General features: G+C 42.5%; 5 protein-coding genes across 7 annotated transcripts; 1 reads left to right on the top strand and 4 right to left on the bottom strand.

The window, feature by feature from the left end:
* Positions 1-21,117: 21,117 nt before the first annotated feature.
* Positions 21,118-21,717, bottom strand: LOC311058564 (charged multivesicular body protein 1b-like; the record flags this gene model as incomplete). The annotated part of the gene is made up of 1 exon (XM_084076027.1): positions 21,118-21,717. One exon carries the CDS (start codon positions 21,715-21,717, stop codon positions 21,118-21,120), a length of 600 nt encoding a protein of 199 aa, XP_083932153.1.
* Positions 21,718-22,738: 1,021 nt separating this feature from the next.
* On the top strand, positions 22,739-23,338 carry LOC311059062 (charged multivesicular body protein 1b-like; the record flags this gene model as incomplete). The annotated part of the gene is made up of 1 exon (XM_084076646.1): positions 22,739-23,338. One exon carries the CDS (start codon positions 22,739-22,741, stop codon positions 23,336-23,338), a length of 600 nt encoding a protein of 199 aa, XP_083932772.1.
* Positions 23,339-25,539: 2,201 nt separating this feature from the next.
* Positions 25,540-29,193, bottom strand: LOC311058565 (T-complex protein 1 subunit delta-like; the record flags this gene model as incomplete). The annotated part of the gene is made up of 3 exons (XM_084076028.1): positions 25,540-25,762; positions 26,977-26,993; positions 27,595-29,193. 3 exons carry the CDS (start codon positions 29,191-29,193, stop codon positions 25,540-25,542), a joined length of 1,839 nt encoding a protein of 612 aa, XP_083932154.1.
* A 2,730-nt stretch (positions 29,194-31,923) lies between these two features.
* LOC311059052 (piggyBac transposable element-derived protein 4-like) lies at positions 31,924-40,395 on the bottom strand. 3 transcript variants are annotated; one of them, XM_084076634.1, is made up of 7 exons: positions 40,227-40,395; positions 37,660-37,877; positions 36,219-36,387; positions 35,304-35,384; positions 34,334-35,143; positions 33,935-34,000; positions 31,924-33,831 (listed from the first exon to the last, which is right to left on the bottom strand). In XM_084076634.1, the coding sequence occupies exons 2-7, from the start codon at positions 37,723-37,725 to the stop codon at positions 32,201-32,203; spliced, it is 2,823 nt and encodes a 940-aa protein (XP_083932760.1). In that variant the 5' UTR covers positions 37,726-37,877; positions 40,227-40,395; the 3' UTR covers positions 31,924-32,200. The 3 variants fall into 3 exon arrangements, with proteins under 3 accessions (XP_083932760.1, XP_083932758.1, XP_083932759.1); XM_084076632.1 differs by having other exon boundaries at positions 31,924-33,837; XM_084076633.1 differs by lacking the exon at positions 40,227-40,395 and adding an exon at positions 39,599-39,698 and having other exon boundaries at positions 31,924-33,837.
* A 14,533-nt stretch (positions 40,396-54,928) lies between these two features.
* Positions 54,929-60,722, bottom strand: LOC311059054 (uncharacterized protein). Its single transcript, XM_084076638.1, has 4 exons — positions 60,620-60,722; positions 57,639-57,858; positions 56,467-57,153; positions 54,929-56,035 (listed from the first exon to the last, which is right to left on the bottom strand). Exons 2-4 carry the CDS (start codon positions 57,808-57,810, stop codon positions 54,930-54,932), a joined length of 1,965 nt encoding a protein of 654 aa, XP_083932764.1. The 5' UTR covers positions 57,811-57,858; positions 60,620-60,722; the 3' UTR covers position 54,929.
* Positions 60,723-60,948: the final 226 nt, after the last annotated feature.

Below are 60,948 nucleotides of genomic sequence, written 5' to 3' on the forward strand. Positions count from 1 at the left end.
GTGTGTGTGTGTGTGTGTGTGTGTGTGTGTGTGTGTGTGTGTGTGTGTGTGTGTGTGTGTGTGAGAGAGAGCACGTGGTTGCACACATGTCTCTGTGTGAGCGCTCACAGAGTCAACCCTCTCAGAGTTAAACCAAGATAATGTATGTGGGTGTATTTGGGATTTTTTTTTACTGTGGATGTGTGCACATGCGTGTGGTTGTGTGTGTGCATGTTGTGCATGTGTGGTTGTGGTTGTGTGTTTGTGTTTGTGTGTGTGTGTGGGTGGCAGATCTCAGTAGAAGTTTGAAAGGAGGGGGTGTGGACCCGTGGTGCATTGGTGAGCACAGCACAACACAGCTTGTTGCTAAGAGCTCCCAACATCTCCAGCACTGTGAGGCTCATGTGCTACATGAGGTGTCTCTAAGAATCCAGGCCCACTCTCTCTGCCTGCCTGCCTCCCTCTCTCTCACACACACACACACACACACACACACACACACACACACACACACACACACACACACACACACACACACACACACACACACACACACACACACACACACACACACACACACACACACACACACACACACACACACACACAAAGCTTGTCACCGCTTGGATTGTGAAGTAATAATCATTACTCCGGAGCTGCCCTCTTCTGTGCTGTGCTCTGATGATTCATCACACACACACACACACACACACACACACACACACACACACACACACACACACACACACACACACACACACACACACACACACACACACACACACACACACACACACACACACAAGCAGCAACATTCTCAGTGATATTTTATCCATTTATAACTCCAGAGGTAACCACATGACACATGAACACTATAGCGTCCTTATGCTGGGGTGAACATTCTAGCGGATACAAGTTCACAGGGGAAAAAAAGGAGCGGACCTAGTATAGAGCCCTGGGGGACTCCGGTCAACTAAGTATATCATTACTGTCGGGCAGGCACCTCTTGTATCTCCATTTTTTTAACTTTTTTTATTCATAAATGAATGCCCTACTTGGTCATACTACAGCGTCACACAAAAGTGTCAAAAGTAGCAGATCTGCAAGCTCGAAACGCGGCGCTATTGCTATTCCTTACAGTTTTAGACATAATGAGGTTTCCACCCGACAGGGATGATTACGTTTCTTCTTTCGTGTATGGTCAGATTCAGTTCAGCGTCATGTAGGCCATGCCCTCGTCTCTGGTCCTATGTTGAAGGGGCTGCCTTCTGAAGGTGGTCTAGGGGGCAGGTGGTAATTATGATGCTCGGCAGTCTGCTCAGACTCGCTGCACTCGCATGCTGCGCTGTCTGCCAGGTCCCACTTCTTAACCCATTTAGACCTGAGGCTGGTTTATAAAAAAAGAAAAAAGAAAATCGTGTTGCCACAGTATTTATCGTCTCTGTCGAGTGGAAATCTCCCTTTAGGGAGCATGTCCAAAACTGTTACTTTTCAGGATTAAAAAAAAAAGTTGCATGTTGCGTCGTGCTGCGTTTCGAGCTTGCAGATCTGCTACTTTTGATATGTTTGTGAGACGAAAAAGCACAAAAAGTTGGAATATAGAGATAAGTGGTTTATGCCCGACAGCAACCATATATAGAAACAGCTAAAATGACACAGATGCTTTTCCGTATTTAAAGATATCATAACATATAGGCTTTCCAGATCTAAATGGATATAAATGATGTGAACTGGCCAACCCTGACCCCAGAACGTAGGTGGTTCAGAATGGTCCATTGCCGGCCGGCAAGGTAGGTCTTCACCTTTGACACGATCCCCCCGGCTCCCAATAAAACAGGGAACTTGTTTTTCACTTTAATGAACTAGGCTTTGCTTCTCTTCCCATCTCTCTGCCGGTGACACTAACCAACGCTGTCTCCTACCTGCCTGTAATAAAGGCTTGAGGGGAAAAAGAGTTGCATGTTTACACGTCAAATCACCTTGAAAGCTTGTTTGCCGTCGGTGTGCGTGTACACGTGGGAGACGGCGCAGCTGTTTTATTAGTGTAAGTCTGAATTATAACGTCCTTCAGGGAGACTTTGCCCCCTTGACGACGACAGATTTTTAAGTCTTAACTGTGTACAGAAGAACTGCTGGCAGAAACGTCATGCGGATTAAAACACTACTTTCTGCCAAGTAAGTCAGTGCATGAATAATAGTCTCGCCGACTTTGAATAAAAAAAATGTCGTCGCGTTGGAAAGTTTGCACAATTGCTGTGAATTATTCAGCCGGCACCTCTCTCCCCTGGATAACCCATCTTTATGCTGCATGAACTGAGGATTCGTTTGCTGCTCATGACTATAGGGGTTTGGCTCTTTTCACTCCAGGGCTGTGATTAAAAAGAGTAAATGCCAGTAGTAACCTTGAAAAATAATTGGGTTATTTTTCTCAGCGTGCAGCCGGAGAAAGTGAATTGTAATAATCTCCCTCAACTGTGCAATTTTCCCTCCATTATTTTGCTCGCTTTGCAGATTAATCAGAGTAAACACACACACACACACACACACACACACACACAATCTTTCATGCATGCACAAGGAAAAGAAGACTACGCTTTTCTGTCAGTGGTGATATTAAAAAAGGCAGAAATAAAATAAGAAATCGAGTTTCTAAGGCTTTCCTCAGGACAAAAAGGAATCGTAAAAGCAAAACCATTCTTCTCAAAGTTTTGTCCCAGTTTACTCAGGCGACTAAACTAAACTGGTGCGTTCATCCAGCCTGCTCTTATACATGGGCATGTCCTGGGGGTCGCTGTGTGTCACAGAACAATTAAATATCCCTTTTGTTTTGGTTTCCTACATCGCTTATATACGCCTCACTTATTAGCTTGCTCTGAAATCCATTTTGTGCCCATGTCTCCCAGAGCCTGTGCCCAGCAGTTGCCTGCAGTGCACAGGGTGGGGTGGGTCTGTAGTACTAGCCTAGCGTAGCGTAGCGTGTGCCCATGGCCACTATCAGAGTTCAATGTTCCAGCCAGTAGACATTCAGAAAGGGCACAGAATAATGTATGAAGTGAGCAAAAAAAGAGAACAACAACATATGTACGTGAGCTTGGTATACCAACCCATTCCCCCAAATGTTCACCAATTAAACCCTATATACTTCGCAACATGCGAAGTAGCCCGCAGAGCTGCTACTTTTGCCGAATGTTCGCCTCTTTGCTGAATGTTTGCCAATATTTTCGCCGAATGCTCGCCTATCATGACAAGCCCATAATAGGAACACTACTAAGGTTCAAGTTTCAAGTGGTTAAAATGACTGTCCTTTACTGCAGATGACATCAGCCCTCTTTACCCAATGAGCCCTATACTTTTCTCAGTGGACCAGCATGTCCTTGTCCTTGGTCTGTTAGCAAAGGTCAGTCTGACGAGTGGAACAACAGCTCTTGAAAAGGGTTAAGGGCAACTACAGCGAACAAACTCCTACCCGCACACAACGGGGAGAACCTCTACTTTGTGCCACAGGGGAGAGGATCATGCCTACTTATGTAAATCCCCTCAAAAGCAGAATGCACCACCGTCGTATCTCTTCACAGCAGGACGGACTGCTGCAAATGCTTCGAAAAAGAATTAGCGGGCAGTGTGACCCCCTCTAAGTCATATCAATGCAAAGCATATACTGTAAGGAAACAATAATAAACTATGCACCTGCAACAAGGAGGCTTTCCATGTAATGAGGAGTAAGTAAGTTGGTCGGAGAGGCTTATTGTCGGTATCAGCCGAGAACGCGGGTGTCTATCCCTGTTACAATGCTCTCTAGACCCCTGGGAGATGTAATGCTGAGGTGGAGCGCCACACCTACCATCAGCTCACAGCACTTACCGCACGACTCGTCACAACCATGCCAGTGCTAATCAAATGCTGAGTTGGCAGTGGCCGGGATCGAACCCATGACCTTGTAGTCATGAAACCGAGGGCTCTACCAACTGAGCTACCCGGACACTATTAAGAAGTGGGAATGCTTATTGTCACTCCTGTAAACAACAGTAGAATGCTTGAATTCATCACACACACCCCAATACAGGTGAGTATATATTACCTGTAACTTTATAGTGCAGAAGAAGTATTTCTGTTGCTCAACAAGATTCTCTCAGAACGTTATTCATTGCTCACAGAAGTCTGAAGACTGTACATTGAAGATAGGGATGCAAGCTGGCATTACTGCAAGTATATCTCAACAGACAGACAGGTCTAAATGGTAAGATGGGGAATCATGAACTCCAATTTGAATGATATTTTGAGCTAATTTGGGTGCAAATGTTTGCGTGTTTGCGTATATGCATGCATGCATGCTTGCATGCGCGTGCGTGCGTGCGTGCGTACGTGCGTGTGTGTGTGTGTACGTGCATACGTACGTGCGTGTGTGCGACTTCCCTTATCTAAATTATGACGTCTTCCATCACAGCATCTGCTGCTGCCATCGCTCTAGGATATAAATACCATTAATCACCGGAGGGGAGGAATGTTATTTATTGCAGCACCTTTCTGTGGGCTTATTGAAGAGACTAAATCTTCATGAACCCAAATCTACTGCACCGTGGAGCGGGGCTGTGTGGTTAATGACTGCTCAGCCTGTCTTCCAAGGAGAGAAAAGACAAAAACACTCTCACTAATTTCAATTAAGTGGAGCGCTTTATTACAAAGGGTGTGTGTGTGGTTTCTGCTGCTATGATTAATGTGCCTGTTAGATCAAACTTATTAAAATGCTACTCTCTCGCCCGCCCGGCTTCCAATTGGTGTCATTATGTGGCTCGTTCGGGAGCCGAAAAACAAAAGTTTCTAAATGTCACTGTGTTGTGTGGGCTATAATGAGTCAAAGTTATGAAAACTACTTATTGTTTATGAATCAAATGTTATTTTAATAATTGTGTATGGTGAAGTGAAACAACTAATATATTTACAGTGGTTGGAGGTGTCTCCCTATACTCTCCCATTGAGAAATTTAGACCCTGGTGCCGGCTAGGATACTGCCCCTACTGGTTGACAATGTCAATAAAGCTTTTTGACGCAGACTTGGACACTAGATTGGACACTAGATGCGCTTCCATCTAAACCCTATATGGTTGACCCGAGTCCCTCAGGGCTTTCTCTATACAAGTCTTTTTAGTTTTCTGTTATTGTGGGTAAAGCTTTATCTTAAGCGTCCCTCAGAGTCCCTCAGGGTGGTCTCTCTATACTAGTGACTTGTTTTCACTCTACATTAAATGCAAGACAAATAGTGAAAATAGCCGATCTACAAGCTCGCAACATGTCGAGATGTAATGCATTGTGAGCCAACGACCCCCTATATGTGTGTGTGTGTGTGTGTGTGTGTGTGTGTGTGTGTGTGTGTGTGTGTGTGTGTGTGTGTGTGTGTGTGTGTGTGTGTGTGTGTGTGTGTGTGTGTGTGTGTGTGTGTGTGTGTGTGTGTGTGTATGTATGTATGTATCCATGCAACTTGATAAGAGGCTTTGAAAAGTAGCTCACCATATTTAGCTGAACGTTGAGAGATTTGAGACTAGCATAGACGTATTCCACAGGTTTTTCTTTGAAGTGACTATGGGGTGCCCTCATGAAGTGATGCTGCAGATTCGTTTGACAAGCACTAGCAGTGTTGTGTAATAAGTAAAGAAACAAACAAGCAAACAAAACAAAAAAACCTTCCTATCAAACAAAAAAATTGTGGTAACTCAGAGGACCGGGGTAGGGCAGTGGGTCCCCACATGATTTTTGGGGGGTCCCCAGATGACAGTAAAGTGACAAAGTAAGGACTTTGAAGACCTTTTAAATATCTCCAAAAACATTAAAAAAAGACCATTACTGCATCAAAATTGCTTGACCCCCCCAAAATATGATTATTTTGGGGGGTCGCGGCCTGAAAAGGTTGAGAACTACTGCCCTAGGGGTCCTGGACCTTCCGGTCTACGTCCAGCAGTTGACTCGTTGAAGGCATCCAACCTGCGGCTCTCTCTCTCTGTCTATCTCTCCCACCTTTCCTGTCTCTCTCTTACTGTGACTATCTGAAATAAAAACCTAAGATGACAAAAATAAATCTAAAATAAAGTTTTCAAGTGCTTCACTAAAAGTGTGTGGTGTCAACTCCCTGTTTTGTAACTTTTGTGTTCTGTTCCTCCTGTCTGCAGCTTGCTGGCCCAGAACAGGGAGAGTACGTTTATCGTTGTTGTCGGGCAGAAACCTCTTATCTCAATATTGTGTGTTTTGTGTTTTTTTCGTACATTAACGCCCTACTTGATCATACTACAGCTTCACACAAAGATCCACAAGTAAACGCAGCGCGAAGCAACGCGTTTCAAGCTTGTAGCTCTGCTACTTTTGCTATGTTTGAATTTGAATCCGGACAAGACATATGAGGTTTCCACCCGACGGAGACGATGTGTGTGTGTGTGTGTGTGTGTGTGTGTGTGTGTGTGTGTGTGTGTGTGTGTGTGTGTGTGTGTGTGTGTGTGTGTGTGTGTGTGTGTGTGTGTGTGTGTGTGTGCGTGCGTGCGTGTGTGCATGAGCATGCGTCTCAGAATGCAGGCACGTGTGCCTGTCTGCTTCCGTACGTGTCGTGCACACAAACAGGAGCGCATGTGACTCTGTTGGCCAGATGTCAAGGGCCGATGAGGAGCAGAGGCCACATCAGCCATTCTGTCGCCCTGCGGCGTTAATGTCCGTCTGTTGTGCTGATGTACACACTGGGAACCACTCGTCTGGTCTCTGCCCCCTTCACAGCACTTGTTGATATGAATATCGTTGCTGTCGGGCAGGAACCTCGTAACTCCATATTCAAACTTTTAGTTTTTTTCGTAAATGAACGCCCTACTTGGTCCTATTGCAGCATCACGCAAAAGCATCAAAAATGTAAACGCGACGCCTGGGGGACCCCGGCGGTCACCAAAGAGTCCTGCTCAGTGGGGCGGGCCTGCGGGGAGCAAACCGGTGACCTTCTGATGAGCAGACGGCCGCCCCCCTAAAACTGACCAGTAGGACCAGTGAATGGACCAGTGAGCAGAAAGACTGAAACAGAACACTTCACAAACAGCAGCCGTGTTGAGAGACACCACAGGCAGCAGTCGTCTTTCCCCATCTCTCTCTCTCTCTCTCTCTCTCTCTCTTTCTCTGTCTATCTCCGTGCGTTTTCCTTTCACTCCCTTCCTGTTGCTCCCTTCATCGCTTTTGCGGTGACAGTGCCGGAGGGTATCGATTGTGTGCCGAGGACTGATGGGCATGACAAAAGCTGTGCATGCAGACGGAGAGACGAGAAAGCAAGAGAGTGAGGGAGAGAGAGAGAGAGAGAGAGAGAGAGAGAGAAAGAGGGAGATGATACAAAAGAGGAGTGTGACTGTGTGAGTGTGAAAGAGTGTGAAAGATGGAGAGGCTGAAATGAAGAAGTCGTCGCTGTCGCGAGTAAACCGTGTATGTCCAACAACGTTACTTGTCACCAAATGGCAAAAACAAGAACCTGAGTTCCACTGGATCGAATCAAGTTATTATTTAGTCACAAGCTCTTGTTAATACCTTTCATTGGTTAAATATTTATAATACCCACAGACCATAACCACTTTTCACTTTAAATAGTTCACATAAAATAGCAGATCTAGAAGCTTGTAATGTAGATCGGTTGGACGGGAATTTACGGAAAGACATAAAACGTTGAATTCTGGAGATGCAAGGTTTCTGCCGGGGAGTAAACAACAGGCACAGAGACGGCATTAGTCAGAGTGCTGGACAATGGGCAAGAGAGGGAAGGGAGAGAGACAATGGGCAAGAGAGGGAAGGGAGAGAGACAATAGGCAAGCAGATGCGCTTTGGAATGAGGTCTGGGAAGTAGGGACGGAGGGAGGGAGGGAGATTAAAACAAGGACAGCGAGACAGTGAAAATATATTTCATAAACCTCTCAGAGTTCAGGTGACACAGGGACATCCCTCCCTTCCCTCGGCCTGACACTTATTCAGACAGATCCGCAGACGAGACACCGAAACAAGGACGGACGTCACCACCACGAAGACGGGCGGATGGGACATAAGGACATTGGCCAGACATTGTCCAGGCCTCCTCCAAGAGTCTGGAGTGAACAGCTGCTGAGACAAATAAGTCTCTCAGGAGGACAGCTGCCCTCAGTCACATCCTTTAACTTAAGCCCTATTTCATACTTTGTCCTCATGCACAATGCGCATGTCTGTGTGTGTGTGTGTGTGTGTGTGTGTGTGTGTGTGTGTGTGTGTGTGTGTGTGTGTGTGTGTGTGTGTGTGTGTGTGTGTGTGTGTGTGTGTGTGTGGCGGCACTCCCCTGTCACAAAGTAGTCCTGCCCACTGGACTGCAGATGCCCGAAATTATTTGACATCTCTATTCACTAATAAATATTAGTTTTGATGATGTTTCCGTTCCTGGACATATTCTGAGCATTCCAAGTTGATATTTTCTCTTAAACCACAGCGTATCTCTTCTCCGAGCTACTGACATCAGGTCAAGTTACTTTCCGCATTCTCAGCAGGTCGGAGGAGCTAAACAAAGCTCTCGTTTATGGCTTATTGCTTTAAGCTTGTTTGAGGAACACAATTTACAATTTTACAATTTAGGCATTTAGCAGACGGCAGACGGTCTTAATCCTGAGCGAAAACACAAGGTAATACATCAAATGCATAGAAATAGTAATCTAGGATAATAGGTAAACCAAGAACCTATCATCAGTCTTCAGACTCACTGATTTGGAGTGAGTCTGCAGTTCTAACTGCAATCAAACAACAAAGTATAACTTAAAAACACAAAGACAGCATATTCCTTAGATGGTCCAGTGTGCGTAGCAAGGCCTGGCGGGCAGGGTGCTGGGTGTGGTGACAGGGTGCTGGGCGTGGTGACAGGGTGCTGGGCGTGGTGACAGGGTGCTGGGCGTGGTGACAGGTGGAACAGCGGGGGACTCAAGTCACCTTGACTGGCTGCTTCCAAACACAGGAGGGAGTTTCGCAGCCACTGTTGCCAAATTTTGCGAGAGAAACAAGCAGGCAGGTCTATGAAAACAAGCCCACAATAAGCGACTAGGGCAGGTGGGTCAAACTTTATTGTCTAATGTTGTTTTAGAGTAGTGGTTTTCATGTCAAGGACCCTAAAATTGATATGTATTTGGCCACAGACCCCCCATCTGATAGTTTGTGCCAGTGAGTGACCCCCATACAAGATTTGTGGAATGGAAAACATTCCATTCCATTTTCATTTATTTTTTCTAATAGCAGATATACAACCTCACAACGTTAGCTTGTGTATATAGCTTTAAACTGAGGCAAGCCCAAATAAGTGGCTGAACTTTGAAAAACAAAATACACCAAAAACGCAACCTGCAACTACCAATATTTACAAGCGATTTTCACAGAAAATCAAGCTTATTATAAGCAGACTTGGCAACAAAGGCTCACGGTTCACTATGCTTGTGACGATATGGAGCTGATGATGCGTGTAGCACTTTCCTGCCACATGGCCCGTGGTTAGTTCATAATGTGTGTGCAACGTAATGCTGAACGCCTATACCCGGAGACCTCATTTATCACGCAAAGGCCAGCGCTGTCGAAAACGCTTTCCTCAAGAGAGGAACACACAGCGAAACACTCTCTTAGGCTGCCTGCATATCGTCACCTAGTATGTCAGTGATGGAAAAAGTACTCACATATTTTACTTAAGTAAAAGTAGCAATACTTCAATGTAGAAATACTCCCTTAAAAGTAAAAGTCCGTAATTAAACTGTACTGAGTAAAATTACAAAAGTATTGGTATCAAAATGTACTTAAAGTACCAAAAGTAGAAAGTACTCATTATGCAGAATGTCCCATTTCACAAGTTTTCAGATATAAAATGTATAAAATATATTTTGAGAATAGCTGAGCTTGTAGATCGGCTATTGTCAAATGGCCAAAATGTATATAGGGCTGAAGTGGTTAACATATGTGAATAATAATTCAAATCTACAAAGTAACTAGTAACTAAAATTTTCAAATAATTGTAGTGGAGTATAAGTACAATACTGGCCTCTGAGATGTAGTGGAGTAGAAGTAAAAGTACTGAAAATTGGAAATACTCCAGTAAAGTAAAAAATACCTCAGAATTGTACTTAATTGCAGTACTTGAGTAAATGTACTTGGTTACTTTACACCACTGTCATATGTCCAAAACCGTTACGTTTCAGGAAATGAGGTAAAGAAAACTACCTGTGTTCCAGGCAAGGCAAGGCAGTTTTATTTGGTAACCGCCTTCCATTCCGACATCTCACTACTCCGACTAGTGGCTTCCGCGTGCGGTTAGGGTTAGGTATAGGGTTCGTTAACGTCGGAAAGGCGACATGTCGGAAAGGCGACATGTAACCGTTTTATTTGTATAGCACAAGGCAATTCAATGTGCTTTACACAGAACATCAAGCCAAGGAAACACAATTATACAATGACATTAGGATGCATAAAACTAGATACGTGGAAAATAACAGATACAAAAGAGAAAGAAAAAGAAAAGTAACTCAATCAAAGGCAGCGGCAAACATAAAGGTCTTTAGTTGGGATTTAAAAGAATTAAGAATGGCAGCAGACCTGCACTTTTCTGGGAGTTTGCTCCAGATATGTGGTGCATGAAAACTAAATGCCGCTTCGTGCACGTTTATTTGGGGTTTTAGGGACAGAAGTGGATGCAATCCAGTGGATCCAATGTAATAGGCTCTATGCACAGCAGCCATATTATCGCTTCCTTCACAGGTGTTACCAGTGATACTAATGAAGGCTTTGTTACATTTAGTGTAGCACAGTATGTTCTCAGATTTTTGAATTTCAGATTTCCACGACCCCCATAACTCTGAGAGTGTACAAATGGAACCAAATGGACCCGTAAGGGTCCATTTGGTTCCATTTGTACACTCTCAGAGTTACACACCTGTAAAGGGCCATTTGGGAGTGTTTCCAGTGAGCCAACATGCACAATATCAGCACCCTGACTCTGTTTGACCAGAATGGAACAGAGCCTTCATTAGTGTCATTGGTAACACCTGTGAATGTCTTACAATATGGCTGCTGTGCATAGAGCCTATTAGCCTATTTAGTGACAAGTTGCTGCTAGTGCTTTTCATCGGATAGATATTCATAAAATAAACTGACTATGATCAAATCAACTATAACTATGACCACATTCTCTTTTACTAAACAATAGTAGATCTACAAGCTCACAACGGGTCGCGTCACGACCCGTTGTGAGCGATCTACTAATTTTGCTACTTTTTGCCAACACTTTGCCATACATAAAAAGTTGAAATGTGGAGATACCAGGTTTCTGCCTGACGACTGCTACCCTACAGTATGCATTCCCTCTATCCCTCCAGCAGCGGAAACCTGGGGTCATATACAGTAAATGGAGCAGCTATTCACTGGTCCTACCGGGAGGATAATGTGAGATGGCAGCTCCCTGAATAGTGGAAAACACTGATTTATCTTTATTTAATACGCTGTGAATATTGCATGATGTCGTAGCGGAGCCATCGTGATCCTTGAGTGAGGCTTTTCTGTGTGTGTGTGTGTGTGTGTGTGTGTGTGTGTGTGTGTGTGTGTGTGTGTGTGTGTGTGTGTGTGTGTGTGTGTGCGTGCGTGCGTGCGTGCGTGCGTGCGTGTGTGCGTGTGTATTCACCAATTACTCCAAGTCGTATTGCTAACTCATACTGTAGTAGTCCAAATGCAAAGTCTGTACAAAGATTGTTTCTTTGCATGCATTTTTCAAGGAGTTTAGTGGCAGGGCGAAACACAGAGCATTTTATAACAAATAGATTCATAATCCAGGGGTGATTTGAGGGCAGTAGAATGTTTTAGCACAAATGATTAAGTCAACTCCTTGGGTAACTACTGATTTCAGGGAAAAATATTTAAATGTAATCAGGCCACCATTCCCCTTGAAATATTTCAAGAAGCTTGTCTCTGGACTTAATGAGAAAATGTCTGTGTTACTAAAGGGCAAACATTATTGAATATTAATTTGATATTTCACTGTGTGGGTGACTATTTCTCTTTGCCTCTCTTTCTTTCCTACTCTCTCTTCATCTTTCCATTAAAAAAAGAAGGGGGAAAAAAAGAAACATACTCTTGGATGTTAAATCTTTGAACAGCACACCCAGATCATAAAATATGAATGTTAAATTATACATTTTCTGGCACAAACTATTTCAGGCGGAGTATACCGAAAGTAAACTTAATAAATTAATGTTCCTTATGTAAACGTAGGAATAATACAATGTAGAAATACTCATATACACTTAAATTTTACATTTAGTACAAAATGTAAAATGAATCATTATGCAGAATATCCCATTTCACAATCATATTATTGCTTAATACATGTGTTGTTGTATTAACATGGTAAAGGTGGGGCTGATTTGAATTACTTTATGCTGCTGGCTAGCTTAACCTACTGTATAATTAATAATACATCATTAAGTATCACTTAATGTATCTTTTATAATAATAATCTAAATTTGCAATTTACTGTAACTAGTAAAGTTGTGAAATAATTGTATTTGAGTAAAAAGTACAATATTTGCCTCTGAGATGTAGTGGTGGAGAAAAATGTATATTGAAAAATGTAACTCAAAGGTGTACTTAAGTACCGTAAACTTGAGTGTACTTAGTTACTTCCCACCCCTTACAATAACTGAGCCAAACAACAGACAACAGGGGTGTGGGGACTGGGGAGGTGCTATTATTCCACTGATAGGAGAGTCAACTGGACTGGCAGAAGCCAGTTTTAGCCGCTTGCTGGAGCTGCTCTAGGAACAAACAGAGGAATGTGGGCATTTCAGGAAAAAGGGGCGTGGCTTCAAACAAAAGCCTAGGAAGAAATCAACTACAGATTTTAAAGTTACAACATACAACTTCATAGATCTCATAGAATGAAATTAGCTATGTCTCTGAAACAGTGTTAAAAGGAGTTGCATATGTTATCTAATACTGCAGTTTTTATTGTTTAGCTTGCCAGGAGCTGCTATAAATTATGACTGTGTTTTCTTGTTACAACATGGCTGTCCACAGAGACGTTATGAGCTGAGTAGAAACCTTTTTGGGGTACTGGTACGTTAGTGCTATGACTTTGTTTTGACTTTGTCAGCTAATCAGCATTCTTTCAAGTGTTCTGTTCTATATAAAGTTGTTGTAGAATACAGCAAATGGCTGGTGAACTTTGGAATCCACAAGCTACTGTGGTCGGTGGACAAAAAGGTTGGTTCCCTGCCTGTTTCTGAGGGTCCTATCATCAACACATGCTCACCAAATGTCACTTTGACCAAGCAAATTGATCAAACTAATACCTTGGGGGGAGAATGTGACGCCTCAGGCATAGTGTGGATGGATAAAAACATTGAAAACATTTTTGTTGCTGTCTGAAGGAAATCTTAATTTGTCCAAAACTGTTACTTTTCAGGAAATGGTAAAGTACAACCTGTGGTCCACGATGAAATAGGGCAGTTATTTCCGAAAATACATTAAAAAGTTGAAATATGGATATACAAGGTTTCTGCCCGACAGCGATGATTTACGAGGCAGGAGGGCTGTCAGAAGCACCCTTGAGCCCAGTGAGGTGCCCCATAGCGAAGCAACAGCAGAGCGGGGTGGCCACGCCGAGCACTGCAAAGTCATGTCTGCTGACTCAGTGCAATCCGAGTTGCATAGCGATAGGCAGAGAATAGTAAATGACTGTTCCATCTTTGTCAACATGGTGGACATGAAAGGGCACCCACGACGCGCCAGCATCGGACGTGAAAGTTACTTTGGCCAAGCGGCGAAAATACAGTATGACACCTTGGGGTGAGAATGCGCTGCTCCCATCCCGAAACATTGTCAGGAGGACCTGTCAAATACTGGCTTTGGGGGTTTCTATGCAAAACTATGGATTCTCTTTGAAATCAGAGGAGTGAACGCCTGTCTTTAGTGGTGGTACAGTACAGTACTTGAGTAAGTGTTAGTTACTTTACACCAGTGCCTGTCTTGAGGTTCTGCTCCCTGTTGTGGTTAAACCCTCTGAAAAATCATCTGTTCAATAATGTACATGTCGAGTATTTTTCTCCCCCCAAAAACATCCCTAAAGGAAGCTTTACAAGTACATCTTTCTTTGCTCCATCATCTTTGTCCTCATTTAGTATTCCAGAATCTCTGAATATGTATAGATTTGATCCCCAGGTAATCCAACAAGTGTTATCCAGAGAGAACATCTGAACAGAAACCCGAAACGCTTCGCAGCAAAAAAACATAATCCTGTCACTTCCTTATTGGCGGGAAACATGTGTCATATTGACAGAAGAGTTCTCATTTTGTATTACTCAACCATCCTGCATACTTATGCAATGACTAATGCATGCATTTAGTGAGAGAGGCCCTGATTGGAGTTCAGCTTGTGATGTCACGACCCGCCAGAGAACCTGCGTCGAACCTGGATCCATTGAGTGTTTTAGTTGTGAAACACTTCATAAATGCTTTGGAGAAACTACCAGGAGTTTCACAAGTAAGCTTCAAAAAGACATGAACAAAATAAAAACAAGACTTTTGGGGAGCACGTCTGTCTCCAACAGAAACATCTGTTGGAGATCCGCTTCAACGCTTGTAACTATTAGATGAAAGCTAGAAAGGTGTAACCAGGAGACAGGTGGCAAGACTGCGCTTCAGTTTTCCTGCTCTTCATTCTGACTGTTCTTGAGCTCTTATGGCAGCTGTAATTTTAATAATCTGTCACATGAGCATATGAAACCTCACCTCAATCTGTCTACTTGGAAAAATGAAACATTTTGTACCATTATGCATCATCATCACCAACAGCAAAGGTAAGTCATCAACAGAAAGCCAGACGAGGAAGAGAGAAGTGTGTGTGCGTGTATGTGCATGCTTGTGCGTGCGTGCGTGCGTGCGTGCGTCTCCATTCTCCACATGCATGCGCATGTGAGCGCGAGGGACCAGCAATTGCCGCTGTTTATGTGTGCATATCTAAACCATCTCTCTTCACAGACCGATAAAATATTACCGGCACAGAAACAAATCGCCGGAGGCACACATCACGCACACGTCGACTTCCAATGACAAGCAGGCCAGACATTATTTTACAGCTCGTCCTTCCAGACTCATCAATGTGACATCAGTTTGATGATGGCTGCTAACGCCGTCTGTTCACACGTCACATTCTGGTGATTGACGTAGAGAAGGTGACTTAAGGGGCGATAGACTCCAATAATGACTATTATAACTACAATAAAGATAATCATAATGGAGTGAGCAGATAGAAGCACATATGACTCCTTCATTATGTGCCCAGGGACACATTAGCACATCATGAACTATATATATATTTCATGCACGGTGCACCCAACAGCACTACTACACTACATGACATCATACACAGGTTACTAAGGACCGCAATTGAAACAAGCTGTAAGCTTTTTTGCGTTATCATTTTGATTATGGTGGGTCAGATGTATGTTACATTTGACATGTTTTATTTCATGATCAATAAAGATATCAATCAACCAATCAATCATCCACACTGATTAACGGTTTGATTGGCTTATTATGGCTTATTACGCACACACGCACACGCGCGCGCGCACACACACACACACACACACACACACACACACACACACACACACACACACACACACACACACACACACACACACACACACACACACACACACACACACACACACACACACACACACACACACACACACAATTTGTCACATAGAGCATTTGATCATGGTGGGCTATACCATCAAATCTACTGGGGAATGCATCAAGCCTTTCCTATATAAGTGACAGCATGAAGGAGAAGGGATAAGAACAGTCAAATTAGGCCGAGGCTTGGAAAGGGGGAATGCGCTCCATGATCAAACACAGCACTGACACTGGGTTTGACTGCTCCATGTTACCACGGCGAGGTGGATTTGATTTCAGCACAGAAAAGAAGAAACCGCATCGGATGGTTTTATCTCAGCAGAAATTATACCTGATCCTAGAACCGAGAGAGAGAGAGAGAGAGAGAGAGAGAGAGAGAGAGAGAGAGAGAGAGAGAGATGCTACATATGGAGTGACAGGCAGAGAAAAGGAGAGTGAGAAAGAGACTGGAAAAGAGAGAGAGGCTACGTGGTGGAGATGAAGGGGGAACCTTGACACAATTCCAGGCTGATTAAATGAAAAACGCAGCGAGGTGAAATGAGCAGGAAATTGTGGCTGAAGTTAAATGGTGATATTCTTTGATCTGTGGCTCCAGAGCAGACCCTGGTATTCTGTTAACAGCCTGAGGCACAGCAAGTCCCCCCCACAGCCATGGCACTGACACCTGATGCCCCCCTTTGCTACAAAACACAGAGGTGCTGGTGGTAGTCTACTGTGTCTGACTCATGGGGGAGGTGTGTGTGTGTGTGTGTGTGTGTGTGTGTGTGTGTGTGTGTGTGTGTGTGTGTGTGTGTGTGTGTGTGTGTGTGTGTGTGTGTGTGTGTGTGTGTGTGTGCGTGCGTGCGTGTAGAAGCAACCATTGTGGTATCATCCATGGACACACTGCCACTCGGTGGTTGATTTTGAAAGTACAGTTCAATGGGTATGTGTAATAGCTTTTAGAGCAGTGTTCAAACATGTGTGCCCAAGCAGTGGTGTGTTCTAGGTTTTTTCGGAGGGATTCGATAATCATTCCCTGCACGACATGCACGTGTGGATGGAGATATGCTAGCGTGTGTTCAAAGGATGAAATGGCTAGTAGAGGGCTACACTTGCCTACGGAAATTTTCTGCAGGTCACACACGTAGTAGAGCACACTGTGCCCAAGGCACGCCAATGGGCAGTTCAAAAATATCAAGACACATACATCTAATTCCATAGTGACAATATCCGATCTATAGCTCACACAACTCATCTGCTATTTTTGCTATAACATTTTAGAACAATTAGAATATATGAATAAATAAATTGCATAATACTGTAGTGACATACCCACAACAGGGGTAACAGGTTTAGAAATGCATGTATATTGTCGCTGTCGGGCAGAAACCTCGTATCTCCATGTTCTAACTTTTTTGTGTTTTTTCGTAAATTAATGCCCTACTCGATCTTACTAGAGAGTCACACAAAAGCATCAAAAGTTGCAAATCCACAAGCTCAAAAAAAGGCACGAAGTGTCGTGTTTTGAGCTTGCATATCTGCTGCTTTTGCTATTTTTGAATTTGAATCAAAAGTACCAGCTTTGGACATGAGGCTTCCACCCGACAGAGACAATCTTATTGCAATAATAAAGTGTGCTTGTCACAAAATCCCAAGGCACACCTGGACTCGTCTCTCAGCTCACCATGTCTACCTCGGCAGAGTCGGCACACTGTGTGATAAACACTAGTGAGAGGACAAATGAGAGAGAGAGGGAGAGAGAGAGGGAAGGAGGGAGACAGAGCAGCAAGAAACAAAAGCCAAACCAAAAACACAAGTGTGATGAGTTCGGTGTCATGGGCCATGAATCCGATTAATATTGCAGTGTGGAGAGTTGATTGTATTTATGCTCCAAGTCGGGGTATACGGGTCATTTGTGACAACGTCGCCGTCGGGTGGAAACCTTGTATGTCTAAAAAACGTTACTTTTGAGGAAATCAAACGAAAATGTTCAGAAATAATAAAAATAGCCAAACTACAAACTCACAACACATCATGATTTGAGCTTGTAGATTCTCACAACTTTTACTTGACACTCGGGTGTCTACCCGACAGCGAAGATAAGCATTGCTGCTAAACGGAGAGGGGACGACCAATGCTAAATGGCCTGCTAACCGGTGTCAGCCAATGAAGCAGCACGACCATTATGAGCACAGAACCATCAGCGAATTCCTCTGAATTGTCATCATCATTGCTGTGACCTCTGGTCTATGCACACATCACTGGAGAAACACTTTGGAAGTCTACAGGGCTGATATAGAATGTGCCGCAAGAAAACATTAAATCATACAAATCTACAAATCATTATCGTTTTATCATGTTATTTTTATGGATTTTTTCTTTTTTATATCGTTGCTGTCGGGCATCTCCATATTCTAACTTGTTGTGTTTATTCGTAAATGAATGCCCTACTTGATCATAGGCCTCACAAAAGCATCAAAAGTAGCAGGTCCACCAACTCTAGCTTTTAGATCTGCTACTTTGGATACTTTTGAATTTGAATCCTGAAAAGTAACAGTTTTGGACATATGAGTTTTCCACCTGACAGAGACGATATATTACAAGAAGTTCATGTTGAAGAATCCACTCAATAGCTACTACAAAATGCAGTTTTAGGACCACAAAACACTTGGGGTTTGTCCTAACCCTGTATGTACTTAGTTGACTACATCCTTTTTTCCCTCTACACCACATCTGTCTAAATCTGTGTGACATTGTGAGCATAGTTATTTTTCCAAATAGGGATGCTATTGTAGAGCCGAATGTGGTAGAAGATCCAATTGGGTCTCCTACCGCAGCCGCCACATTGAATTATTGGCTTAGAAATGCAACAAAAACAAAAAATCGCAATGAATTCAAGGCTTCGTGGGGTGTGTAATTGATAGAAAATAAGTCATTTTTGGGGTGAAGTACTCCTTTAAACTAATAACTGCTGTAGGAGGTGAGATAACACAGATCTCTGAATGGCTTTTAATGAGCTCCTTGATTCAAGTTTGAACAACATGCAGGTATTTTGTTCAACACAAAAGACCTGCATCCAAGCACTGTCACTGCAGCTTCAGCTTCTCTCCCTGAAAAGTTGACAGCCAGAGGTATCATCCCCAGCGACATAGCCATAATTCATGTCCCCTTTTACCTACAACCAACTTTTTACCAGCTTGCTAGAAAGCTGGTCTATGAACACCATGAGGAATGTAGGCGTTTCCTTCCAAAATGGGGGCGTGCCCTTCATTTCATCTTCATACCCCACCAGGGAAAAGGAGCATGGCTTTAAACAATGAAAAACATTGCCAAAGAAATTAACTACAAATTTTAAAGTTGAAACATAAAAATTCATGATATACGAAGGAAATTGTCTATGTAACTGAAACAATGTAAAGGAGTTGCATATGTTATTTTAAACTGCAGTTTGTTATTACAAACCTAGTAAGGGTTTAGCTTGCCGCAAGCTGGTATAAATTATAATAATAAAAAATGTTTTTCTTGTTTTTTATTTTCTTCGCCAGAACGACAGGCCAGGAGGCGAAGACTATGTGTTCTCCCCCCGTCTGTGTGTGTGCGGGGGCCGCCCTTCGTTGTTAGTTTGCCATCTACAGGGAGCAGCGTTGCCAGATTTTGTGAGAGAAATAAGCAACCAGGATCTATTCTTGGGAAACAAGCCCAAAAGAAGCGACTAGGCCACATAAGCACGGTAAACCTATAACCTATACATTTTATTACATTATATTTGAAAAAAGACAATCCTCAAGCTCACAACGCGACGCGAATTGTGAGCTTGTAGATCTGCTCTTTTCTTTTGGTACAGGGCTCCCTGGCACAAGACATTTTTCAGATGGGGGTTAGGGACAAATACTTAATACATGTGGGGGTTCATGACATGAAGTTATTTGAGAACCACTGGTTTAAATAATAATTAAAAAGAAATGTGAAAGCAAGCCCAAATAAGCATCTACCCCCCCCCCCCCCAACTACCAATATTTACAAGCAACTTTACAGAAAAAATAGCCCAAAGTCGCTTATATTAAGCAGACATGGCAACACTGACAGGGAGCTGCAGGCAGCGTCATGTTCTCACTCCAACAGGACTGCAGTGGAAAGTTAGCAGCTTCAGATTCTACTGGTTCACATCACCATTCATGACCTCAGCGGGTCACATCATGTGGGCACCGTTGTTCAGTGGTGGAAAAAGTAGGCTACTAATGTTTCACAGAAGTAAAAGTATACTGCAATGTACATAGAAATACTCAAAAAATAAGTCAGAAATTAAAAATGTAGGCCTACTTATACAAAAGTATTGGTGTCAAAATGTACTTGAACTTAAAGTACCGAAAGTAGAAAGTACTCATTATGCAGAATGTCCTATATCATAAGTTTTCAAATGGTGAAGTATTGTAGTGCAAGTCATTGCAACAACCAAGTGACACAAGTAAAATTACTGACAATTGGAAATACTACAGTAAGTAAAAAATACCTCAAAATTGTAGTTACTTAACACCACTGGCGTTGTTAAGGTGGCAAGACAATGGCTCCCTGCTTGGTATGGAAGATGCTCTCTACTCATGACCGCAAACCAAGGCTCTGGAGATGATGGGTAAAACAGCACAGCACATCACCAGGACTGAGCTGCCAGCCATGCAAGACCTTCACACCCACACAGTAGTGTTTTATATCGATCATGATCCAACATGTGTTGTTTTCAATACATTGGCATACAGTATGATACCCTATAAAATATATTGTTAAAGACGGGGTGCCGTGATTTTCAGTGATTCCCCCCCAAAAACATAATCATCAGGTATTATGGTTACTAGGAGGAAGATTTCTTTCAAAAAAGTGTACAGACATTGTTAAAATTATGTTTTTATGTGGACACGCCTCCAGTTCATTAAGTATACCTGGTTCTCACCTTAGCATCTCCTCCACCACCTTAGCACCACCCACCTGTCCTAGTCCCTCCTCCTCCTCATGCCCACACCTGTTGTGTTATGATAATGAGGGGGAGGTATGTTTTTACTATGTCACTAAAGGGCTGTTTTTCTATTGGCACGTTTGACCCTCAAGGTTTCAGCCTCCAGGTAGAAACTCAAAATAGTCAGAGAAGACATAAAACACCATAAAAACACCACCAGGGGGGTTAATGAAGTTCTATCAACCTCATAGACACATGAAAAACAGAAAAAGTGCAAGAGAAATGCAAGACCTTCATCAGGTAGTTAGCCTTTTTTTGAGTGGTGCCGAAGGCAACCACTCCTATATCTGGCTTTGTCCGTGTGTCCGTATGTATGTATGTATGTATTAGATAATGCGGTTTCCAAGCTAAATCCCCTTTCCCAGACTAATTGATATGGTCATCCAAAATAGAGAAATGATTAACAGTTTTTTAAAGAAATTGAGTAATTAATACATTCAGGTAATACACAGTTGTCTTCCCTACGTTTGGGCTCGTAGCCTGGCGAGACGTTGAGACAACTCATCCTGCTCTGCCGAAGCCACGCTGCTGCTGATCGATCCCGTATGTCCCTGGGGCAGCTCCATGTTCAGATCCAATCCCGCCTCGTCGGCCATCTCTCGCATCAGCAACTCCACTTGATGCTGTGGCGTTGAAAGTGTTGTCGTGTTACTCATGGTGTCCTCCATGTGGGCCGTCTGAACGTCCAGCGTCTCAAACTGACTTTCAAATCTGTCCATGAGAGCCGAGATCTTTTCCAGATTCATGGTCTTCAGTGTGGCGCCCATGCCCGTCACCACTCCGGCCATAGACCTCGTGACGTTGTTCATCGTGATTGCCGTTTGGACCCTTATTGTGACCGCGTCAACTCGATGGCTCATTCGCAGATAGTTGAGTGACTGATTTTTCTGTCTAATAGCATTCTCCGCGTGGATCCTGGCCACTTCAATATTTCCTTTTTGGATTGCTTTCATAATTTTGCCCTTCTCTGCTTTTTCCTCTTTGTCGCATCTTTTTGAATTCCGCTGAAGATCTTTGGCAGCAAACTTCAGGTTGAAGAGTTGATTCTCCATATTCACCATTTTACAAAAGCACAAAATATAGCAGACAAAATCCTTAAATAGAATAAGATATACTGGAATGTTGTTGTTGTGTCTTTGACGTCTTCCTAATAAGCTACAGTATACCCGTAGCAAGCTGTTGTTCTCTGTTCTCAAGACAGGCACTAGCTTTCTCACGTCGATCCTTACTCCTCACTTAGTCATGCATATGTAGTCGTAGTATGTCACACGAATGTCAAAGACCTTATATACTGTAGTGTGATGTCACCATGGAGTAGCGAGGGCGCCAACGCACCCTTTTGATTGAAGAAGGCCTTTTGATTTGGTGAAGCCCCACGGCCCTGAGAGACCTGCATCCGTGCCTGACGACCAACTTCACACAGGTCATCTCACTCCCGTGGGTCCTTGTGACACACTGGTCAACACACTCCCTTGGGTCCTCTGTGAAACACTTGCTGAGTTTGAAGTTGATCGGTCAGACGGTTCTCTGGAAGGACCAACAGATACTGGCTAATGCACGTGTGGCGCGTATATTCGCATTTTGTTCTTCATGAATCTCGAGAACCGTCCAAGTAATTGATTTCAAACTTGCCGCGTGTGTCGCTGAGAACCCGTCAGATCAGTGGTTCTCCAAAGATTTTTGATAAAATCAGAAAATTCCCATATATGGAGATCCCTGATGTCATCTATTTGTCTGTCTTCCTTTTATGTCCATATATGGAGAACCCTGATGTCCTCTATCTGTCTGTGTCCCTTTTATGACCATATATGGAGATCTCTTTATAAAATATCCACTTCTCAAATAACTAAACTAATCGCCGCAGCAACATGCTTAGCCAGGGTCAACACCACATTTGGGCATGGCTGGTGATACAGTATATAAGGTCTTTGACATTCGTGTGACATACTGCGACTACATATACATGACTAATTGAGGAGAAGGGATACTGTAGCTTATTAGGAAGACGTCACAATAACAGCATTCCAGTATATCTGATTTCTCTTTAAGTATTTTGTCTGCTATATTTTGTGCTTTTATCAAATGGTGAATATGGAGAATCAACTCTTCAACCTGAAATTTGCTGCCAAAGATCTTCAGCGGAATTCAAAAAGATGCGACAAAGAGGAAAAAGCTGAGAAGGGCAAAATCAAGAAAGCAATCCAAAAAGGAAATCTAGAAGTGGCCAGGATCCACGCGGAGAATGCTATTAGACAGAAGAATCAGTCACTCAACTATCTGCGAATGAGCCATCGAGTCGACGCGGTCACAGTAAGGGTCCAAACGGCAATCACGATGAACAAGGTCACAAGCTCTATGGCCGGAGTGGTGACGGGGATAGGCGCCACACTGAAGACCATGAATCTGGAAAGGATCTCGGCTCTCATGGACAGATTTGAAGGTCAGTTTGAGACGTTGGACGTTCAGACGGCCCACATGGAGGACACCATGAGTAACACGACAACACTTTCAACGCCACAGCATCAAGTGGAGTCGCTAATGCAAGAGATGGCCGACGAGGCGGGATTGGATCTGAACATGGAGCTGCCCCAGGGACAGACGGGATCGATCAGCAGCAGTGTGGCTTCGGCAGAGCAGGATGAGTTGTCTCAACGGCTCGCCAGGCTCCGAGCCCAATTGTAGCGAAGAAAGGGAGTCTTCGGTTCTGTGATAACCTAGAGCTTCAAGTCAACTGTATCTGAAATTAAAGTTACCTGAAATTGATATTACTCCATTACTTTAAAAAACTGTTAATCATTCTATTTTGGATGACCATATCAGTTAGTTTGGGAAAGGGGATTTAGCTTGGAAAGCAGATAGATAATTGTACATTATCTGTACATTTTCTAACATTGTATAACTTTAAAAAAAGGTTAAATACCTGATGAAGGTCTTGCATTTCTACATTATCTAATACTAGATGTTCAGACTGCTATGCAGCCTTGACACATAGAGAATCTCGTTTCAAGTGGTCTCCATACAGTATATGGACCAATATACCCCCAGAACCAGGAAGGAAAAGTGAAGCGCTAGTGTTCTGGCGGCCGACTCTGGGAGTGCAACTTAACTGCGGCTGGGGCCCATTACATGAACGAGCGAAAATGGTTTCGACCAATGGGCTCGAAGAAAAAGGCTTGGCACGGAGGTAGATGCTATGTGCATGCGAGACATAACTCTGTGACGCGGAACATCGCGGAAGGGCCCCACGACGTCATCGCCCCCAAACACGTAAGAAGCAGTAAAAAGGGAGTATGCGCTGCCTGAGCAGCTCTAATACACCGGGATTGTCCGATTACCACTTGAGTATATTATAAGTGATGACGTAACCCCCAAGACAAACGATGTGTCCCAAAACGTGGCAACTCGCACCCGTTAAAGACGACTAGAGTTCAGCATTCATCACTATTGGGTCCCTCAAGCTCATCACCAAAGGCAGAGACCCAGGATTAAACACTGCCCTGTGCAATTAAATCCTGCACTTTCTGACAGGCAACCCCGGTTTACAATCTACTTCTAACTACTGTGTAGATGCCAAATTAATTTGATTTGACCTTTTATTACATTTTGCAACGCTAGTGCATTCTGGACGTCAGTCTATGACATCCAGTACTAATACAGAGACACGAATTACACGTCACATGTAGCTTGGCCCATCCAAGAAGCTGATTCATACAAGCACGCGCGCATGTACGCACAGACGCACGCGCGCACGCACGCACGCACACACACACACACACACACACACACACACACACACACACACACACACACACACACACACACACACACACACACACACACACACACACACACACACACACACACACACACACACACACACACACACACACACACACACAATAGATATGTAAAATTACTAATTGTTGTTTGTACGGCCTTTTCCATTTTGCTTTTATTATGGCTCTTTTAAATGCATCAAACAAAAATAAAATATTAATAACTTGTTGTGTAGTAGTCTACATTGCATTACTGTAATAATGTGTTTGTCGCGAAATCCCATGTCACCTGGAATTGTCTCCCAATGCACCATTGTGCCTCAATACCAGCTACAATACCAGTGTCGCCACGATTATTCCTTTTCTGCTAACTGCCATATTGTGTTTGTATTGTGTCATTACATTGCCATGAACTGTGCTATGCTTTTAGGCAGATCTGGTCTACATTTATTCCCCAGCTGTATAAAATACTACCACTAGGTGGCAGTGTCAGCATGTCTGACAATGGCCCAGACTTTGATTCTCTGTTGATTGATACTTCTTGGGTATATCAGAGCTTTGACCTTGACTTTACTCTTAAATGTTTTAACGGTGCATGTGATAGTATATATTGCATGTGATAGTACATATTGCATGCACATATAAAAAACTGATTTAAAACGAAATGTGTGTGTGTGTGTGTGTGTGTGTGTGTGTGTGTGTGTGTGTGTGTGTGTGCCAATTCTAATATAGGGTATACGGGTATATGTAGTGAGATACGTGTCTGTGTATCTGTCCTTCCAGAGAACCGTCTGACCGATCAACTTCAAACCATCAAGGGAGTGAAGTGACCAGGTGTCACCGAGGACCCAAGGGAGTGAGGTGACCGGTGTGTGTCACCGAGGACCCAAGGGAGTGTGGTGACAAGTGTGTCAAGGGAGTGAGGTGACCAGTGTGAAGTTGGTCGGCAGGCCTGGATGCATGTCTCTCAGGGCCGTGGGGCTACACCAAACCAAAACGCCCCCTAAACATTATTGCAAAATATCTGTTGCGTTGGCTCGCCCGGCAAATGCACGTGTAGCGCGTGCATTCACATTTTGTTCTTCATGAATCTCAAGAACTGTCCAATCAATCGATTTCAAACTTGCCGTGTGTCGCTGAGGACCCGAGGGAGTGCGGTGCACACAGATCAGGTGTGGCGTCTTGTAAGTTGGAGCTTTGGTCTTTGAGACTGCTTGACACCACGTTCACCTCCTTCTCTGTTTTCTGCTCCTGCCACTCCTCCTGGACTTCTCCATCGTACCTCACCCTCTTTGATGGGACCGGCTTGCCAGCAATATGTGTGGACATCCTAAGAAATGACACAAAGAAATAACTCAAGTTAATTAGCACAAGCATATCGTCTCTGTCGGGTGGAAGCCTCGTATCTCCAAAACTGTTACTTTTCAGGAATAAAATTCTAAAGTAGCAAAAGTAGCAGATCTACAAGCTCAAAACGTGTCACTTCGCGCCCCGTTTCGAGTTTGCGGATCTGCTACTTTTGATGCTTTTGTGTGACGCTGTAGTATGATCAAGCAGGGCGTAGATTTACGGGAAAAAGTTACAATATGGAGATAAGAGGTTTCTACCCGACAACAACGATATGTTGATAATGTGTTGACCACATGAATGTAGCGTCCCTATTCTGGGTCCAACGTTCGGTGAAAATATCGACACCATAGTAGGGGGACTCCAGTTAATGAAGTATTAGTGGTTATGTTAATACAAAAGAATGCACTATATTTCTAAAAATGTTTAAATGTTATCTTACTCACTTTGTCCTATGTGTGTAGTCCTACATTGGGCTTCACTGCTGCAGAAGACTCTGAGCTGCTGTCTGTTGGTCTTAATTTAACAGTTACACCCTCCTAGCACGTTGTTTCTTTGGACACACCTTTGACCGTGCATGCATGTGCATGTGCACGCCAACACACACAGTGAAGATAAAACACAATAGACAGAACGGATGTGAGTTGTGTCTTTGCTATGCATAATTATCAACATTTATGAAGTGTATTATAATGCATTATAAATGTAATTGCATTATAGACCAGACCTTTTTAAAACATAATATCTGAAAAAAGTGTATAAATAAAATAAAATGCTGCGGCTCTAAAAGAAATTAGCACCCCATATATTAAGAAAATACAAGACCATACAAAAAAACAAGACAACCTAACAGCTGCCAACAAAAATAATTAATCCATATAAAAAAAAGAGACAACTTAACCCATTAAAACTGCATCTGGCACAAAGCGGAAAGCCCCGCACTTCTTATTGAAGGTGATGGGCTAACACAGTGGTTCTTAAAGTGGGGTTCAGGGGGACCCTCAGGGGGTTCCAAATGGACCCTTGCAGGTCTGTAACTCTGAGAGTGTACAAATGAAACCATAAGGGTCCATTTGGTTCCATTTGTACACTCTCAAAGGTATGGGGGTTCTTGAAATAAAAAGATTTCAGGAGTGGACACCAACATTAGAACATTTAAATTAAAGCCTTTTTCCTCGTCTGTCCTCGCAGCTGCACCTCCTGGTCTCCAGCAACTGTAAAATAGGAACACAAAAATGTTAAATATCTCTTAAAAAACAATTCGATAACTTACCTGTTTCTTCATAGTAATTGATAGATTAGTATAGGATAGATTACCCGTTTATCATACTGTGTACAAATAGAACAGCATTTTTGGTTCAAACTTTTACGAGTACATTTTTTTAAGGTTAGCTGGGGAACCCCTGGAGCCCCCTCAAGGACCCCTGGGGGTCCCCAGACACCACTATGAGAACCATTGTCTCCAGGTGCACCTCCTGAAACCTCTGTAGCCTCAACCTTCACTGCTTTGGCTACTTTCTTTGAAGGGGATTTGTTGTAGGTTGGTTCTTGTCTTGTTCTTGTAATCTATGTATTTTTAAAACAGCAAAAAACATATTTTTTTATTTTAAAACATTGTGTTTTTATGTTGTTAATAAAGAGGACACCGTGGACCCCCACCGTGGACCCCCCCAGAAGAGAAGATTTATGTAAAAAAAAAATGCATAAAATTATTCAAAATATTTCAAACATTGTTGAGATTATTTTTTGCCAACAAATACAGTTTTTCTGAAAACTTAGCAAGGTCCTTGCTAAAAACAGAAGCTCTTAAAATACGGTCCCCACCACATCGTCGATTTTGAGGATGCTGCGCACCGTCTCCGTGGACAGAGTCAGAGCGCTGATGGACACCAGCAGAGGCTGAACCACCTGCTCCTCCAGCATGTTGGAGATGCCGCCCTTGCGGACATTGATGCCGGCGCTCTTCTCCCCCTGGGCGTGCCTGTTGCGGAGCTCCGTGACAGTCGATATGGGGTTCAGCCCGGCATTCTCCGCCAGCGTAGAGGGGATCACCTCCAGGGCGTCGGCGTAGGCGCGCACGCAGTAGGCCTCCATTCCCGCCAGGGTGCGGGAGTACTCTGCCAGCCGGTAGGCCAGCTCGATCTCTGGGGCCCCGCCACCGGCGATCAGAGCCTTCTTCTTGACCAGGCAGCGGATGACACACAAGGCGTCGTGGATGGAGCGCTCAGCCTCGTCAATCACCAGCTTGCTGGAGCCACGCACCACGATGCTTACAGTCTTACCGGGACTGGCGCAACCTGTGATCTTGACCAGCTTGCCAGAACCATCCAGACTCACCTCTTCTGCCGACTCGGCTGTGCCCAGCATCTCTGGTGTGAAATGGTCGATGTGGGCGACGGGCTTGGTGCCAATAGTCTTGCAGATGAACTCAATGTGCTCCCTCTCAATGTCCTTGATGACCATGATCTTCATTTTGGTGAGGAAATGCACAGCCAGGTCACTCAGTGCATCTCTGAGGATAGACTTCTGGATGAGCAGGACGTTGCAGCCTGCCTTCTTAATGTTTTTGCACAGGTTGAGGGTGTAGGTGCGCTCCTCTCTCAGCACGCGGTCCATCTGGACATAGTCTGACACCACAATCTGGTTGTCCATGTCTGTTTTGGGAGCAGACAAGCAGAACTGGATCAGGCCGATCTTTGCCTTCTCCACACGGTGAACGCCAGTGACCACCTTCTGTGTCAGCACCAAACCATCAACAAGCTCACAGTCATCAATGGTCCCACCAAGCTTCTTGATAATGCGGATGTCATGCAGGTCCACGTTGGTAGCAGTGGCTGGGTCTATAACCCTCATCATGGCGTCTACGCTCATGGGCGCCAGGAGCTTGGAATACTGGGATACCACCTTGGAGCAGAGAGAGGTGGTGGCGCTGTTGATCAGATTCTGACGGTCACTCAGCTCCACCGGTGAGCTCATGTCCGTCAGCACCTCAACCGCCTTGTCCACGGCTTTCTGGAAGGACTCTGAGATGATGGTCGGGTGAATGCCCTTCTGGAGCAGTTTGGAGCAGGCATTTTCAAGCAGGGCTCCAGCAATAACCACCACAGAGGTTGTGCCATCACCAGCCTCAATATCCTGGGCTTTGGACAGCTCTACCAGCATTCTTGCTGCAGGGTGGAGCACCTGCATCTTTTTCAGGATAGTGGCACCATCATTGGTAATGGTCACATCACCTTTCCCATCCTGGATCATCTTATCCATGCCCTTGGGCCCAAGGCTGGTTCTGATGGCATCTGCGATAGCTTTCGCTTGAGATATATTATTGAACCTAATCTGGGCAGGCTTGTCGCGGTCCACATACGCCCCTAATTTATTTCCACCCTGGGCTTTCGGCGCTATTTTTACTTCAGGCATCACTACTTATATTTGTTAGGAACTTTAATGTAGATGAGGATAACTATATCACAAAGAGTCCGGTCAGCTATAGATAGGTTACAATTTGGGTTACAGAAGGACCTACAGCGACTATTCGTTTAAAGGTGCTGTTGGACGTAGTTATATGCCTTTATAACTGGCCATGACGTAAACAAAGACGTTGCCCAAATATGGACTAGCCTACCGGTTAGCCTATGACGGATGCGTGGTAGGCGGAAGTGTCGGAACAAACCAAACACAAATATTATATTTTCAAACATGCCCACTAACTGTAAAAGCCACGCCAATGTCACCCATTTCCCACATTATCTTCATATAATTGGTCCTCACTAATGCTCATAAGATGGTCTACTCACTCTGTGTCTCTTTGGTCGGCTGTGGACAGTTCAGAAACCTGTATAGGCCTTTATAGAGCACCGAAGTCCTGACGTCACTACCAGTAGAGGGCGCTTTTCAGCATGTTCGTGGCTTTACTTTTTGTGTCGATATCCTCATTGGGGAATCTTAGATCGCTTTGTATAAGAACTGTGTTCCAAAAATAAACACACCACCCCGGCGATTTTACTCATATGGATATAAAGCATCGACTGAAGGTGTAGATGTACACATTTACCCAAAGAGTAACACAATATAAACACTAGAAACGAGTTAAACAACCCAAAGACTACATTTCCCATGAACGCGGCTGCTGCAGGGACAGTGATATCAGACCCGGAAGTAGTAGTTCTTAAGACTTTTAAGGCAGAATTCATTCCATTTTCGCCAGAAACAGGCTGTATCAAATATGAATGAATATCATAAACGCAGAGCCATCCCCCCTGACAAAAACGCCGGGGAGGTGTGCTTATGTTTGAAACACAGTTCTTATATGATGTGATTAAATATTCCCAAATTTAAACACAAAAAATAAAGCCACGAAACCATGAAACAGTGCCCTCTAGTGGCAGTGACAACAGACTTCAGTGCTCTATTATTATTAACATTAGTGTTATTCTTTGTAATATATGGTTCTGTTATTTTGAGTTGTCACCCATTTTCAACCTATCTTCATATAACTGGTCCTCACTAATGATCATTATAAGATAAGAGACACCATTTCGGTCTAGTATGTCTAAAAGGAGGGTTGTGGACAGTTAAGGGACGTGATATCTCTATGCAGAGCAGCCATATTGGATATATGGTATATCATTTATGACTACATTTAAAGTTTTCGTTTTTTCGTATATTAATGCCCTACTTTGTCATACTACAGTGTAACACAAAGATAGCAGAAATAGCAGATATACAAGCTCACTATGTGTCACTTTGTGAGCTTGCAAAGCCAAGTGGTTAAGTGTGTTTCATTTTAAGCCACAGTGAAAAGCATTAACAAGAGCTTGTGACAAAAATAATAACTACATTGGATCCCAGGTTCTTTTTTCCCTATTTCCTGAAAAGTAACGGTTTTGGACATACCAGGTTTCCACTCAACAGTGACAGCAGTGTTTCTCCATGTACCCCTAGAGGTACACAAAGGAACTACAGGGGTTACATGAGGGAAATTGAACCATTTGTTTTGCTGTTATGATTAATGATAAAACATTGACAAAATGTGTGTGAACCTGCTGATCTATGGTGTAAAACCAAATTAATGAAAAGACATGTCGAGCACAACTGATACTGAATAAAAAGCAATACTTATTTGCACATTATTTGAACATATTTACATCAAGTGGACTTACTGTTGATTTGTGGAAGATTTAATTTCCCCAACATTTTATGTAGGAAAAAAACTACTTCTAGTAAACTAGAAAAAGTGAACCTCAGAGCACAGGTCTCCGCCAGGTCAGGTACGTTAATGTGGCCTCCGGGTGGCGCTATAATAGGCCAATGTGAAAAGGGTGCCTAAACCATTTGTGATTAATTTCATTGTTGGTGTATTTGTTGCTGATGTGGGCCTTATTATCCCGATTTCTCAAAACATTTCAACTGGACTTACTGAAATGTTATGGTCACAGTTTAAAATACATTTGCTCAGGAGGCACTAGCTGCAACTCTTTCACAACATTCCGTATTTGTAATTTATACGTTTATTTGGAAGGGACAGCGGATATTATTGAACACCACACATACAATGCTGTGTAAATACACTAGATTTTGTAAAAATGCTAATTTCCATCTGCAGTCCCCATACAGAAAACAAGCAACATTAAAAAAAAGAGCACATATAAACATTACTGAAAGGGTACAAACCTAGTTTTGATCTAAAATACAAGACACTAATAAAAAAAAAAATATATTTTAGCCTATTTAAAAATGTTCACGTTTGATTGTCCTTTTAGTTCGACCTTAAAAGGTGTAAACTAAAGGATGGACACTCTCTGTAATGTTATTTGCTATACAAAAGGTTGGTCTTTATTGATTCATATAGCATCATATGCTTGCTATGGTTTTCTTTTGTGGTTTCCTGAGCAAAATAGTCTAACCATGTAAAGGGGTAACCTGACACCGTCAAATGAAGAAGCTTGCGACACAACTTTGTACCGCCCTCATCTGGCTAGTCAGGTTAGTAAAGGGGGGACTTGGAATAAGAAATCAGGGAAAGGGTAAAAAAAGTCTGAGAACCACTGTTGTATAAAGTATGGCCCAACTTTTGTGGGTAACCGGCTCATAACATTTCTTTGTGCCAATTAATCCACGGAAGCAAATGGAGATAATAGAAATACTGTCTGCATTTGGTATGGTTTATTGGACGATTTACATACATTCATTTATTTTTCAGGCATTTTCTCCCTCTTTAGTCAATCCTCCATATCGTCTGTCGGGTGCAAACCTCATGTCCAAACTTAGTTTTCAGGATTCAAATTCAAAAATAGCAAGTAGTAGAGCTTGTAGATCAGCTACTTTTGATGCTTTTGTGTGACGCTGCAGTATGATCATGCAGAGCGTTAATTTACGAAAAAACACAAAGTTAAAATATGGAGATAAAGAGGTTTGTGCCCGACAGCTATGTCCCTGTTGCTGTTAACTCCTGCTGTTGGACTGTGGAGGGTTTTTTCTCTTTATTTTTTACAGCATAGTCTATCTTTGTGTGGTACAGTATGAAACATTCCCCCTTGTGTAAGGGGACACAACAGGATTTACACTGGTACCTCGTCTCCCTCCGCTGCGCATTTTTGGAACAAACTCTGCAGCGCTTAGATGGTCGCTGCTTTTTAAAGGTGGGCAGAAGCGGAACAAGTACATGGGCTGCCATGTTGGTAGACAGCCTGCTCTCAGGGTCAGTCTTAGGTGCCCTAGGATTGTGTTCACCCTCACCCCCAGCATGTCTCGGGCTGGTCCATGACCCCGAGACACTTTGAATGAATGACTCAAGACATTTGCAGTTGCCCTGTGGGTTTTTAGCTTTGTAAATCACAAAAGCATTGAACAAACTAATCTCAAACAGATAGGCAACAAATTTGTTTGTCCACTTGTTTGACTTCCTTACAAACGGGTACATGATGTTCTGGTCCAGTTTATCAACTCCATTCATTGACTTATTGTGTTCTACAATGCACGCAGGCTTCTCTTTTGAAATGTTATCTCTCTGGCCCATCTCATTCTGGTGGAATGTTGTAACCATTCTGACTATAGTTTTGTCCCGCCATGCCAAGACCATCACTCTGTCATTGTGACGCATGATTCTTCCCCCAATGCCCAGGTCAGAAATTGAAACATATCGAATGGCTGGTGGTTCACCTCGGTTTTTTCGAAGTGTACCACAGACATGGGTCTTTAAATCAAGTAGACGCGCACACAATTTTACAGAATTATAAAAGTTATCCATGAACAATCTATAGCCATAACCTGCAAGGCCACCAAGGAGAGAGACAACTGTGTCAGCTAGGGCAGCAGGTTCTCCACAGTAGGGCTTCATGTTGTAACAGTACCCGGTCTCAGAATCGCAAAGTATGTAGGATTTTATGCCATATTTGACAGGCTTTTGGGGATTGTAAACTTTGAAATTTAGGCGCCCACGCCATAGAAGCATACCTTCGTCAATGCAAATGTTTGTGTTTGGTTGATACATTTCACGGAATTTGGAGACCAAATAATCTAAGACTGGGCGAACTTTGTACATCTTGTCAGTACCATCGTTTGATACACCGTTATCATTGAAGTGAAGAAATTTCGATATAATTTGATACCTGTTTCGTGCCATGGTCTTGTTGAAGTACGGGGTAGCCATTATCTCATCCGTAGACCAATACATCTCTACCTCAGGCTTGTGAACGATAGCAGTTAGAAAGAAGAGCCCTAGGAAGGTTTTTAGTTCTCCAACTGTGAGAGGTTTCCACGCAAGAACTCTAGAATGTATCCGACTATCACTGACAGTTCCTGCATACATGTTAGTCTGATCAACAATGATCTGGAGCAGCTCATCAGTCAGGAATAACTCAAGAAAGTCAACCGGTTGGTCTGAATCAAGAGTAGCAGCACCATTGAGAGGTCCAGGATCTGCAGTGAAAGGAATGTCTTCTGGCTGCCAATTCATTTCATGCCACTCAGGAGGATCTGCAGCTGGAAAGCTTCCGGCGGGCCTGCCACCACACCCACGTTGTGCACCTCTGCCACGTCCTCTGCCACGTCCCCGACCTCGACCTGTAAATTATAGAAATACATAATTACCATAAAATAACATTTTTTTTCATTTGTGTGGTAAGTGTGATGTGCAGAATAATAAGCTTTTTGTTCTTACCTCTATGTTTACTGCCAACAGATGGTAATGTGGCTCTAGACGTTGGCTGTGCCTCCTCCTCCGAGTCTGAAATCACAGTAAGATGTTGGTAGTTTGGTAAATATGATGTACAATCAAATCAATTTAGGCATTTAGCAGACGCTCTTATCCAGAGCGACTTACAATAAGCACACATGTAATACATCAAATGCAGGTATACATAGTTTCCATGCATCTACTGTCATAGTAAAATACATAGGCTACATCATCATCAAATACATCACATGCATAGATACAGTATAAATACATTCAAATACATCACATGCATAGATACAGTATAAATACATTCATCAAATGCGTAGATACAGTATAAATACATTCATTTCATCTCAAACACGATACAAATGTACGTCTTCTTACCACTGGCATTTTGGATACAGTTGCCCCCCGAGTCCTCCCTCATCGGATGCCATTCTTCATCCGTGTCCAGGTCTTTGTGGCGGTGATCCGAATGATCTGAATCGTGACCGTTTTCCACATAATGACAACGATTTTCCCGTCGTTTTCTCGTACTGCGACGACGATGGGTGCCAGGCCCGTGTTCACTGTTTTCAGGTCTAGTCTGTGTATTACCGGCATCATGGTGAGGATAGCTCGGTAAGGTTTTACTGTTTTCAGGTCCAGTCTGTGACGTATTACCGGCATCATGGCGAGGATCGGCCGGTAAAGTGTTACTGTTTTCAGGTCTAGTCTGTGTATCAACGTCTTCACGGCGAGGATCGCTCAGTAAGGTTCTTTCACCATCAGTGTCACCGCCAGAGAGCTCGGATTCAGTCATGGGTAGCAAGTTTCCTTCATCATCAGTGTCACCGCCAGAGAGGTCGGATTCAGTATCAGAAAGGTCGGATTCAGTCTCGGATAGCAAGTTTTCTATAACACTAAACCTCATAGTTTCTTCCAGTGTATGCTGCTGAACGCTGCTCATCCCCTGCAGAGGTTCTAGATTCAACTGGACCGGACTGGGGCTACTGTCCTGCTGTTCCTCTTTAATCTGTGGAGGGCTGCGGAGGGCTATTGTCTGTGGAGGGCTGCGGAGGGCTACTGTCGGTGGAGGGCTACTGTCCAGCTGTTCCTCTTTAATTTCTGGAGGTTCTAGTTTCACCTGGACCAGACTGGGTCTCCAGCCTCCTGACCAAACCTCGTCTTTAAACACAGGAAGGGGTGAGGAATCTAGAAGGAGAGAGGAGGTAGTGTCAGCACAGAGACCAACTCAGTGTGTGTGTGTGTGTGTGTGTGTGTGTGTGTGTGTGTGTGTGTGTGTGTGTGTGTGTGTGTGTGTGTGTGTGTGTGTGTGTGTGTGTGTGTGTGTGTGTGTGTGTGTGTTACTCACAGCCTGCCTCAGTGATGGTGCCTTTGTCCAGGCCAGTGGGGGGCATTGTAACATTTCCTCCTCCTCCTGTGCTGATGTGACCTTTTGTGAACAATAATTAAAAAGCAAACAAACCCTTAATCACTTAAATCCTAATTTCAAAAATAGCATAGAATCTACAAGGTCACAACACGTTTCACATGGTGCTTTCATCATGATGATGGACAATTATTTTTTGCACTTAGCAGTAGCACACCTAGTGACCGCACCCATCAACTGAAACCGATGTGAGTGACCACCGCGACCCCATTCAAGGCGCTCTCTGTGGGTTTCACTTACAGTACAGTAATGTTGATGCCAATACATTTTCACTCTTACTCAGATAAAATGTAGATTTATGAAATACATAGGAGTTAGGAGTTAACCCCCAACCCCATTTGAGCTCATTGTGTGCCTGAGGTGTTTATCTGCCCCCCCCCCCCCCCCCCCCCCCTCCCCCTCAGACCCCCAACTTGCAGCTAAGAATTCTGGGATACCTGTGAAAAGCTTGGGACTTAAAGAGCCGTTTTCTCAAGTCTCTGCATCTGTGCAAGACATCACTCTGTAAGCCATATCTCCGAAACTGGTGGGTCAAACTGCACAACCAATATGTCAATTTGTATATACGATTCTCTGCTTTCATATGACAAGAGAAAACTAAACTGAAAAAAGCCTTGATTACTGGCTCCTTGTCAAATGGGGGTTTGTGGTCAAATACACATTATACACATTTGGGGGTCCTTGACATGAACATTTTTGAGAACCACTGGTTTAAACAACATTAGGAAGCAAGCCCAAATAGACAACTACACTTTAGAAACAAGCCCCCCCCCCCAAAAAAAAAACAATATTTGCAAGCGACTTTACAGAAAACCAGAACACTGTTGGTCACTATACCTATGAACATGTCCTGGTCAGGCTCCTTCTTCACACAGTACAAATGGTCAGTCTCCTCCATCTTCACACTGTACGAATGGTCCCAGGTCAATATTGTATCTGGTTCTGTGAACATGTCTCTGGTCTCTATCTTCACAGTCGGGCGTTTCCTCTCATACGTCCTCAGAATCTGATGACCGATAAGACACAGTCAGCAGTGTACAGTAACAAAGTGCATTTACTTTAGTACTGTACTGAAACAGAACAAGGCATGGGTGCCCAGTGCCCAACCCGAGGCTATACTCTGAACACTGTTCCGACCAGTGTTGCCAGACTTTGTGAAAAAGAAAGAAATAAGCAACCAGGTTTAGGAAAACAAGCCCAAAAGAAACGACACATGAGCACTTTAAAAACGTACTGTACACTAGGAATCGTCTGTTTGAAAATAGCAGATCTCAAAATATAAATCTTGGAAAAAGTGACAAATGTGGAATATAACATTTTAACAACACACATCTGTTATGGGGGTTGTCCCTGGCACAAAATATTTTTCAGATGGGGGTCCATGGACAAATACATTCATTTGGGGGGTTTCCTTGACATGGAAATGTTTAAGAACCACTAGTTTAAACAACATTAAGGAAAACAAGCCCAATTAAGCAACTACACTTCAGAAACAAGCCAAAAATAAACAACTACACTTTAGAAACAAGCCGAAATAAAAAGCCCTAAAAAACGCAACTAACCAATATTTACAACTTTACAAAACAACAAGCCCAAAGTCGCTTATGTTACGGGTCCCAGAGTAAAACAGGAAAAACACACAAAACAATGAAATAGACGGTTCTCTTTCCAGAATGCAGCTCTCAATCTGTAGGTTTTTTTGGGGGGGGGGGGGGGGGGGGGGGGCGGGGGTCCCAGATGATTAGCTTAATGTGCTACCTCGTTTTCTCACTCAACACTAAACAAACAAACACACAATATAAGTATATACAGCGTATCAGCACATTTGTTAAGTTACAAGTTTGTGACTTTTAAGACCTTTTTAATATCAAATTGGCCAAATTGTCAATTATGTAAGAAAGAGGCAAGCAATGTAAAAAATAGCCGATCTACAAGCTCACAAGGACTCGAGCAAGGCGTTGTGAGCTTGTAGATCAGCTATTTTCACAATATTTATCCAGAATGCATTTCTCAATCCGTAGGTTTTAGTAAACCCAAACACAAAAAGTAAAAAAACAGCAACCTCTGTTTTTTTTCCTTTGAATTTAACTCTGGGGGGACCGCCCAAAAGACTGTGGAGTTGGCCCGTTTGGTCTGCCCTCAGCCCTCCTCTTCCATTGGGGGCGCCTATGTTTCCATTTCATTCCTACTGACAACATTTCTCCCACGGAACATGGATCGTTTTGGTTATAAGCCCACTTGTTTCTATAATGGAAGAACAAGTTAAAATGTTACTAACTTTCCGTGGTGGCTCCAAGGACGCCATTGTTGAATGAGTTTGGGTTGGTTTCCAGTGAGAACACATTAGAGAGCGAACTCACAGATGTAAATCCCTCCCACTACATTTGATTGGGTAAAGCGCGGCTTGCTTCCTGGTCTCAGGCCCGCCCACATGTAGGCCAATGTTCGCACGTTCTGAATGGCCCTCCCGGCAGATGCAGTAGCGCAGCTCGGAATCTGTTGAGAGATTAACCCAAACCAAACATAATCAAAAATCATGTCTTCACTATACAATTCACTTCTTATCATTTCTGTTTTAGTCTTTGGTTGGGTAGAGTTCAAAATGTTACATTAATCACAACTTCAGTTCACAAAATCTATATTCAAATCACATGAATCCACTTTATCACATATTCACTCTTATTCAATACACTTCCATTGACCCTTGAATCATTAATGACCCCACAAAACCAGAAATTACACTAGTATTGAGCCCTGAGGGACTCCGATTACCCATATGGGGTTTAAGTGGTTAATGTGCACTGTCCCTTTATGTTACTGGTTACCAAAGTGACGATAGACCTCAGTGCTGCTCACAGGAACTGAAATCTAGCTTTGGAATGTTTGTGTTCCACAACATTGACAAAATATATATTATGTAGAAAATGACTTGAGTTGTTGCCCAAAATCAGCATAAAAGTGCATGTTGTCAATGTCATGAATCAAAACACAAATTAAACAAAACCCCATATCAAAACATTGAGTAAAGGAACCCATGCAAACACCCCGTTCTAGCCTTGGATCTTAGAGACCTGTACAAATGCAACATATAAGGTGATTACCCACTTGTCCCAAATGTTAACTTAGCTTATTTAGTCAGCCTGTGGCCATGTTTCCCATTGTAGCCAAACCGGGAGCAGTACTGGCAGCGGACGTAGGGGGGTTTTCCGGGTTGAATGGGAAACATGGCCACAGGCTGACTAAATAAGCGATTTAAACGGGTAGTTTGGCCCAGGACCTAAAATATTATGCTCCGGTCCAAACCTAAAACATCCGTGAGATTTGGAATCTACCATTAGTTTTGGGATACGACGTATACAAAAGGGTAAACAGCGGAGCCTTGGCGGACGTTCGACCGATCCTGGGAGAGGACGACATAGAACCTCATCTCGGAGCTGTATAGCGGAGTGAGAGGTTCTTTATGGAGCTAATGTTAACTAAGTGTCCGGAGTGTGTGTGCAAAGTAAACACCCCGTTCTAGCCTTAGATCGAAACTAACTAAATGATTGGAAATAATTGCCATGTGCCACACAGACATTAACCTTCAGCCCTATATACATTTCGGCCATTTGAAAATAGCAGATCTACAAGCTCGCTTTTATACATTTTATTCATTTGAAAACTTGTGAAATGGGACATTCTGCATAATGAGTACTTTCTACTTTTGGTACTTTAGTACATATTTACGTTTCCCATTGTAGCCAAACCGGGAGCAGTACTGGCAGCGGACGTAGGGGGGTTTTCCGGGTTGAATGGGAAACATGGCCACAGGCTGACTAAATAAGCGATTTAAACGGGTAGTTTGGCCCAGGACCTAAAATATTATGCTCCGGTCCAAACCTAAAACATCCGTGAGATTTGGAATCTACCATTAGTTTTGGGATACGACGTATACAAAAGGGTAAACAGCGGAGCCTTGGCGGACGTTCGACCGATCCTGGGAGAGGACAACATAGAACCTCATCTCGGAGCTGTATAGCTGAGTGAGAGGTTCTTTATGGAGCTAATGTTAACTAAGTGTCCGGAGTGTGTGTGCAAAGTAAACACCCCGTTCTAGCCTTAGATCGAAACTATCATAGATGTATTTTAACGAGTCTGACTTTTACTTTCGTATCTACGAGTCTTAGAGACCACCCACCCATTAACTCATGTACAAATGCAAAATATAAGGTGCTTACCCGCTTGTCCCAAATGTTAACTAGGTGTCCGGCGTGTTTGTGCAATGTAATAGTCCATATTTTTAAATAAAAATGTGTTTTAATCCCGTCTGTGGCCAATTCTGTCGGCGGTAGTGACGGGGCGCATTCGGCGAAAGCCGGAATTACACTCAATGTAAACAGGAAGCAAACGAGGGGGGTGGGAATGGCGTTCGGCCACAGACGGGATTAAAACACTTCTTTATTGAAAAATATGGACAAATGCATCGCAAATACACGCCAGTCACCTAGTTAACATTTGGGGCAAGCGGGTAAGCACCTTATATTTTGCATTTGTACATGTTCGGAGAAATACGGGCTTTACTGGTTAAATTCCATGGCAAAATGGGGGGGAGGTGGTCACTCTCGTAGATATAAAAATGTAAAAATCGATCAAATACATCTACGATAGTCTTGATCTCAGGCTATAACCGCGGCATTTAGGCACACAATGGCGTCACCCATAGAAAGTTTCATTCAAACTTTCCTTCACTTTAAGACGTCAACTTTAAACACTCATTTACACACTGACATTTAGCGAATTCTAGCTAATCGTGTGTAAAGCCTGCTCTTACGAGGTAGATTGTTAGTTTGTTTACATTGTACTGACCTGAGTAAAACAGCCAAAACACACGGAACAATGAAAAAGACTCGGCGGTACCCCTCGTGGCTCAAGTTAGCTTGCGATGGCGCGCCTCTGTCGCGGTCAAAAACTATACTCTATCGGCGAAGAAAGATTGTCCGCAGTTGTTGTTAGCCTCGTTCCCAGTCCTGCCTTACATACTACTCATCTGTTTAGCTACTGCGAGGACAAAATGAGTTGTTGTTGAAGACGAGAGGCAGTTCCGCGTGCGTCATAGAAGCAGGCGTGTTTTTATTGTGGACGACAGGCAGTTCCGCGTTCGTCACAGAAGCGGGGCGTGGTTATAGATCCCTTAACACATTGCTTCTCAAAGTGGGGTCCGGGGACCCCCAGGGGTCCTTGAGGGAGTTCCAGGGGGTCCCCAGCTAAATGATAGATTAGGCACCAAATTGACAAAAAGACCTTAGGGTCCATTTGGTTCCATTTGTCCACTCTGAGTTAAATTGACATAGATTCTACAATATAAATTGCGGTCCAAGTGATAGAAATGCCATTAAATGGGGGTCTGTAGCCCTAATGCATGTCAAACTGGTGATCCTTCAAATAAAAATGGTTGAGAATCACTGCTAGAGCCGTAAAAAATCTTCTCTTATGGGGGTCCCTGGCATATCTTTTGAAATGGGGGTCCGCGGGCTAATAAAAAGTTTGAGAACCACTGCCTTAACAGACAACGTCACACTGATAATAACCCGTATGCGCGCGCAGGCCGGCAACAAATGAAACCCATTCTGCCATGTTTCACTAGGATGAAAAGGTTGAATGAACTGAAACCAGCACACCCCAAAACAACATGTTGGGAATTGATTACATGAAACAATCACCTGGCTGTGGATCCAGTCTCAACAAAATAATTGGCACAAGCACAAAGCTTTAGTATGTTGCCACAAGCGCCCATATTATTCCTCACTTTGTTAGTGCAATATTAATTCACATGCAGTATTATTACTGGCTTGAACTTTTTTTACAGCATGAAATGTAAACAGTAACAAAACAAAATGATTGGAAATAATTGCAATGTGCCACACAGACATTAACCTTCAGCCCTATATACATTTCGGCCATTTGAAAATAGCATGAGTACTTTCTACTTTTGGTACTTTAGTACATTTTAATGCCAGTACGTTTGTACTTTTACTGAAGTAAATTTTGAATTCCGGACTTGTAAGAGTATAAGTAAGTATGTAAGTAAGTAAAAATGGAAGAAAACATTGCTTTTACAAAACAAAACTCCCAATTAGTCGTGACGTTACGTTTTTAAACAAATCATACTTTTAAAAGCAGTGGTTCCCAAACTGGGGGTCCCCGAATGATTGGGGGGGTCCAGATGATTAGCTTAGTGCACCATTGTTTTCTCACTCAACAGTAAACAAACCAGCATACAGTGTATAGCCTATACAGAGTATCTGCACATTTATAAAGTTACAAGTTAATGACTTTAAAGACCTTTTTAATATCAAATTGGCCAAATTGTCAAATATTATGTATGAAAGAGGCAAACAATGTCAAAATAGCCAAGCTCATAACACCTCGCAGTGCGAGGCGTTGTGAGCTTGTAGATCGGCTATTTTCACAACATTTATCTGTGGAACCGAGATGTGATGCCTACAATTCCAAGTGGTAGTGTTATGGCAATATTAGACCGTCATATATTTATAATTTCTTGATTGTATATCACAAGTTGCCATTTCTTCACACCCACTGTTGTGGGTCTTTACAGGGGGGCCACAGGGAGGGGCCTGAACAGGGAGTAAGACACCTCCTTTGTGTTGAATCAACCATTTTGATCAAGCTAATGAAGCTATGTAAAAGGCCTATCGTTTCTTGCTGGGCCTGGCTTCAGTGGCTTGGGAGAGAGGTGTAAAAACACTGAGAAAAGATATGAGAGGGACTTCTTTTAAAGAGAGTTTGGGGACACCACACAGGGTGAGCATTGGAGTGAGCTCAGGGTACAGGCCCTCTTGGGCTGTGGGGGGGACAGGACATTCAAGAGAAACATGCTAGTTTTTGATGCTGTTGGATTCAAAAATCATTTCTTATCAGCTTCACCTCCACTGGATATAAATTATTTCCATAACACTTGTCAGGGTGGGGGTCCCCAGTTCAAATATTTTGGGGGTCAGGCCCTGAAACATTTGGGGCCCCTTGATTTATAGCATCACCTATTCATAACTGGGTTACATGTGTATTGGTTACATGTATGTATATACATACAGTATATACAGACTTTTAAAGATGTTGCCGCATGGTAAAACTCCTACAGTCTCAAAGCTACTAGCAATAGACCGCAAAAAAAGCTTCTTTCCACGTACAATCAGGTACATGAATGATCTGACAAGAACCAGAAAGAACCAAGGCAAAGGGAAATGTTAAGCTGCTGCCCCGCCCGCCCAACCATCCATCCTTTTCTTGCACTACTAAACTGAACTGCACCTGCTTTACCTTATCTGCTGTATATAGAATACTGTGAAGTTGTTTACACAAAGGTAGATGTGGCAGCTACTGAAGAAAAAAAAGCTGGTGGTGTATACAACATACCAAGTTCTCTTTATTCTTACGCACACGTACATTTGAAGAATTGATGATGCTCTTTGTATTCTCTTTTTGCACTTTAAATCTTTTTACGTTTTCTATTGTGACCGGGCCGTGGCCCGGGTTTGGTTTAGAAGTTTTAACTTACAGACAGTTTAACTACTCAAAACTGAACAGATTCATAATACCACATGTGACAATAAATGGGACTGCGACAAGGATTTTCCCCCAAGATTACAATGTTTTTTATTCAACAATTCATCAATAAATAAAAGTACTTTATTGTATGGTATGGTTTAATATATAAAAATAGATGCTATATACTCTTGATACACTACTAAAAAAAATGCAATTAGAAAAGGGAAAGAAAGTACCACAGGATGGTAGGCTGTAGCCACAAGGAAGGGCAGGGAACTATGGCCTAGCACGACTAGGTGCTCTCTACACACACACACACACACACACACACACACACACACACACACACACACACACACACACACACACACACACACACACACACACACACACACACACACACACACACACACACACACACACACACACACACACACACACACACACACACACACACACACACACACACACCTTAAGAGAAGCTCTTAAGCTCCTCCTAAAACTGCCTATTGTACATATTCTTGTTTTTCATATACCAGTAACCTGTAAGCTGATTGTATGACGTTCTGCATAGTACTGTATATGTGTGTCTTCTTAAATGTCGTCATGATTTGAGTGCACGGAGATCTCATTTTAAATAAGCCAAGTGCTTTTAGTGGTTCTCAACCTTTTCAGGCTATGACACCCCAAAATAATCATATTTGAACTGGGGGCCCCCCACCCTGATAATCACTTGGAATGTAGGAGTTGAGGCATTACATTTTCGGTTCCACTGATAAATATTGTGATAATAGATTGTAATACAAGCTCACAAAGAGGCATTGTGAGCTTGTAGATCGGCTATTTTCACAATCTTTGCCTCTTTCTTATATCGTTTGGCCAATGTTTGGCCAGTGCACGTGACGTCATTACAATAGAGCTCCACTAGCTCAAAAATCCAATGGCCTTTTTTCTTTTTGAGGTATTAAAAAGGTTTTAAAAGTCCTTAAATTGTCACTTTACTGTCATCTGGGGACTCCCCCGCAATCATGTGGGGACCCCTCTGGGGGTCCCGGCCCACAGGTTGAGAACCATTGTAGAAGAATAGTAATTTACATCAGCAACAAACCAGTTTCTCAAAATGCAATACTTGACATTGGCCACAAGATGTCTCACTTCACCACGAAATGAAGAGGCTTTTATTCATGCTAGAAAATCCCCCAAACCACTTGGCTGCAGTGTGACCATCAAGACCAGTTCACCAAAAAAGTATTTTTTCTATATACATTTTCACTGATACATTTTTTCACAATAACCATTTCACATACAGTAAATGTACGTGTGACCACTTCTCTAAATCAGTGGTTCTGAACCTTTTCAGGCCGTGACCCCCAAAATAATCATATTTGAACAGGGTACCCCCCCACCCTGGAAAGCACTTGGAATGTAGAGATGAGACATTCAATTTAGTTTAACTCGGTTTCACAGATAAATATTGTGAAAATAGCAGATCTAAAGGCTCACAATGCAAGGTGTTGTGAGCTTGTAGCGCTGGCAGAGCCAAGTGGTTAAGTGTGGCTGTGGGTTTCATTTTAAGCCACAGTGAAAAGTATGAACAAGAGATTGTGACTGAAAAAACTTCATTGTAACACAGGTTATTTTTTCCCCATTTCCTGAAAAGTAACATACAAGGTTTCCACGGTCCAACAGTGATATGACAGCAGTGTTTCTCCATGTACCCCTAGAGGTACACAGAGGAACTACAGGGGTTACATGAGGGACATTGAATTTATTTAGCTGTTATGATTAATGATAAAACATTGACAAAATGTGTGAACCTGCTGATCTGTGATGTGTAAGACCAAATTCAAAAACGTGACGAGCACACCTAACTGAATAGAAAGCAGAACTTATTTGCACATTATTTGAACATATGTACGTCAAGTGGACGTACTGTTGGGGCGGGGAAGATTTAGTTGTTCAAACAAATGTTTCCGACATTTATAAAACATGGGACAAAAGGTAAAATTCCAAAACAAGGTGCTCTTCCATACAATTGGGTGACAAAGTTATGTGGCAAAGAAAGGGAAAGACCAGGGCACTCTTGTGGAAAAATTAAAAAGCCTTTATTGTATTGTATGGCTAATGCATAGGCAAGAATAATAAAATATAGTGCACACACATAGTCTAAACTATTGGTGATTCAATTCATTGTTGGCATAATAATAGCAATACTGTCTGCATTTGGTATGGATTATTGGATCAATAGAATTACATACATTCATTTATTTTTCTAACTGCCATTCTTTCCTCAATTTAGTCAATCCTCCATATTGCCTCTGTCGGCTGGAAACCTCATATGTCCAAACGTACTTTTCAGGATTCAAATTTTAAAAATATCAAAAGTAGGAGAGCTTGTAGATCTGCTATTTTTGAGTGACGCTGTAGTATGATCAAGCATAGCGTTAATTTACGAAAAAGCATAAAAAGTTAAAATATGGAGATAAGATGTTTCTGCCCGACAGCAACGCTATGTCCCTGTTGCTGCTAACTCCTACTGTTGGACTGTGGAGGGTGTAGAACAGGGTTCCCAAAAGTTTTTCAGCTCGAGCCTCAAGAGACATTTGGTGTCTCCCCGGGAGCCAAACTTAAAATATATTGTGAATTTGTGACGTGAGCCCTATTTCAAACACAACATTCGGGATAATAAAACAAAATAATAACTTTCTTAATTTGTTGTAGGAAATGCAAAAAAGAAAAGGAAAAAACGATATATAACGGTGTATATTTGGGAAACATTGGTGTAGACAACCACATCTCTCCCCCGATACACGTCAGTCACCAGCGCTGCTTTTTACCAGCCAGTGGGCTTCACTGGCCATGGTGGTTCACGCTATGTTCCAAAGTTCCCCTCATCCACTGAACAGGCACCTCTAATGCAGTGACAAGGACACTCTCCCCTGCTGGCTTCCCAACCACCAAAACTGACAATTATGTTCGCTGGAGCGCTCGGCCATGCCTCCACAGCCAGGAAGCAAACCTGAACAATCTGTTTCTTTAAAGACCCTGTAGACAGCAAGTAAGCCTTTAAGCAGTATTACGTATTAAAACTTTGTCAGACCACAGAATAATATGTTATGAACCAACCAGCCAAATTAGAATGATTTAAAAAAAATATATGAACATAAACATTGGTTTCAAAGACATGAAAAATAAAAGCCAAGGGCTGTGTGTGGGGGGGGGGGGGGGCTGTCCACTGAAGGCAGTGAAATAATTATTTTAGCCAGAAGATGGCGATGCACTTTAAGGTATAGCATCAGAAGATTGGTGTACCTTGGCATAATTCCTAACTACACCACTGATCTGCCATCAGATGACATCATGGACACTCATCTGAGCGTGTTATTAGGTGAGGTGTTTATCCCCGCCCAGAAAACTGCTCTCAGCAAGAAATGCCCAAAACAGGGCATGTCCTGTTTACAGACTCTTTAAATGATATATTTCTGTTTTCTCTCTTATCGTTAAATAGTATTAATATCCATAAGTCCCTTGTGTAACCACCTTCCCCACCAACATACAGTTGGTTTATTCTCACACTGTTTACAGTGGAGATGACTTCCCCTTGGTGTGCATACGCTGGTGTGTCTTCATGGTTTTTGGATCACTGAAACTCTTGCCACATAGTTTACAGTGGAAAGGTTTTGTGTGGGTACGCATGTGATTCTTCAGGTAACATGCGTAAGTGAAACTCTTGTCGCATTTATCACAGTGGAAAGGGTTTTCTCTAGAGTGGCGACATGGCTGACGGAAACTCTTGTCACATGCATTACAGTGGAACCTTTTTTCTCCAGTGTGGGTCTCTAAGTGTCTCTTCAGTTGATACGACTCACTGAAACTCTTGTCACAATGTTTACAGGAGAAAGGTTTTTCTCCAGTGTGGGTACTCAAGTGTCTCTTCAGGTGATATGCCACACTGAAACCCTTGTCACATTTATTACACTGGAACGTTTTTTCTCCAGTGTGGGTCTCTACGTGTTTCTTCAGGCTACTTGACACACTGAAACTCTTGTCACAAAGTTTACAGGGGAAAGGTTTTTCTCCAGTGTGGACTCGCTGGTGTGACTTCAGCTCATTTGACTGACCAAAACTCTTGTCACACTGGTTACAGAGGAAAGGTTTTACTCCGGTGTGGTGATTCATGTGTAGTTTCAGGTGATGTGGCTGACTGAAACTCTTGTCACATTTATTACAGTGGAAAGGTTTTTCTCCGGTGTGGACAAGCATGTGTGATTTCAGGTGACTTGGCACACGGAACCCCTTGTTGCACGTATTACAGTGGAAAGGTTTTTCTCCAGTGTGGACTCGCAGGTGTGTCTTCAGGGCACCGGACTGATTGAAACTCTTGTCACACCGGTTACATTGGAAAGGTTTTTCTCCAGTGTGGACTCGCTGGTGTATCTTAAGGGCACTTAGCCTACTGAAACTCTTGTCACAGCCGTTACAGTGGAAAGGTTTTTTTAAAGTGTCGACACGCTGGCGCGCCTCGGTAAACTGTTGACGATTGAAAGATGCTGGTTTGTCTGTGTCTACTTGTTTCAGGCTGGTTACAGAGCTTATGATTGGCTGATAGGTTGCTGAGGTGAGAGAGAGACAAACAGACAGAGAGCGAGAGAGACAGAGAGAGTCAGGCATAACTAGACATTGATCAACAGTTTCAGACAGGGACCTAGCGTTGAATCTAACTCCTCATTCTCACATTTGTTTTATGTTCTGGTCCACCTCAACCCTTGAAAGATCACATTGTTGCATGAAAATTAAGCACAGTCAAGGGGAGCACAAACACACAATATCACGTGTCACCTCAAATAGCTTCTTTGAAAAAAGAATGTTTATGTTCAAATGACAGATTTCTCTCTAGTGTGAATTGCCACAAACTAAAAATAATGTGTTTAATTTGACTGTATGAGTCCCCATGGCTGAACGTTGTTCATGTGCATCTTCAGATGAGCCTTTTGAGGAAGCTTCTTTTACAAACTGTTAGAATAGATGTAAATATTTTTATTTTATTTACCTGTATCAGTCTTCATGTGTCGTTTCAGATAACTCCCTGTGCGACTACTCATGGATGGAGTTTGTTTTGATGATTTCAGGTTCTGGGACAGCTTGTTGCTCAAAGACAATCGTCGCCCTTCCACATTTGGTGTCTTGTGTGACTTCAGTTTGTTTAAAGCTGACTGACCTTCCCCGGTCTCCTCCCAGTCATTGTCTTCAATGTCAGATTCAGAACAGGGTGAAGTCCACTCATCACTGTCTTCAGTGTCAGATTCAGAGCAGTCTGAACAGAGGAGCTGGTCATCTCTAGTTGGCTGTGATGTTCCACAGTCCTCGACATCAGCTTGTGATTTCATGTGTTCAGTTGACTCATTAGCCTCCTCTGGTCTTTGCAGTAGCTCCTCCTCTTTAATCTGTGGAGGCTCTGGTCCGTCTTGGATCTCACTGGGGCTCCTCTCCTGCTGTTCCTCTTTAACCGGTATCTCCAGAGGTTCTGGTTTTACCTGGACCAGACTGGGGCAGGGGCAACTCTCCTGCTGTTCCCCTTTAATCTGCAGAGGTTCTAGTTTTACCTGGACCAGACTGAGGCAACTCTCCTGCTGTTCCTCTTTAATCTGCAGAGGTTCTAGTTTTACCTGGACCAGACTGAGGCAACTCTCCTCCTGCTCCTCTTTAATCTGCAGAGGTTCTAGTTTCACCTGGACCAGACTGAGGCTCCTCTCTTGCTGTTCAGGGGAAACCTCGTCTTTAAACACAGGAAGGAGTGAGAGATCTAGAAGGAGGAGAGAGGAGGTAACGTCAGCAGAGTCTGTGTGTGTGTGTGTGTGTGTGTGTGTGTGTGTGTGTGTGTGTGTGTGTGTGTGTGTGTGTGTGTGTGTGTGTGTGTGTGTGTGTGTGTGTGTGTGTGTGTGTGTGTGTGCATAAATATAAATGGGGTCATAACTCTCTTGGGGATGCCACACATGCATTAACTTCATCCTTATATACATTTCGGCAATTTTAAAATAGCTGATCTAGAAGCTCACAATGTGTTGTGATGCGATGCATTGTGTGCTATTTTCTAAGCATTTTAATACATTTAAAAACTTGTGAAACAGGACATTCTGCACAATGAGTACTTTCTACTTTTGGTACACTTTAAGTACATTTTAATACCAATACTTTTGTACTTATATTTAAGTAAATGTTTAATTCCGGACTTTTACTTGTAACAGATTATTTCTACATTGCAGTATTACCACTGACTGTACCTGTGAACATGTCCTGGTCAGTCTCTATGGTCTCCGTCTTCACAGTCTGGAACATGTCCTGGTCAGTCTCTATGGTCTCCATCTTCACAGTCTGGAACATGTCCTGGTCAGTCTCTATGGTCTCCATCTTCACAGTCTGGAACATGTCCTGGTCAGTCTCTATGGTCTCCATCTTCACAGTCTGGAGTTTCCTCTCAACCTCGTCCTCTGCATCTGATGACTGATAAGAAGAAACCCACATTCTTTATCGTCTCTGTCGGCTGGAAACCTCATATGTCCAAAACTGTTACCATTCAGGATTCAAATTCAAAAACAGCAAAAGTAGTGGATCTACTAGCTCGAACCGTGGCAGGAAGCGTCAGGTAGTAAAGAATATGGAAAGAGATTTTTGCCCGACAGCAACGTTATGCTCTATCAGTGGTGTACAGTAACGAAGAGCATTTACTTTAGTACTGTACTGAAACAAAAACAATGCATAGCTACCCGGGGCTTCTCTGAATTAACGTTCCCTCTGTAGTTCTGTGTCCCTCCCTCTCTCTCTCTCTCTCTCTCTCTCCTCCGTGCAGAAACACTAATAAACCAATATAAAACCAAAACACAAATTAAAATCTCATTTTCCACCGGTTGACACACCGGAAATAGCTGATCTACAAATTATGTCTTTTGAGCTCGTATACTGGTTATTTACGGTGCACGACACAGCATGCAGCTGTATAAATCAGGTGTTGGCTGGAGTAGCTTAAGCACTTAAACCAGGGGTCTTCAACGTTTTTCCAGGCCAAGGACCCCTTAGCTGAGAGAGAGATGAAGCAGGGACCCCCACTACATATTGGATTCATTGGAACTGTGTGTTTTCAGACATATAACCACTTAAACCCTCAATACTTTGTAAACTTGACCATTGGCTCGGTACTTGCCTGGTCTGCTCTTATTTCCCTGGACACCTCTTCGCCAAAAATAGCCGATCTAGAAGAGCTTGTAGATCTGCAATTTTCGGCTAACGTTCCCCTCAGAATAGGGCTGTGAGGGTTCAGTGGTTAATGTAAAAATCAAGCCCCCATCTCACAAAGATTTGGAAGCCCCCTGCAGTATCTCTGAGGACCCCTTGTTGAAGACCCCTAGCTGACTTAAACCCTACTGTATATACTTAGTTGGCTCTATATTGGTCCCTTCCTGTTTTGGCTCTATACTACATCTCTTTGCCAAAAATAGAAGATCTACAAACTCACAACCTATGGGCCAGGGCCCACTGGCTTACAAGGTTTTACAAGTGGGCCCCCAAATAACTGCCAAATAAACATGCTCTGAAAATGCACAGCCCTCCCATCTGACCACTTAAAGGACGACTTCACCCATTTTCAACCTATCTTCATATAATTGGTCCTCACTGATACTCATGATAAAATGGTACAATTTTTTTCTACTTGGTCTGAGTCTCGTAGGAGGGCCGTGGACAGTCCAGAAACCGTCTACCAGCGACATCATCATTAGGCAGGATTTTTTCCCCCAACAAGATTTCAAGTTTATTATTTAGATTTTTATTAACACGAGAACAATGGCTTCTATAATGGCATTGCAACTTTCCAGGAATAGAAAGCCTGCAGTTTCTATTAGCTTGGATTCCCCATCGATGATGTCACTGGTGGACGGGACACTGAACTGGACCCTCCTCTGAGATACAGACCGAGTAGAAGAAAATGCTACCATTTTATCATGAGCATTAGTGAGGACCAATTATATGAAGATAGGTTGAAAATCGATGAAGTCGTCCTTTAATTAACATGGCAGCTGTGTTATGTGGTCAGATGGGTGGGCCACAAACGCTTCTGAGATTTTCTAGTTGGGAAATGGTTGGGAGCTGCTGGTCTAAATCTACATAGCAACATAACTAAGGGTTAGTCAAAGTCAAGCGTGTATCAGCCGTAACTACAAGCTTTATCAAAAAGGAAAGTAGGTGAGGAGAAGCCTCGTTCCCTTACCGCATCCACACTGCCAACGAGCGAGCGTTCTGACGGTGATAATCAAATATCAATTTGAAGAAAAAAAAATCCAATATAAAGTGTTTGGGGCGGGAGAGTGGTCTGACCAGTAGAGGTCACTGAGCTCACCAAGCTGTTAATGTTTGATTGCTGTAGTATACAACTTAAAGATCGATGAATTAACTTTGAATAAAAATAATTAACCTTTCCATGCAGAGAAGGCCCTACTGATCCACCAGTGATAAGAACAGTGTAGTACAAGAATAGTATAGTAGAAGAATAGTATAGTAGAAGAATAGTAATTTACATCAGCAACAAACCAGTTTCTCAAAATGTAACACTTGACGTTGGCCACAAGATGTCTCACTTTACCACAACATCAAGAGGCTTTCATTCATGCTAGAAAATCCCCCCAAACAACCTATATGCAAACAACCAGTTTGCTGCAGTGTGACCATCAAGACCAGTTTAACAAAAACATTTTCCCCCTATTTTTCTGTGTACATATATACACATTTTTCCACTGACATATGTTTCACAATAACCATTTCACATACAGTAAATGTACGAGTGACCACTTCTCTAAATACTATTTTAGTTGTGAGTGTCTGCCAGTGTATATGTCCCACCAAAACGACCAGGCACTCACATTGGAACTACAATTGTATTCTCTCGTTTCTTTTGTCCTTTATTCTTTAGCCAGCAGCAAAAACAAGGCCAAAAAAACAAAACATGGTCTATTATACAAATAAATATCAAGGCTTGTTAGAATAACGCTGAATGCTATGATAAACAGAGGCATGGCTTTGGAAATAAAGAATATTGTAAAACCACCTACAATTCCACCCCATAGAATGAGGACATTTGGATGTAATTCCTTTCCATTGAATGGGGTGATTCATAGTAGATCGGGTGGTAAAACACTGAATAAATATACCAGTGGTGGAAAGTAACTAAGAACATTTACTTAAGTGCTGTACTATAATGTTGAGGTATTTGTACTTTACTTCCAACTTCCAATACTTTTACTTCTACTACTCGACTACATCTCAGAGAAAGAATATTGTACTTTTACTCCATTACAATTATTTGAAAACTTTAGTTAGTTACTTTGAAGATTTTGATTATTATAAAAAAAAAACGTACGTTAAAATAGCAGATGCGTCACGATGCGACGCATTGTGAGCTTGCAGATCGGCTATTTAAAAAAGATATTTATACATTTGAAAACTTGAAATGGGACATAATTTTACTTTTGGTGCTTTAAGTATATTTTTATGCCAATACGTTTGTACTTTTACTCAAGTACATTTTGAAATCCGTAGTTTTACTAAACAGAATATTTCTATATTGCAAAAAAAAATAGTACTTTTTCTACCACTGAATAAAGAATATCGTAAAAGAAAAACTGCATGAACTGTACCTCTAATGTCGTAGCCCTTGGAACAGAGCTGTGTGGCCCGATGTTGGTTCCTTGACTTCCTTCCTAGAACTAGCTTTTTTTTAGTCTCGCTTCTTTAGCGATACAGCAGACTTTAGTGGTTTTGTGGTTAGCTTGTTAAAGCTGTGTTCCGTGAGCAACAAAGCTAATAGCAGCTGTGTTCCTAGACCTGGTTCAGAGCGTTAGTGAGTTAGCTCAGGGTTGTGTTCCGTGAGCAGCAATAATTTAGCAGAAATAAGACTTCCGGTCGACGATCTCTTCAGAATAAGAGCACCCTCTAGAGTAAAAAGAGGCCATTGAGAAACGATTCATTTGCATTAAAACTATAAATTAAGCATTTAAACGAAGCTAGACACAGATTATGTTTATTTGTAATAAAACAGTTTTTAACTGTTTTAATAACATTAAAATGTATCTAAATGGATAAATGCTGTTCACTGGAGTGCATCTACTTCACAAATTGGACGCTGGACACAAGTTAAAACAAGTTAAACAAGGCACATAAGAGGCAATAAGAGTTTGTCAGGTATGATGAGGATTTATGTCTGGGTTTAACTCTAAGAAGTTTTGTGCAATCCAGTTTTGGACATATAAGGTTTCCACTCAACAGTGATGATATGACAGCAGTGTTTCTCAATGTACCCCTAGATGTACACAGAGGAACTACAGGGGTTACATTAGAGAAATTGAATAATTTATTTAGCAGTTATGATTAATAATGATAAAACATTGACACAATATGTGTGAACCTGCTGATCTGTGATGTGTAAAACCAAATTTAACCAACGTGAAGCACAGCTGTAACTGAATAGAAAGTAATACTTATTGCACATTATTTGAACATATTTACCAAGTGGACTTACTTTTGGGGCGGGGAAGATTTGGTTGTTCAAACAAATGTTTCCGACATTTATAAAACATGTACGAAAAAAACAAGTAAACAAGGTAAAATTCCACAACAAGGTGCTCTTCCATACAATTGGGTGACAAAGTTATGTGGCAAAGAAAGGGAAAGACCAGGGCACTCTTGTGGAACAATTAAAAAACCTTTATTGTATTGTATGGCTAATGCAGAGGCAGTAGTACCTACTGTACGCGTCGCAGCACACAGCCATCATCGGGGTGTCTAAACTAATGGTGATTCATTTCTTTGGTGGCATAATACTAGCAATACTGTCTGCATTTGGTATGGATTATTGGATTAATAGAATTACATACATTCATTCACTTTTCTAACAGCCATTTTCTCTTCAGTTTAGTCAATCCTCCATATCGTCTCTGTCGAATGGAAAAACTTACTTTTAGGGATTCAAATAAAATAAATAGCAAAAGTAGCAGAGCTTGTAGATCTGCTACTTTTGATGCTTTTGTGTGACGTATGATCAAGCAGAGCATTCATTTACGAAAAACCCCAAAAAGTTAAAAGATGGAGATAAGCGGTTTCTACCCGACAGCAAAGCTTTGTTCCTGTTGCTGCTAACTCCTACTGTTGGACTGTGGAGGGTGTAGAAACATTTTTCAGCTTGAGACTCAAACGAGACCCTGGGAGCCAAACTTAAAATACATTGTGAATAAGTGACTTGAGCCCCATTTAAAACACAATTTGCAAAACATTCGGGATAAAAAAAGAAAGATACAACTTTCTTCATTTGTTGTAGTAAATGTAAAAATGAAAAAACGATGTATAACGGTGTATATTTGGGAAACATTGGTGTAGACAACCACATGTCTCCCCCGATACACCAGCACTCACCAGTCAGTCACCGGCACTGCTTTATACCAGACAGTGGGCTTCACTGGCCATGGTGGTTCACGCTATGTTCTAAAGTTCCCCTCATCCACTGAATAGGCACCTCTAATGCAGTGACAAGGACTCTCTCCCCTGCTGGCTTCCCAACCACCAAAACTGACAATTATGTTCGTTGGAGCGCTCAGCCAAGCCGTCAAGTCACTGTCAATTTACAATATTTACACAATCTGTTTCTTTAAAGACACTGTAGACAGCAAGTAAGCCTTTAAGCAGTATTACTTATTAAAACTTTGTCAGACCACAGAATAATATGTTATAAACCACCCAGCCAAATTAGAAAAAAATGTTACGTACATAAAAATTGGTTTCAAAGTCATGAAAAATAAGCTGACTGGTGTACCGTGGCATAATTCCTAACTACACCAGTGTTCTGCCATCAGATGACATCACTGAAAGGTCAGGTGAGGTGTTAAGTATTAGTATAGTATTAATATCCATATGTGGCTTGTATAACCACCTTCCCCACCAACATACAGCTGGTTACAGTGGAGATTATTTCCCCTTAGTGTGCGTACGCTGGTGTCTCTTCAGGCTCTTTGAATCATTGAACCTCTTCACACATTCATTACAGTGGAAAGGTCTTTCTCCAGTGTGGAGACGCATGTGTGTCGTCAGGCTCCTTGAATCACTGAAACTCTTGCCACATGGATTACAGTGGAAAGGTTTTGTGTGGGTAAGCATGTGCTTCTTCAGGTAAGATGCGTAAGTGAAACTCTTGTCACATTTATTACAGTGGTAAGGGTTTTCTCTAGAGTGCTGACATGGCTGACGGAAACTCTTGTCACATTCATTACAGTGGAACCTTTTTTCTCCAGTGTGGGTCTCTAAGTGTCTCTTCAGTTGATACGACTCACTGAAACTCTTGTCACATTTATTACAGTGGAGCGTTTTTTCTCCAGTGTGGGTACTCAAGTGTCTCTTCAGGTGATATGCCACACTGAAACCCTTGTCACATTTATTACACTGGAACGTTTTTTCTCCAGTGTGGGTCTCTACGTGTTTCGTCAGGCTACTTGACACACTGAAACTCTTGTCACAAAGTTCACAGGGGAAAGGTTTTTCTCCAGTGTGGACTCGCTGGTGTGACTTCAGCTCATTTGACTGACCAAAACTCTTGTCACACTGGTTACAGAGGAAAGGTTTTACTCCGGTGTGGTGATTCATGTGTAGTTTCAGGTGATGTGGCAGACTGAAACTCTTGTCACATTTATTACAGTGGAAAGGTTTTTCTCCGGTGTGGACAAGCATGTGTGATTTCAGGTGACTTGGCACACGGAACCCCTTGTTGCACGTATTACAGTGGAAAGGTTTTTCTCCAGTGTGGACTCGCAGGTGTGTCTTCAGGGCACCGGACTGATTGAAACTCTTGTCACACCGGTTACATTGGAAAGGTTTTTCTCCAGTGTGGATTCGCTGGTGTATCTTCAGGGCACTTAGCCAACTGAAACTCTTGTCACAGCCGTTACAGTGGAAAGGTTTTTTTAAAGTGTGGACACGCTGGCGCGTCTCGGTAAACTGTTGACGATTGAAAGATGCTGGTTTGTCTGTGTCTACTTGTTTCAGGCTGGTTACAGAGATGATGATTGGCTGATAGGTTGCTGAGGTGAGAGAGAGACAAACAGACAGAGAGAGACAGAGAGAGTCAGGCATAACTAGACATTGATCAACAGTTTCAGACAGGGACCTAGCATTGAATGTAACTCCTCATTCTCACATTTGTTTTATGTTCTGGTCCACCTCAACCCTTGAAAGATCACATTGTTGCATGAAAATTAAGCACAGTCAAGGGGAGCACAAACACACAATATCACGTGTCACCTCAAATAGCTTCTTTGAAAAAAGAATGTTAATGTTCAAATGACAGATTTCTCTCTAGTGTGAATTGCCACAAACTAAAAATAATGTGTTTAATTTGACTGTATGAGTCCCCATGGCTGAACGTTGTTCATGTGCATCTTCAGATGAGCCTTTTGAGGAAGCTTCTTTTACAAACTGTTAGAATAGATGAAAATATTTGTATTTTATTTACCTGTATCAGTCTTCATGTGTCGTTTCAGATAACTCCCTGTGCGACTACTCATGGATGGAGTTTGTTTTGATGATTTCAGGTTCTGGGACAGCTTGTTGCTCAAAGACAATCGTCGCCCTTCCACATTTGGTGTCTTGTGTGACTTCAGTTTGTTTAAAGCTGACTGACCTTCCCCGGTCTCCTCCCAGTCATTGTCTTCAATGTCAGATTCAGAACAGGGTGAAGTCCACTCATCACTGTCTTCAGTGTCAGATTCAGAGCAGTCTGAAGAGAGGAGCTGGTCATCTCTAGTTGGCTGTGATGTTCCACAGTCCTCGACATCAGCTTGTGATTTCATGTGTTCAGTTGAACTATTAGCCTCCTCTGGTCTTTGCAGTAGCTCCTCCTCCTCTTTAATCTGTGGAGGCTCTGGTCCGTCTTGGATCTCACTGGGGCTCCTCTCCTGCTGTTCCTCTTTAATCTCCAAAGGTTCTAGTTTTACCTGAACCAGACTGGGACTCCTCTCCTGCTGTTCCTCTTTAACCTGGATCTCCAGAGGTTCTAGTTTCACCTGGACCAGACTGAGGCAACTCTCCTGCTGTTCCTCTTTAATCTGCAGAGGTTCTAGTTTCACCTGGACCAGACTGAGGCTCCTCTCCTGCTGTTCAGGGGAAACCTCGTCTTTAAACACAGGAAGGAGTGAGAGATCTAGAAGGAGGAGAGAGGAGGTAACGTCAGCAGAGTCTGTGTGTGTGTGTGTGTGTGTGTGTGTGTGTGTGTGTGTGTGTGTGTGTGTGTGTGTGTGTGTGTGTGTGTGTGTGTGTGTGTGTGTGTGTGTGTGTGTGTGTGTGTGTGTGTGTGTGTGTAAATATAAATGGGGTCATACTCTCTTGGGGGTGCCACACATGCATTAACTTCATCCTTATATACATTTCGGCAATTTGAAAATAGCTGATCTAGAAGCTCACAATGCGTTGTGATGCGATGCATTGTGTGCTATTTTCTAAGCATTTTAATACATTTAAAAACGTGTGAAACAGGACATTCTGCACAATGAGTACTTTCTACTTTTGGTACACTTTAAGTACATTTTAATACCAATACTTTTGTACTTATATTTAAGTGAATTTTCAATTCCGGACTTTTACTTGTAACAGATTATTTCTACATTGCAGTATTACCACTGACTGTACCTGTGAACATGTCCTGGTCAGTCTCTATGGTCTCCGTCTTCACAGTCTGGAACATGTCCTGGTCAGTCTCTATGGTCTCCATCTTCACAGTCTGGAACATGTCCTGGTCAGTCTCTATGGTCTCCATCTTCACAGTCTGGAACATGTCCTGGTCAGTCTCTATGGTCTCCATCTTCACAGTCTGGAGTTTCCTCTCAACCTCGTCCTCTGCATCTGATGACTGATAAGAAGAAACCCACATTCTTTATCGTCTCTGTCGGCTGGAAACCTCATACGTCCAAAACTGTTACCATTCAGGATTCAAATTCAAAAACAGCAAAAGTAGTGGATCTACAAGCTCGAACCGTGGCAGGAAGCGTCAGGTAGTAAAGAATATGGAAAGAGATCTTTGCCCGACAGCAACGTTATGCTCTATCAGTGGTGTACAGTAACGAAGAGCATTTACTTTAGTACTGTACTGAAACAAAAACAATGCATAGCTACCCGGGGCTTCTCTGAATTAACGTTCCCTCTGTAGTTCTGTGTCCCTCCCTCTCTCTCTCTCTCTCTCTCTCTCCCCCGTGCAGAAACACTAATAAACCAAAATAAAACCAAAACACAAATTAAAATCTCATTTTCCACCGGTTGACACACCGGAAATAGCTGATCTACAAATGATGTCTTTTGAGCTCGTATACTGGTTATTTACGGTGCACGACACAGCATGCAACTGTATAAATCAGGTGTTGGCTGGAGTAGCTTAAGCACTTAAACCAGGGGTCTTCAACGTTTTTCCAGGCCAAGGACCCCTTAGCTGAGAGAGAGATGAAGCAGGGACCCCCACTACATATTGGATTCATTGGAACTGTGTGTTTTCAGACATATAACCACTTAAACCCTCAATACTTTGTAAACTTGACCATTGGCTCGGTACTTGCCTGGTCTGCTCTTATTTCCCTGGACACCTCTTCGCCAAAAATAGCCGATCTAGAAGAGCTTGTAGATCTGCAATTTTCGGCTAATGTTCCCCTCAGAATAGGGCTGCGAGGGTTCAGTGGTTAATGTAAAAATTAAGTCCCCATCTCACAAAGATTTGGCGCCCCCCTGCAGTATCTCTGAGGACCCCTTGTTGAAGACCCCTAGCTGACTTAAACCCTACTGTATATACTTAGTTGGCTCTATATTGGTCCCGTCCTGTTTTGGCTCTATACTACATCTCTTTGCCAAAAATAGAAGATCTACAAACTCACAAACTGTGGGCCAGGGCACACTGGCTTACAAGGTTTTACAAGTGGGCCCCCAAATAACTGCCAAATAAACATGCTCTGAAAATGCACAGCCCTCCCATCTGTCCACTTAATTAACATGGCAGCTGTGTTATGTGGTCAGATGGGTGGGCCACGAACGCTTCTGAGAGTTTCTAGTTGGGAAATGGTTGGGAGCTGCTGGTCTAAATCTACATAGCAACATAACTAAGGGTTAGTCAAAGTCAAGCCTGTATCAGCCGTAACTACAAGCTTTATCAAAAAGGAAAGTAGGTGAGGAGAAGCCTCGTTCCCTTACCGCATCCACACTGCCAACGAGCGATCGTTCTGACGGTGATAATCAAATATCAATTTGAAAAAAAAAAATCCAATAAAAAGTGTTTGGGGCGGGAGAGTGGTCTGACCAGTAGAGGTCACTGAGCTCACCAAGCTGTTAATGTTTGATTGCTGTAGTATACAACTTAAAGATCGATGAATTAACTTTGAATGAAAATAATTAACCTTTCCATGCAGAGAAGGCCCTACTGATCCACCAGTGATAAGAACAGTGTAGTAGAAGAATAGTATAGTAGAAGAATAGTATAGTAGAAGAATAGTATAGTAGAAGAATAGTATAGTAGAAGAATAGTAATTTACATCAGCAACAAACCAGTTTCTCAAAATGTAACACTTGACGTTGGCCACAAGATGTCTCACTTTACCACAAAATCAAGAGGCTTTCATTCATGCTAGAAAATCCCCCTAAACAACCAGTTTGCTGCAGTGTGACCATCAAGACCAGTTTAACAAAAACATTTTTTCCCCTATTTTTCTGTGTACATATATACACATTTTTCCACTGACACATGTTTCACAATAACCATTTCACATACAGTAAATGTACGAGTGACCACTTCTCTAAATACTATTTTAGTTGTGAGTGTCTGCCAGTGTATATGTCCCACCAAAACGACCAGGCACTCACATTGGAACTACAATTGTATTCTCTCGTTTCTTTTGTCCTTTATTCTTAAGGCAGCAGCAAAAACAAGGCCAAAAAAAAAAACATGGTCTATTATACAAATAAATATCAAGGCTTGTTAGAATAACGCTGAATGCTATGATAAACAGAGGCATGGCTTTGGAAATAAAGAATATTGTAAAACCACCTACAATTCCACCCCATAGAATGAGGACATTTGGATGTAATTCCTTTCCATTGAATGGGGTGATTCATAGTAGATCGGGTGGTAAAACACTGAATAAATATACCAGTGGTGGAAAGTAACTAAGAACATTTACTTAAGTGCTGTACTATAATGTTGAGGTATTTGTACTTTACTTCCAACTTCCAATACTTTTACTTCTACTACTCGACTACATCTCAGAGAAAGAATATTGTACTTTTACTCCATTACAATTATTTGAAAACTTTAGTTAGTTACTTTGAAGATTTTGATTATTATAAAAAAAAAACATACGTTAAAATAGCAGATGCGTCACGATGCGACGCATTGTGAGCTTGCAGATCGGCAATTTAAAAAAGATATTTATACATTTGAAAACTTGAAATGGGACATAATTTTACTTTTGGTGCTTTAAGTATATTTTTATGCCAATACGTTTGTACTTTTACTCAAGTACATTTTGAAATCCGTAGTTTTACTAAACAGAATATTTCTATATTGCAAAAAAAAATAGTACTTTTTCTACCACTGAATAAAGAATATCGTAAAAGAAAAACTGCATAAACTGTACCTCTAATGTCGTAGCCCTTGGAACAGAGCTGTGTGGCCCAATGTTGGTTCCTTGACTTCCTTCCTAGAACTAGCTTTGTTTTAGTCTCGCTTCTTTAGCGATACAGCAGACTTTAGTGGTTTTGTGGTTAGCTTGTTAAAGCTGTGTTCCGTGAGCAACAAAGCTAATAGCAGCTGTGTTCCTAGCCCTGGTTCAGAGCGTTAGTGAGTTAGCTCAGGGCTGTGTTCATAGAGTTAAAAATAAGGCTGTGTTCCGTGAGCAGCAATAATTTAGCAGAAATAAGACTTCCGGTCGACGATCTCTTCAGAATAAGAGCACCCTCTAGAGTA

This window comes from Gymnoscopelus microlampas, assembly GCF_963454915.1.
Source record: "Gymnoscopelus microlampas genome assembly, chromosome: 13".
Lineage (NCBI taxonomy): Eukaryota > Metazoa > Chordata > Actinopteri > Myctophiformes > Myctophidae > Gymnoscopelus > Gymnoscopelus microlampas.

What these genes read in the sequence shown, in the direction of transcription:
- LOC311059054 (XM_084076638.1), bottom strand. Translation starts at nt 57,810, where the DNA reads ATGGAGACCATAGAGACTGACCAGGACATGTTCCAGACTGTGAAGATG. An exon ending in TGACCAGGACATGTTCACAG is followed by an intron (nt 57,154 to 57,638) that starts GTACAGTCAGTG and finishes TCCTCCTTCTAG; the next exon opens with ATCTCTCACTCCTTCCTGTG. An exon ending in ACACATGAAGACTGATACAG is followed by an intron (nt 56,036 to 56,466) that starts GTAAATAAAATA and finishes CTCTCACCTCAG; the next exon opens with CAACCTATCAGCCAATCATC.
- LOC311059052 (XM_084076632.1), bottom strand. Translation starts at nt 37,725, where the DNA reads ATGTGTTCTCACTGGAAACCAACCCAAACTCATTCAACAATGGCGTCC. An exon ending in TGACCAGGACATGTTCATAG is followed by an intron (nt 35,385 to 36,218) that starts GTATAGTGACCA and finishes TGTTCACAAAAG; the next exon opens with GTCACATCAGCACAGGAGGA. An exon ending in CTGTATCCAAAATGCCAGTG is followed by an intron (nt 34,001 to 34,333) that starts GTAAGAAGACGT and finishes CTGTGATTTCAG; the next exon opens with ACTCGGAGGAGGAGGCACAG.